Below are 72,089 nucleotides of genomic sequence, written 5' to 3' on the forward strand. Positions count from 1 at the left end.
ATGGAAGGAGCACAAAATGACCATCAATCGACCTCGCTCTGGGGCTCCACGCAAGATCTCACCTCGTGGGGTGTCAATGATTCTGAGAAAGGTGAAAAAACATCCTAGAACTACACGGGAGGAGTTAGTTAATGACCTCAAATTAGCAGGGACCACAGTCACCAAGAAAACCATTGGAAACACATTACACCGCAATGGATTAAAATCCTGCAGGGCTCGCAAGGTCCCCCTGCTCAAGAAGGCACATGTGCAGGCCCGTCTGAAGTTTGCCAATGAACACCTGAATGATTCTGTGAGTGACTGGGAGAAGGTGCTGTGGTCTGATGAGACCAAAATAGAGCTCTTTGGCATTAACTCAACTCGCTGTGTTTGGAGGAAGAAAAATGCTGCCTATGACCCCCAAAACACCGTCCCCACCGTCAAGCATGGGGGTGGAAACATTTTGCTTTGGGGGTGTTTTTCTGCTAAGGGCACAGGACAACTTATTCGCATTAACGGGAAAATGGACGGAGCCATGTATCGTGAAATCCTGAACGACAACCTCCTTCCCTCTGCCAGGAAACTGAAAATGGGTCGTGGATGGGTGTTCCAGCACGACAATGACCCAAAACATACAGCAAAGGCAACAAAGGAGTGGCTCAAGAAGAAGCACATTAAGGTCATGGAGTGGCCTAGTCAGTCTCCGGACCTTAATCCAATAGAAAACCTATGGAGGGAGCTCAAGCTCAGAGTTGCACAGAGACAGCCTCGAAACCTTAGGGATTTAGAGATGATCTGCAAAGAGGAGTGGGACCAACATTCCTCCTAAAATGTGCGCAAACTTGGTCATCAATTACAAGAAACGTTTGACCTCTGTGCTTGCAAACAAGGGTTTTTCCACTAAGTATTAAGTCTTTTTTTGTTAGAGGGTTCAAAAACTTATTTCACTCAATGAAATGCAAATCAGTTGCTATCTTTTATTTAAAGTTATTTTTTCGATTTTCCTTTTGATGTGCTATCTGCCACTGTTAAAATAAACCTACCATTGAAATGATACTGTTCTGAGACTTTTCATTTCTTTGTCATTGGACAAACTTACAAAATCAGTGAGGGGTCAAATAATTATTTCCTCCACTGTATATATGGGAAACCTTCTCTTGGATTGTACCCCAGCTAAATCAGCTCTGTCAAAACAGCACAAGCACCTCCCTTACTTCCTGGGCAGAGAGATTACTCCTAGATACTCCTTTATTCACAGGTGATGATGCATTTATGCAAGCACTGGCACTGGCCTTTCAGCCTGAGTGAACACAGCCCCTCTTATTTTCCATATCTGCTCAGTCTCATTGAGAATTTTGGAAGAAGCATGATTTCCCTTCAAGGCATTTCCGGTTATCACAGAATTAATACATCAATACTACAATATCATCTGATTAAGCTCATTGGAATTTTGTCACAAAATTACTCTTTCCTTGTCATGTTTCATTATGAGAAAATTTGTATTTTGGAAATCCCAATTTTCAGTTTATTTTGGTCTGTTTTTACTTCAGAAATGAAAGATAATTAAAACACACTATTGTCTCTACAAATGCGCTTCCTCTAGTGTATTGTGGTTACATTTCATCATGACTGCCCTGTGCACTGCTTGGCAAAGCTCTTTTACAACAGCACCTTTAGATGTAGTAGGTCAATAAATTCAATATAAAAAATCTAGGACACAAAGTGGTAGTGCTGCAATAGTTATAGTTATATGGCTCTATAAAGCTTATTTTATTGTGTAAAATACCTTATGTTGTGACCCCATAAAAGACTAAAATTTCCCAAAGAAACATTTTTATTGCTTTTGTCTGATGGGTTTCTCATTCTTTAGGAGACTCGGCACTGGATAATATACTGTTACATGCCGCTAATACCTAAATAGCCTATTCCTTTGCGGCTCTGTGATCATCCTCAAATCTGCATAATCTAAAAATTGTAATCTGCATTGTACAGTGCTGAGCTGAAAGAATGTCACAAAGTCCAGTCATTGAAAGATTTAATCATAAATGCATTTAAGTGTAGTACTGAATAATCCATGAAAAGAATGTCTCCTTCTATTGGAGGTTTGTGGTAATCCTTCTCTATAGAAAACAAACGTACCCATAGGTTGCTATAGGTCACTGTGTCGCATTTTCCTACTGTACTACATGTTATTGTGTGGGAGCAGCAATGCAGTACCTGTAATTCTCTTTGTTTTCTACTGAGGCAATTTTTTTGTTGCTTCTCTTTCTTATGTTTGCTGTTTAAATTTGTATTTAGTTTGTCCTTTGCCTTTTTGCCATCAGCCCGTGTCCTCGCAGTCCCTTAGTGACCCTGCTGTTAATACTGTGAGAATGGCAGCAGGTTGAATTTCCCCATTGAAAATCAATAGTTAAAATCTGTTTGGCTGTTGGTAGCTCCACCCACTTTTTCTAACTCTGAATCGCAAAGATCTGCAAAGTTTGGGGATCTTAGTATTAATATTTTAAGAATGGCAGCAGTTTAAATTTAAATATATGAAGTCTATAGGTGAAATCTGATTGGCTGTTGGTGGCCCTGCCCACTTTTCTAAACGTGGAACATGTGTTACTGTACAAAGTTTGGGAACCCTGGCATCAAACCGGGGGTTTGATGGGTCTTTCAACCCAACATAATAAGCTGAAGTGGATGAACAGTATTTGGGTTTTTCAACCCAACATAATTAGAATTATTTGATTAAAATGGTGTCTATGGGAGATGGCCTTCCCATAATTCAGTTTTTTGCAGGATGAGTTTCCAGATAACGGATCCCACACCTGTATATATTTTGTTTCCCATTGTCACGCACAGTATCCTAAAACCCATAACAAATGGCAAGATTCTGGTCTGAGCTCACTCTTCTGCCTGTAACGTCTGGAGGAGCCCATCGCTACTCGGATGCCATCAGGACTTACTGTGAAAGAACCAAGAGTTGTGGGCAAGCGAGGGAACCAACGTGTATCCCAGGAGTAACGGGGGGAATAAGTCACAGAAAGCAGGCAAAGGTCACAAGCAGACAAGCAGCAATGTAGCGTAATGTGCGCGCCAGAAGAATAGGAACTGCTGCCGGCGCCCCACGGTCTCACTGTTACACCCATAGTAAGTGTGTCTGCAATATATATATATACAGTATATAAAGAATAATACTAATACTAACGTTGTTCCTAATATTATATAACCCCTATTTGGCTATAAAATAGTCTAAACCCAGGCTAGTGTAGGTATTAGAGCATGGGGTACATGCGACTCTCTTAGACAGGGTGGGCCTTCGCTAGATGGAAGAGACCCGTGGAGCTGGGGTGTAGTGTAACTACAACTCACTCGCTGTGTGCAGTGCAGATTAGCAAAGATGGACGCCAGAAGGGTCTTGCAGTTGAACTATAGTACAAGTTTATTGTCAAAGACAAATGGATAAGCAGGGTTATACTCACAATGCAAATGATAGTGGTACTCAAAGGACAACAAGAGAGGATGCACACCGGTTTATCCCACCTCTGTTAGGGGTCTGGGCAGGGTAAATGCAACCCCTTTGGAAGCAGTCAGGATAGATACCTCAGTCTTCAGGTTGATAACCCCAAGCTTGAGAGTCCTACAACCGACTGTGGAACAGGATTGAGATTCTGCCTGTCTCCTATGTCTTAACTGTGGCCCTATGCTGAGGCAACAGTGCCTGTATGGAAGGGTACTTCCAGCTACTTTCCTTGGTGGAGCCAAAACTGCTCTTGCTTCCTTCCCCCTCTATCTCACTTTCCTAGAACGTGCTCTACAAGAGTAACTATCTAACTGGTCCTTGTTCAAGGGTTTCCTGTCCCCGACTTCTCTAGAGTATAGGATAATAACTCTAGGGCAGTAAGGCTTTACTGGGGCCTATTCTGATCCCAGGCTCAGAGACCTGTTCCTGAGACACAGAGGCAGCCAAAGAGGAAGACACACTTCCTTGCTAAACACTATATCAGAGTGCAAGGGGTGCAATCAACCTAATAACCAATAAGGTATAAGTGCAAAGGACAAACTAGATACAAGGGACTTTGCCCAGTAACAGTGTAAATCAGGAAGTGGTAGGGTTTGAAGCCATAGGGGCAGTTTAACCCTATGGGTCCCTACAATTATATCAGAATTTTCCACCATCTGTACAGTGACCATGCCCCACTGTTCTATATTTTAGTTTTCACTTGAAAACGTCCATGAACTCCATGGGCTATAATTATTTTCATCATAAAAAAATTCTCCATTGAAATCCTGCTGAGGGCCGCCAGAATCTTTATTTTAACCCTACAGATACACTTCAGCTTACTACTGCACATTCCGATATTCAGTACTTACTATACTTACTACTGCACATTCCGATATTCAGTACTTACTATACTTACTACTGCACATTCCGATATACTTACTTACTATAATTACTACTGCACATTCCGATATACAGTACTTACTTACTATACTTACTACTGCACATTCCGATATACTTACTTACTATACTTACTACTGCACATTCCGATATACTTACTTACTATACTTACTACTGCACATTCCGATATACTTACTTACTATACTTACTACTGCACATTCCGATATACTTACTTACTATACTTACTACTGCACATTCCGATATACTTACTTACTATACTTACTACTGCACATTCCGATATACTTACTTACTATACTTACTACTGCACATTCCGATATACTTACTTACTATACTTACTACTGCACATTCCGATATACTTACTTACTATACTTACTACTGCACATTCCGATATACTTACTTACTATACTTACTACTGCACATTCCGATATACTTACTTACTATACTTACTACTGCACATTCCGATATACTTACTTACTATACTTACTACTGCACATTCCGATATACTTACTTACTATACTTACTACTGCACATCCCAATATACTTACTGACTTACTATGCACATTTAGAGGGATATTTAGAGTGAATAATTGAGCAGGAAACATCTCATGATTATTTCAATTCATGTAATTATAGTTTCAGGGTTTCCCAAACGCTCAGAGTTGACAATGTCAGAATAACATCCCATAAATATAATTATGTTCTACGTTTATGCAGTTTTTAAAACCTCTGGTTCATAAATGTGGCTCAGGATGACCTAGGAGGACCCCAGAAAGTGTTCCTTGTACAAGTGAAGGAAAAACATGGATCACAGGGGATTATTATCAGAGTGATAATGAATGAGGGAATATGAAGTAGAAAATTGCCTTTTAAGTGCAAAAGACTTCCGAAGCTGCAGATTTCCACTCTCACAAAGGACCATATTTTTGGAGGAAGGGGAATGTAATAAGCATTTGAAATAAAACACTTCAGAAACAAGAGCAAGTGTCATTTACAAGTGGATAAAGGAGAGGTGCTGCCCTCAGGGGGGAACAACAGTACATTTCATAGAAACTTTCATGCAACAAACAGTGAATATTAAATACAGTTATTCTGAAAAATGAATGTCTGTCACAATATTATGACAAAAATAGTATATTTTATATATATATTGTTGGGAGGAGGTTGCTCTTCAGAACTGAGCTTGTTATAGGGCATCTGCCAGTAATGTTTTCAGGTAGGTCTCTACACAGGATTTGAGACTACCTAGTGATTTGCACATGATCCAATGGACCAGCCCCAGTGATATTGCACCATACTCATTATGCTAAAAGGCCCTCCCCCTTTCTCTCTTCTTGATAAAGGAATTATAACAAAACAGAAAGGACAATAACAATTAAAGGTGGCCATACATGGGAAGATTTAAGCTACAGATTTAAGTCCTTCGGACCAATTCAGCAGTTTATCTGCTCCTGTATGAGGACCCCTGACAGCCTACCAGACCAATATCTGGACTAAAATCGAGCAGGTTTGATTTTCCCATTGGATTGGGGACCGCATTGACTCATTGATGTTGTCCCTACTCTGACGGCTCCTATAACTCATTGTAATTAAATTGTTTGGCCCAATTATGCCCACCTTAGGTGGTAATATCAGGAGAAAGATCTGCTCATTTATCAGCCTTGCCAAACAAGCAGATCTTACCATGTATGGCTTACCTTAAGGTAAAGTTATAAATACATTTTGCCCGTATGGAATAATTTTGTTTTGAAAACACCAAAGACTATGATGGTTGTATCAGACAAAAATGCAAACTATTATTTCTAAAGTGTATCACATATATGAACTTAACATTTATAAGACTGCAGGGGAAATAAAACCAATCATCCAGGCAAATCAATATCCAGCAATCAAACAGATCATGTCATGTAGGGAGGATCTATGACTTCATTTTATAACAAATGTCCAGTTCGGATCATTAACCAATGGAAAACAAACACATACCGTATGTTCTCCCATAATTTAGATGAAGTCCCTAGAAGGAGTTTATTTTACAATCCTATGTAAAGGGAAGCTAGAAAAACATTTTGTAATGTGTCCATATGGGCCACCAAATTCCCAGTTTAATTGAATTACTTTTAAATTGAGTGATTCAAAAACATTTTGTAGTACATAAAGGATTCCTTTACTGGTGGAAAGCAATATAACATTACACAGGCCTCTGTTAGGAATACGCAAAATGCTTCTTAAGACGCCCATACATGCACCGATAATATTGTACGAAACCTCGTTTCGTACAGGTAGGAGATCCCTTATCCGGAAACCGTTTATCCAGAAAGCTCCGAATTACGGAAAGCCTGTCTCCCATAGACTCCATTTTAATCAAATAATTCAGAATTATAAAACTTGATTTTCTTTTTCTCTGTAGTAATAAAACAGTACCTTGTAGTTGTTCCCAACTAAGATAAATAAATAATAAGGATAAATAATCCTTATTAGATGCAAAACAATCCTATTGGGTTTAATTAATGTTTTATTGATTTTTTAGTAGACTTAAGGTATGGAGATCCAAATAACTGAAAGACCCCTTATCCGGAATACCCTTGGTCCCAAGCATTCTGGATAATGGGTCCTATACCTGTACGATATTCGGTGTGTGTATGGCTGCTTGAAGAGGCGACCGATATCGCAAAAGGCTGCGGATATCGGTCGGCTACAAACTCCAAAGCCACCAGAGAGACTGGAAAGACTAAATAGGAATCAAACCTTCCTATAAGGGAAATTAGAAGGACCCATTAAGGAACATGGTTGCTACTACATTTTGCAGGATCTGAGCCACTTCTAGGGTAGCCACCTTTTTCCTCCTAGTATTGAGGCCTGTGTTGAGGGAGGGGTGGTGGTGATGTCATGGGGGCAGGGAGTGGGCATGTTGGGGTGGGGAATAAGCATGTCAGTTGGCAAATTTGTGGGTCTGTGGGGAGGTCCTGGTCATAAAGAGCAGGTTTGAGTTGGTTAAGTCAGTGTTACAGGGAGAGAAACCTAGGAAATTGGGGGTATAACACATTTACTGGTAATAATACACTGGCCCCTGCCCTGGCAGGCGATTTACCGGCTAGGCTGGTGAATGACTGCCAGGTGGCAACCCTAGCCACTCCTGTCAAAACAAATAAAGTTGCCCACTCAGGCATAGCTACAGAAGAAGCAGACTGGTTGCAGGGGGGGCCAGGACTGTAGGTCCCAGGAAGGCCCTTGTTAATGAACTAATTCTATATCTTAATAGGATGGGTCAACTTATGGTTTGGGGTACTAAATTAAATTTGCTATGGTGCCCAATAACATCTAGTTATGCCACCGTGCCCACATGTGCAATATACAAAGCAAAGGCTAACAAGACAAACTATGTTAGCTTCAGAAATGCTTAGATTGGGTAGAATATCAATGAACCATGCCTTGGAGTTACAAATCCCTAAAATACAAGACAATCCTCCAAAGTGGTAGCCATGCAGTAATATTCAGTAGATATAATGCTTGAACACATTTACAACTAAAAGTTAATTGATTTTGTAATAACTCAAAAGACAAAAACTCAATAAGGTACCGTGAGACAACTTATAATGAGTTTTCTGAACTTCAGATTTACACGACTGTTATTCCTGTGGTTGCCCTCACTATATATCTGAATGTGCTATATCAGCAACTGCAAAAATAATGATATTTTCCTTATTCAGAGCATGGCATACTGCACAGCGAAACAGGGGAGCACACTATGAATGATGCACAACAATTAAACATTGTATGGAAAAAATGCACAGACATTTTCCATAAACTTGCTGCAAAGCAAAACAGAACAGTCACAATTCAGCGTTTGGATTCTGGTAATTCTTATGCACCAAACAAAGTACAATTATGAGATCCGTTATTTGAAAACCCATCATCTAGACAGCTAGATCTAGGCCGTTAACTTTATTTTAATCCAATAATTCACATTTTTCTCTGTAATAATAAAACAGTACCTGTACTTGATCCCAACTAAGATATAATTACCCCTTATTGGGGGCAGAACAGCCCTATTGGGTTTATTTAATGGTTAAATGATTCCCTTTTCTCTGTAATAATAAAACAGTACCTGTACTTGATCCCAACTAAGATATAATTAATCCTTATTGGAGGCAGAACAGCCCTATTGGGTTTATTTAATGGTTAAATGATTCCCTTTTCTCTTTAATAATAAAACAGTACCTGTACTTGATCCCAACTAAGATATAATTACCCCTTATTGGGGGCAGAACAGCCCTATTGGGTTTATTTAATGGTTAAATGATTCCCTTTTCTCTGCAATAATAAAACAGTACCTGTACTTGATCCCAACTAAGATATAATTACCCCTTATTGGGGCAGAACAGCCCTATTGGGTTTATTTCATGGTTAAATGATTCCCTTTTCTCTTTAATAATAAAACAGTACCTGTACTTGATCCCAACTAAGATATAATTACCCCTTATTGGGGCAGAACAGCCCTATTGGGTTTATTTCATGGTTAAATGATTCCCTTTTCTCTGTAATAATAAAACAGTACCTTTACTTGATCCCAACAAAGATATAATTACCCCTTATTGGGGACAGAACAGCCCTATTGGGTTTATTTAATGGTTAAATGATTCCCTTTTCTCTGTAATAATAAAACAGTACCTGTACTTGATCCCAACTAAGATATAATTAATCCTTATTGGAGGCAGAACAGCCCTATTGGGTTTATTTAATGGTTAAATGATTCCCTTTTCTCTGTAATAATAAAACAGTACCTGTACTCGATCCCAACTAAGATATAATTACCCCTTATTGGGGCAGAACAGCCCTATTGGGTTTATTTAATGGTTAAATGATTCCCTTTTCTCTGTAATAATAAAACAGTACCTGTACTTGATCCCAACTAAGATATAATTAATCCTTATTGGAGGCAAAACAATCCTATTGGGTTTTTTTTACCATTTAAACGATTTTTAGCAGACAAAGTATGAAGATACAAATTACGGAAAACCCCAGGTCCCATTCCTGTATCTGTATGTGTGTATATATGTATGTGTGTGTGCATGTGTACTCTGTAGGCTCTTATTATTGTTTTGCATTAATTATTATTTTTACCACTACCGAAAGTCATTTGAGGTAAATAGGTAGGTTTATTAGACATGTATGTGGGTTCTGAGCAACAGATAGTCAGAACAACAGAACAAAGAACTGGGTTTTTATAGACTTTGTGACATGGTAGCATACGCCATAATTACGTAAGAGTATGGTGTTACCAATTTGAACAAAGAACTGTTCTTATGCCACAATCCTCAAGGCCAAACCAAGGCTAGCTTGGCAACAGCATCCATCCAACTCAGGGGGCGGTGCCTGCAGTTGGGCTATAAACAATAACATAGTAGGCAGGTGATAAGACCCACTTTAGAGCTTTTACTCCATAAGTACTGGAATGAAGGGTAACATAAATTGTCACTTATTCCTTCATTTAAGCTCTTTATAAAAAAGGGATTCTAGCAACAAGCCAACAGCAGACAGGATGTATGTATGCTGGTCTTTCTATGAGTCTTTCAATGTGTCTTCTTGCAAATGGTGGGAAAACTGCTGGTTTGAATGGCATGAATATAACTCATGAAGAGTCAACCACCATGACTTTTGGTGTATTAGAAAATTCAGGACCCCACTTTGGCATGGAGAAGTTTTTTTTTCCTTAAGCTCTTGGCCTGGGCAGTAAGGGGCAGAGCTCAGGGAGTGGAAGTTGCCTCTGGCTGGGAAATGCAACAAAGGTGAGCTTGATCCTTTACCTGTTTGTTTAAGTTACAAGTTGATTTCTGGGTAGGTTTGCCACCAAGTTGGTATTTGTCTGGCCTGGCTAGCAAATCACCAGCTGGGGCCAGTGCTGATATTACAAATTTACCAACCATATATTTGCCAGTAAATTTGTAAGGGCGACAACCTTTCCTATAGATCCCTCCCTTCCCTATAGATCCCTCTCTGTGTATGTATGTACAACTTTATTTATAAAGCACTACAAGGGTACGCAGCGCTGTACATTCTTACAATATACACAACTACACACAGGGAGGACAAGTGTTATAATAAATACCATAATTAAGTATAAATATGCAGAGATTTAGTGCCATGTGGTATGAGACACAGTAGGAAGGAAGTCCCTGCCCCACAGAGCTAACAATCTAAGTAATCTGTGGTAATCACAGTAGTATTCTACCTCTGCCCCGCCAATTTCTCCACCAGCCAACCCATTTCTCTGCCCCACCCACCCATTTCTCCATGCCAAGTGATATCACCACCAGTCAACCATCCTGAAGGCTGGTATTAATACCAAGGAAAGGTGGCAGTCCAATTTCTGTGAGTTCATCCATGGTTGGTTATGGGTATCTAAATGAGGTTGCTGTGGCCTTTTATTCCAGCGCTGTGTTTGGGTACTTCACTATGTTGTATACACTCAGGTGCAGCATTAATTCCCCCATTCACTGCTTTGATCTCACAACTCTAACTGAAAAGAATTACAAAAACACAATTTAATACACATTTAACCTGTATTTACATCATCTAATGTATAATTATTTTTGTCTGAGAAATAGGTGCAAAAAAAATACTACAAAAGTATCATTTGTTCCTTATTGTTGCATTTCTGTGCACTGAGCAGGTTAAAGATGTGACAATGAGAGTCAGTGTGTGTTCCACGCAGGAAGCCATTACATGACCAGCTAAGCCATGGACTTATTACAGATCATTGACACCAGTCAGCAGGGACCCTCTATGCAAGCTGCAGGACTTTTAATCTACATGTATGTTTCACAGCGGTGTGCAAGTGGATTGTAATAGAATGGAAACTTTGCACATGAAGGTCAAACACATGACGTACGGTAATAGCAAACAATTGTCTCAGAGCTCTTAAACCACCCGACGTGCTGGAAAAACATAATCCAATATATAAAAAGCAGACATTACTGCATTACTGGGATGACATTTACAGGAGCAGATCTGGAACTTAATCAGGTGACCATATTGTTGTTCCATGCTCACTCAATTTTTTTTTCCTTTGTTTATCCTCATTTCATCCTCCCCCTGGCCTTTTCCACACCTTTTGTATAAATCATGTGTTTGCTTGCCCAGAATGACTGGGTAACATATGGCTAAGATGTTATATTTCTTTGAACATTACTTTTTAATTTGCACATTGTACTATGTGGACAATCCAATAGAGCACAATGTTATTCATTTACTTAGCACATTGCTTGGGGAACGCCCATTGAGAAGGCTGGTGCTGCCCCTGGCATTATAATATGGGATCTGCCAGTGGTCAGTAACTTCTTTAGCTACAATTTTATCATTTGGAAATTTTTCTGGAAAAAATACTGTCCTATATATATTTTTTTCTTTCTTCCATATTAACAACATTTCGATTAAGCCTCATTTTTAAATGCCAGGCCAGTAAACACCTATACATAACACAATAGTGGAGATTGAAAGAAGACATGTCAAACTCAATTTATGCTTAGTTTGAATATAGAGGTATGGGACCTGTTATCCAGAATGCTTGGGACCTTAGGTTTTCCGGATTTTCCATAATTTTGATCACCAAATTTTATAGTTCTGCCTCCAATATGCATTCCTTATCTTAGTTGGGATCAAGTACAAGGTACTGTTTTATTATTACAGAGAAAAGGGAATCATTTAACCATGAAATAAACCCAATAGGGCTGTTCTGCCCCCAATAAGGGGTAATTATATCTTAGTTGGGATCAAGTACAGGTACTGTTTTATTATTACAGAGAAAAGGGAATCATTTAACCATTAAATAAACCCAATAGGGCTGTTCTGCCCCCAATAAGGGGTAATTATATCTTAGTTGGGATCAAGTACAGGTACTGTTTTATTATTACAGAGAAAAGGGAATCATTTAACCATTAAATAAACCCAATAGGGCTGTTCTGCCCCAATAAGGGGTAATTATATCTTAGTTGGGATCAAGTACAGGTACTGTTTTATTATTACAGAGAAAAGGGAATCATTTAACCATTAAATAAACCCAATAGGGCTGTTCTGCCCCCAATAAGGGGTAATTATATCTTAGTTGGGATCAAGTACAGGTACTGTTTTATTATTACAGAGAAAAGGGAATCATTTAACCATTAAATAAACCCAATAGGGCTGTTCTGCCCCCAATAAGGGGTAATTATATCTTAGTTGGGATCAAGTACAGGTACTGTTTTATTATTACAGAGAAAAAGGAAATTTCAGACATCTGAATTATTTGATTAAAATGCAGTCTATGGGAGATAGTCTTCCCATAGTTCAGAGCTTGAATAATCTGAATAATGCCAGATAATTGATCCCATACCTGTATATATGATGCATAAAGTTATAATTACAATTAAGGATGTAAATATAAAGCCAATTGTTCTTAACTCTTTTTGCAGCAAACACTGATTTTATCTGCCCCCCCCAAACCCATATATTCTAAGAGCGACTGCATGCCCTTTCATTGCATGTCAGTATTGTTTATATTCCTATTGTAACATTAATGTTAAGACTGATACGCACAAACAGAAAACACAGAATGCAGGACAGAGAGCTGATTTGCAAAGTGAAACCCTGCCATCTAGTGGTAGCTTTGCATTAGGGACGCACAAGAAAAAAAGAAAGAATTTTCAGTATATTTTGCAGATCTGCCTTGTGAATCTTTTCATTCTCCACCGATCATTACCAGTCAGTGGGTAAAACATTCATTATTCTATACTTAAAGTTCCCATTTAAAAAAGAATCTGCATAGAACGTGCCTTCACATTTCTCATGAACCTATATGATATGGATGAGGTTCATTACTGCTTCTTGTTTCCGATCTCTTGAAATTCAGTCACATTGGCATGTTTTTGATGATCATGATCTCCCTGATGATTGTTAAAGACAAACTTTAGGTGTGGCCTTTGTGTTAGAGTCCTCCAGGGTCTGGTACTAGCAAGAAAAGCAGATACCCTGCTGGTTGCAGGTAGAATTTTTGGATGTGGGATCTTATTTTATATTACATTATCTATATTTTACTCCTTTAAAAAGTGTTTTTTTTCTACCCCCACCCACATGATTATGTCACTTGTCAAAATATTGGGCACCTTCCCTCCAATCGCTTACCTGAAATCCCTGGCCGGTGCTCCTGGTACTGCACAAGCCAACTTTAAACAAAGTTAAAGTCATAAGGAAGAAGAACGGTCGTTCCCTCACATACACCCCTGCCCGTTGCACTGGCCAATCACTGGGGGGTACCTTACATTTGGCACCCCCAGTAATTTAGCCTTTCCTTCTCCCTTAACTTTTACTATTATGTAGACATTGATATGCTAAGACAATTTGCAATTGGCCTTCATTTTTTTTTTTTTTATGGATTTTCAGTTATTTGGCTTTTTGTTCAGCAGCTCTCCGGTTAGGTATTTCAGCAGCTATCTGGTTACCAGGGTCTTATTTACCCTAGCAACCAAGCAGTTGTTTAAACAGGAGTTGGGAATATGAATAGGAGAGTACCTGCATAGAAATATAAGTAATAAAAAGTTACAATAACAATAAAATTGTAGCCTCACAGAGCAATAGTTTTTGGCTGCTGGGGTCAGTGACCCCCATTTGAAATCTGGAAACAGGCAGAAAAGGACAGCAAACAATTAAAAAACTATAAAGAGATAAATAATGAAGACAAGTTGCTAGGAACAGGCCATTTTATAACATACTAAAAGTTGACTTAAAAGTGAACCACCCCTGCAATGGTGTTCAGTGAGTTGTGGATTGTGCTGCGGATTGCGTTGAGGATTGTGTTGCGGATAAGGGGTCCAAGCAGGTAGAAATGCGGCTTGCAGGGTGTGGGTTAGGTTTGGGTTTCAAAATTTGGTTCCGTGCAGTACTCTACTATGTGGGTCAGTGATGAGGCCAACATTGATGTTCCCCTGACCCATTTTACCATATAACTAACCTAAGAACCTCTGCTGCCTTAAAGTAACTTAGTAGAATTCTCTCTTGAAGACAGCTCTTTCTAAAGCAATGTTGAATGAATGTATCCCGCAGGCAGCTCAGCCATCAGAATCATCTCTCATGAACTCATGCAGATTAATCAGTAATGAGTAATTACATTCACCTTGGATAAAGGCTTTCCTGGCTGTAGGAGAACCTGCAAACTAGGTTTGATCTGGGTCTCGTTTAATTAGAAATACAATATCTTGTAAATATATTTGCACAAATATTAATGCTGCTGTACTCAAACCATTGGTTGTAAACCAGGTTTAGGGACAGATATAATAACATTTCTAACCCCTTACCTGCCAGAGATACAGAATAAACATTGCAGACACTACCCCATGCCATGCCTAGATTTTATAATTCTACATTCTATAGTATTTTATGTTGCCTAGCCAGACTGGAAGTTAAAGGGTTAAATGCAGTTGAACTTTTTACAAGTGCATTTACATTGTTGCTTCCTAAACATAAACCTCACAACTTGATGTTATTGGGGGGAGACTATAATTCTTGAAAGCTCAAGTTCAACCCCAAATGATGTCTTTACAGGTATGGGATCTGTTATCCGGAAACCCATTATCCAGAAAGTTCTGAATTATGGAAAGGCCGTCTATCATAGACTCCATTATAAGCAAATAATTCTTTTGAAAATGATTTCCTTTTTTTCTGTAATAATAAAGTGCCTTGTACTTGATCCCAACTAAGATAATTAATCCTTATTGGAGGCAAAAGCATCCTATTGGGTTTATTTAATGTTTAAATGATTTTGTTTAGCAGACATAAGGTATGGAGATCCAAATTACAGAAAGGTCCCTTATCCAGAAAACCCCTGGTTCCCAAGCATTCTGGATAACAGATCCCATACCTGTATTATATAAATAAATGTATATATCACTGCATGTAGACATGCTCCTACATATAAGCTGTTTTCGCATTGGTTCAGAAATGTTGGGCCTGCTGCTGGCCTACCTGCCATGTTACGAATGCTGTCAAAAGATGACGGGAGTTGTAGACAGGAATTCCCAGCATAAATGCTTTGGCAGACAAAGCAATGCAATACAACAATATGGGCCTGATATATAAAGGATATCCTGATTCTAGAAATACTGAAAGTATGGGCCTTTATGTATTTACTGGGAGAAAGAGGTGTTGTTGCTTTTGTGCTGAGCAAGTACACATTTCTGGCCACTAATGGCCTTCAGCAAGTCTGTGGCTAAAGAGTACATACAGTGTATTTGAGCCACTCACAAAAGGTACTGGCCAAAGGGAGGGAGGCACAGCATGTATGTATGTATGTATGTATAACTTTATTTATAAAGCGCCACAAGGGTACGCAGCGCTGTACAATCTTACAGAATACAAAATTACACACAGGGAGGACAAGTGACATAATAAATAAATACAATAAATATATATTGCCATATAAGTGCCATGAGGTATGAGACACAGTAGGAAGGAGGTCCCTGCCCCGTAGAGCTTACAATCTAAGTGGTTGGGTAACATACAGGCACAAATTGGAAGGTAAGAGTGAATCAGGTATGGGCATTTGCCCTTAAGCGCAGGACTAGGCAAAATCCCCATATTCCTTTTAATTATAACCCCTGAAACACATTTGAAAAAAACAATGAATAAATCAGTGTATAAATGTGCAGAAGAGGTCAAGTAATGGCATTGTGTAACAAGGGTGGGTGGAACATAATTATTCTCATTGATGGTGTGGGTTTCCGTACTGGGTGCTGTGTGGGCTCTGATCACAAGAGTGGACTTATACTTTTGGACCAGACTTCTTGCCCTGTTGCTTCAGTGAGTATTCTTGCTATAGGGTTTTACTCATCTCTGTTATTAAGTAAATTATTAACCACTGTGCAAATGTGTGGGAGCATATTTTGCCTTTTACAAGATGTACAAGACTGGGCTGGCGGGACACTTGTAAAAAACAAGGTGGGTCCCACTGACCAGGGTCCACTCCCTGCTATTTGGGCACTCCACCCCCACCCCAAATAACAGCCACAAGGAAAAAGGTATGGCATGCATGTAGAGTGGGGTTTATGAGTTTGCAACTCGGGTCCACAAGGTAGAGCCCCAGTGGGCCCCGGACATATTAGTCCAACACTGAATACATTCTGTCCGACAGCAGACTGTTGCTGCGTTACAACATACGGGCTAATTTTTTAAAAAAATATTCCTAAAATGCCATTATACCATTCAAATTATAAATCCAGCCAGGAGCAGCAAAAATATAAATATTTGGTAAAAAGAGAGGTAATCAGCACTGCTCTGGGTATTTCATAACACATAATACTGATGTTCGGGCACATCACACCATGATTTTCTCAGTTCTTTGCTTTGGGAAGGGGACAATGATATGGAATAAAATGTTAGAGCTGTGAAGTTGTGGAATTCCCTCCCCGAATCTGGTCTGATTGCCATCTTGGAGTCAGGCAGGAATTATTTCCCCTGTGTGGCAAATTAGAGAGGCTTCAGATGGGGTTTTTGGATCAACTAGCAGCTAGGCAGGTATATGGGCATTATGGTTGAACGTGATGGACATATGTCTTTTTTTCAACCCAACTTACTATGTTACTATGTTAGTCTGTTTCCTGGAAGGACCACCCATGGTTGGAGCATGAAATGATATGCTTAAATAAATATAAACATCGGAATCAGTGCTTCTCAGTTGTGCAACCAAATCTTAGCTATCTCTCTCTTTCAACACAGCAACTGTTACTGAATTAATCATTAACTCTACTTTAATAAAAAAAATCCCTAAAATCTGCTGCATATTTGTCCACCAAGGCCTGGAGTTGAGAAATGCTGATCTATATGATTGCAGGCTGAACATGTGTAAACAAGAACCTTTATGGCATGGCAATAAATGTGCAGAAACCTCTGTTGCAAGATTCCCTGGGCAGGGTGGGAATAACAAGCATTATGGCCTCCCCACTCCCATGGCTTTATTATTGTTCCCCTGCAAATCTGTAGCACTCAGAGGGGTCAGAGGAAACCCTAAAACTTATCACATAGACTGACCTGTGTAAATCAGCACTGGCTTGGCTTGGAGAAGGTATTGTACCAAATTACGTTACCTTCTGGGTAGCCGGGCAAAGTATGGGTTCCTTTAATAGTCTGGTACAAAGTAGAAATAACTCACTCGCTGAATTTATGGTGAGAGTGAATGCAGCACTCTCTATTTTACTGGAACAGGTAAATGAAAACCATAAGAGAACAAGTACAAATAATATCAGTAAGAACAAAGCAATACAGTAATACAATTTGTTAACCCCTGTGGTGCACCACATATAACTGAGAGTTCAGGCCTGCTTGTTGTGTACACTTTATGTTGGTGCGCACTTATCTGTGATCCAAGGTGTGACATCCAGAAGATCCAGTACATTAGATTTATAATCCGGTGATAGAAATCTATTCAGTGTTCCCAATATTTAGTCCTGGTTCTCCTCTTGGGTAGAACTGGGCCACTAACTAAGCAGGGGTGACTGACTCTAATGGGCACCGGAACCTGGGGCTCTAACCTACTCTGATCAGAGAAGGGACCTGACTACTGAACCTTCTGGCTCTTATAAAACAATTCCCTAAATCCCTAACTGGGCCCTAAGTCTGCACTAGTTACAGTGAGGGCCTATTGGAACTGGAACCTAATGGTCCTAAGGTGCAAGGAGAGTAAAATCCTTCCCTGACTGACACTTACTGGCACACTAAGGGGAACCTGCAGTTGGTGCAACCTTTCCTGCACTTTTTCCAACCATGCATCCCAGGGGGTCTCTCTCTCTCCCTGCTGCCAGATCTGTGCATGCTCTCTCCTTGCCTTATTGCCTTGACTCCCTCTCTCCCATCTCTCCTTGCAAAGTCACATGGTATCAGCCTTACTGTTTCCAGATTGTCTAAGGCTGCCATCTGCAGACTGGAGGTGACATTTGCACAGTCCTCATTTGCCTGCCTGTTACAGTATAATGAGCTATGCACAGGCACAACCCATGTCATGAGGGGATAATGATCCACTCCAGGCCTGTTTGAGACCTTATTTCATGTTTAGTGTAAAGGAGAATTCAGGCCCAAAAACCCAGGGCGGAGTCATTATCTCCCTCATGACATGGGGTTGGGTGACAGCTCTGCTCAGAGCCCAGGTTTCGCTATGGGATTTGGCCAAATCTGTCCAATCTGTCCTAACCTATAGGTCCTCAGGTCTGATTTATTCCTCCCCAAGATCCGCTGCCAGGGAACATACAGATAATCAATCTAAGGACACAAGCAGATTCTGAAGCAGGACATCCAGCTATGTATATACATTATAGATTGTAAAATACTTTTGCAGCTGTAATAAGAAAGGATCATTATACTGAAATAAAAATACTTTGAAAATATTATGGATTTTCTCTGAAGGGCATGAATACTGCATGTCTCCTTAGAACGGAACTCCACCCAAACACAACTTCAGCTTTTTACAGGGCAACTTTGCAATATACATCCATTAAAAACGGTGCAGCCTTTTCATGATTTTTAATGTAATAATATGGTTTGGAACAGTTACCTAATCCCTGCCCCCTGTTCCCCTGCTGATCTGGCTGACTACTTCAAGGCTCAAATAAAATGTAACAGTAGTCAAGTGTCCTCAGCCTGCCTTCAGCCTGCATCCTCCCAATCCCACAATTCCCTGCACACGTGATGTCAATAAGGAAAGGAACATCACAGTGCAATGCATTGTGGGTTGTGTAGTTACTGCATGCTGTCTGTAAGCTGTGGAGAAGTTGTTACAATTTGTAACATTTCAAATGATGCAGAAAGAGAAGAACTGTTTTGCATTTGGATTTCAGCATATAAAAATGGTATTTATTCATACTTTTTGAAGGAAGCTGGAGTCCCCCTTTAAATAGAGAATGAACATTGTTTTTAAAGAGTGCAACATTAAGAGAGGATGTGGCCAAATCAGGGGGTGGTTAAACATTTTGCATGCTATGCTTTCAATGGTCCATACTCAGGGTCGGACTGGCGGGTGCAGGGCCCACCGGGGCTACCACCCTAGGGGCCCCACACTCCCCAAGGTCCCCCCGCTGCGTCCCCCACACCCCCACAGGGGCCTCCGCTGTGCCCCCTAACCAGGGTCGGACTGTGCCGCCTGGACACTGGGGAAAAATCCCAGTGGGCCACGGCGGCCCAGTCCGACCTTTGCCGGCGCTCCCCCTTCTAACTGTTCCTCCCCTGACGCGTTCAATTTATACGCACTCGGGGAGGAGGTCAGGTGGGGGCCTTGCGGGGGGGGGTTAGGGGGGCCCTGGGGGCATTTAAGTCATCAAGCACAGCAATAACATTCATGCTTATTCTTCAGATACAGTAAATTGTACATTGTAACCACAATCACCCCATTCACACTACAGTTTCCAGGCCTGGTTAATTCTGATAGAAATGTACAAGGAGCACAATAAAGCAGCCGTGGCTAAATAACCTACTGTAGCTGTGAGCCCAAATGAGTCGGTCAGATAAAGTTGGTTGAAGAGCTTACTAGTGTCACTGGGCCTGATACACGGCCTGAGGGCAGACCTAATATTATTGTACATGGGAAACAATGTTCTGCTGAAAAAGTTGGGAATCTGTTTTTTTATTCCATACGATCTTTTCCAAATAAAAGAAATTAAAAATCTTACTCTGTCACCAGGGAGTTTAATTACCAGTGTACACAGTACCAATTATCTTTCAATTAGGAAGGAAACGCATGGGATTTTGAATCCTAAATTGAATGTTTAATAGGTCCAATTTTTCACACAATGTTTAACATTAACACTATGGGGCACATTTACTAACCCACGAACGGGCCGAATGCGTCCGATTGCGTTTTTTACGTAATGATCGGTAATTTTGCGATTTTTTTCGTATTTTTTGCAATTTTTTCGGCGTCTTTACGATTTTTGCGAAAAAACGTGAGTTTTTCGTAGCCATTATGAAAGTTGCGCAAAGTCGCGATTTTTTCGTAGCGTTAAAACTTGCGCGAAACGTAGCGCCTTTTAAGTTTTAACGCTACGAAAAAGGCGCGACTTTGCGCGCAAGTGTTAACGCTACGAAAAAATTGTGACTTTGCGCAACTTTCGTAATGGCTACAAAAAACTCGCGTTTTTTCGCAAAAATCGTAAAGACGCCGAAAAAAACGCAAAAAATACGAAAAAGTCGCAAAATGTTCGTTTCCAATCGGAATTTTTCCAATTCGGATTCGAAATCGTGTCTTAGTAAATCAGCCCCTTGGTGTGCCACTTGCCACAGGTATGGGATCTGTTATCCGGAAACCCATTATTCAGAAAGTTCCGAATTAGGGGAATGCCATCTCCCATAGACTTCATTTTAATCAGACAGTTCAAATTTTTTAAAATGATTTCCTTTTTCTCTATAATAATAAAACAGAACCTAGTACTTGATCCCAAAAAAGAGAAAAAATAATCTCTATTGAAGCCAAAACAATCCTATTGGGCTTAATTAATATTTAAATTATTTTTTTTAGCGTTAATTTATGGAGATATGAATTACAGAAACACCCATTATCCAGAAAATGTCCTGAGCATTCTGGATAAGAGGTCCCATACCTGTATTATATAAAGAGATAATACACATTATTTGGTTTCCCTTCCATTCACATAATTTGATGATATCCCTCTGTGCCAACTATGGGCAAATCTTGGGGGGATTGCTCCTGCAAGTTCTTTGCTGGGTCTTTGCCATGGAGTCAGCTGTTTGGGATGGATATGCATCCAATGAACTGGGCCAGGCTTTGGCCTCTTGTGTATGTGCCCCCTACTGGTGTATAGTAACAGGATTATTTAACTGAGAGGAGATTTTTGCAAAGAAAGAACAGGAAACTGGGTCACACAAGATAAGGCAGAATTTCCAAACGAATCCTACACATCCTTGTTAAAGCTAAGGAAGTCGTGAAAAATAAACATACATTTATTGCTTAATAGTTTCATTAGTATAATAAGCAGAGCGAATGGGTAGTGTCAGGAAAAGAAAGTGTATTAATAGACTGCAGCCTCGCCGTAGTGTCAGGAAAGTTCTCAGTGGGGATATGAAGACTCTCGCTATCAAGATCGCTCTGTTTATTTTTAAACCTAACTAGGGCAAGGAGCAGCAGGGGTAGGTACAAAAGAACCCTGACTACCTGTACTAATATGCCTTCTGTTCCATATGTAGAGAGATGGCATGGGCGGCCCTATGAGGAGTATGGTTTGGGAACAAGCAGCCCATAGTGCAAGGGTGGCAACTGAGCATGCATGTTACAGATGGAAAAGAAGGAATCAGAGGCATAATTAGACTGGGCCCCAAAACACTGGTAAGTAGATATATTCCACCAAGATATATTGATATTACTCTTTATCTCTGCACGTGTTTTAGCAGAGACAGTTCTCAGAATTGGCTATGGCAGGGTATTTTCTGGGGTTTAGTAGCTGAGACAAGTAGCTGGCTGCAAGTAGCACTGTGTGTCATAGCCCTAAACTGTGAACACAGAGCATAATCTGCAGAACTAATGCGGTTTTGAAAAGATCATTTAAACTGTATTATAAATCAATGGATATTTCCTTTTTGAATATCATATGCCACGTATATTATTTGGCTGTGAGTATGGCCCCAATACTCTATGCTGGACAATTTTAAATGGCTGGGCTGCTGTCATGTCTTTAAAGCTTATACTCAGTGAACCCCATATTGTCATACTATGGCTACTGGATATTGGTCTAACTGAAAAATTTAGGAGCAAGTCAAAATGATTTTACACATATATATAAAGGTTCACAGGACTGCACTGGAATTGACAGTTTTTATTAATTATTAACTTTTAAGGGGACATTTTCTCTAATTTTGCAATTTGCTGCAATATCATTAATAGTATAACCTGGATATATCAATTGCTTCCCAAGAAGGAGGGGAAAATGTCAGGATAACAGATCCCATCCCCTTCCCATAAAATAAACCTGGGATGGGTAAGAGAGCATTAAGCTAAACTACATCTATGATTTACAAATATCCCGAATAACCATTGCTTCTAACCATACAGTTGATCATTTATAGTTATGACATTTTCACTTATTTGTAGTTACACTACACCAGTGACTTTTAAGTCATGTTCTGCTGACAGAATATTACAACACTGTAGCTCAAGTACATCCATATCAACATTAGAGAATAAAATGCATTTATTATACAATGCTGATTAGAATACCTCTGTGATGATTCACTGAAGCCTGTATGAATGAGGCGAGCATAGGGCAATGCTAATCAGCCCCAGATCACATGTATCTGATGGTTCTGGGCTGTAGCCGTGGGATTAATTACTGCTGAAACAAAATGGGTTCTAACTTGCTTATAAGTGAATGTGCACAGAGAGTGAACACGAGACACAGCAAAACCATCCTGCCTTCTTATTATGTTTATTTCTACTCAGGGATGTCCTGCTTCTGCTGAAAAGATGCTCAAGAGCCTTCCTGGGCATAATTGTTATGGAAAGTGATAGTGCTAATCCTGCACAATGAAACAATAGCATTTGTATAATGTGGTTGTTGGTTTAAAACTGTCTCTCCAGATGTGCACTCAACAGGACAAGGACGCCTTGAACTCCCTCTAGTGGGGATCTGCTGGCAAAGCAGCGGGAAGGTTCTGGTTCTGTAATATCCAACAGCAACAGTACACAGTGGGGGTCCCTAGAATTAGAATAAAGAATTTATAATTCTTTATAATATATAAATATGAATAAAGATTTGTAATATGATGAAAAATGCATCTTCCTTACTCCAGAAAAAGGCAAACTCTATAGGAACAGTTTAACTAAGGCTAGGTTTGGCAGTAGACATGTAACTTTGTGCTTGAAAGACTTGCTTCCAGGCCAATAATAAAAGGAAACCCACATTTGGAGCAATTGGGTGCAACATCACATGGGGGGGAAAGCAACATGTGGCTCATCCAGTGGTTGGGGAATAATGATATAAACCTTTATTGGATATTTTATATACAGTTTAATAAATTTCCGGAAGAGTTTGCATGCTTTTTTTTTTCAACATGTGACTGTAGAGTTTCACCCAAAAACTGTTACTAGAATGTTTCTGCTTGTAAAGTTTCCCATGTAGAACCACTGCCTTACCTAACTATGATGTGCACATGTATTAAAGGCAGTTTTAGGGCAGATTGGAGGGTGGTGTTGGCCCCAAGATCCCAAGCCTCATAGGGCCTCTTTGACCTCAAAAAATTTGTTTTTTCCATAACTGTAGGTTGGAGGTAGTTAGGATGGACAAGTCGTGCATTACTCTTGGACCTAACATTAACTGTGGACCAATTATGCTGCAAGGTCAGAGCAGGGAGGAAGAGGAGGGTATCCCTAATCAGGCAGAAGCCATTAAGGTTGTCTTTGCCAGTCTCTGCTATACTGACAACACTGTACCTGTACACTAAGTTCTCTGCTGAATTATGTTTATAAATCTTGCCTTTCTTGACATCTGCTCTACAGTTGTTATTATGTCAGTCCATTTCAAATCTCTAATTCCCACTCAGATGTTGTTGACTTGAATTGTACCAAAGTGATTCCAGATGCACGGCTTTTTGTGAACCCAGAGAACGTACCGTAAGAATATCCAAAATCCCAAGCCTGAATGTTGAGTGTCTAGGAAGCCATCCATGTTCCACTGAAGAAGGGCAAATATACCATTTAAACATATCCCTGAAAGGGGAAGGCACTTTGAAGGTTTGGGCACTGATATTGTGAGACAATTGGGCGTATTGATTATGCTGTGTAAAACAAATTTGCCAAAACAACGGCATAAAAAGCTGCATAAAATAAACGAAGAACATCGCCTTCTGAATGCCAGATTTTATGCCGTTATTTTCAGTAAGTTCCGGTGGAAGAATAAAAATGCGTAAAAATGCCGTTTTTTACACAGCATAATAAATATGCCCCAATATGTCGGAGGTATAGAGAATTGTTCCAAGGATCCAACCCAATAAAAGTCTGGATACACACTCCAAACCTGTTTAACTGACTCGTAACTTTGTTAACTTCCTGATATTTAATAAGCTTATTAAAAAGGCTATGCTGGTAATTTTGTATTTGTTTGCTGAAACTGAGCTCTGGATTTCTGTGAAGCACACAGAGCAAAACAATTCACTTAATTGTTTCACATTTTCCATTTATTAAAAACTGGTTGGTTGTGTTTTTTAAAGGAACAGTAACACCAAAAATGAAAGTCTATCAAAGTAGTGAAAATATATTGCACTGTTGCTCTGCACTGGCAAAAATTGTGTTTGCTTTAGAAAGACTACTATAGTTTATATAAATACGCTTCTGTGTAGCCATGGGGGCAGTCATTCAAGCTGGAAGAATGGAGAAAAGGCACAGATTACATAGCAGATAACAGATAAGCTGTGAATCATAGCGCTGCTATGTAACCTGTGCCTTTCCTCGCCTGTTCCCAGCTACCCCGGGCTGGTGTGGCTTTCTCCTAGCAGGAGCACCCATATGAGCTACAGTAAGTGTTTACAATTATTGGGGGACCTAACATTTTGCCACACCCCAGTGATTTTACCTTTGCTTCTCCTTTAAAGGAGAAGGAAAGGCTAATAAAGAGTTAATCTCAAGCTGCAGGCATACCTTCAGTTCTCTCAATAGTGCCCTTAAGTCTCCCCATATTTCACCTGTTCAGACGTTTAGAAGCCAAACAGGAATAAAAAACGCTGAGCTGTGTAAAGAAAGTTCCCATAATGCCTCACTCCTGCACAGACACCCAGACCAAGTGAACATGCTCAGTTAGTAAGACTATGAGTCAGCTTCCTGCTGATTGGCTCAGATCCACATTCCTAAGGGGGGGAAGAGTGAGTTCTTAGCATTCTTGAGGTAGGGGGGAGCAGGAGGGGGAGAGAGCTACATGTCTCTGGCACAGGAATTACAGACACAACAAATCTTTTGACGGAGAAGTCAGTGCAGTGTTTCTGTGAGTGCTTATGGCTGTATTTACATAGAGCTTTCTGATAAAGCTTACTTAGTTTTTACCATTCCTTCTCCTTTAAGGTAATAAATTGAGAACAGTAATGATTTAATATCGTTTTAAACGACAACCATTTCTATTCTGTGTTTTTAGCACAGATAGAAAGTTCCCAGCAATGTTAAGGGTTGATTGATGGATTGTGTAGATGATGTGGAACAGTAGCTGCAGGAGAGTAAGGTTTTACCTGTTTGGTATAAATGTGTGCTGCAGGAATGCATGTAGAACACAGCTGTAGAAGTTCAAATATGGTCTGCATGGTCTTTAGGTTAATGTCCCATGGATCGATTTAGTCACCAGCAATAGATCTCTGCTACCGGGGGTGATTAATCGCTCCAAAATGCCTCTCCATTGTTGTCTTATTTAGTATAAGGCAAACCGTAAGTCTGCTTTTTGACTTAATTTGCACATCCACCCTTGAATCCATGTGCTTGATGCTTCTTTTATTTGTTAGAAAAGCTGATCCAATCAGGCATAGGAAACCTCGCCCCCTAAGTCAGAAAGAACCTATAGCACCCAACAGCCACTCCTGCTGTCTAAACATTTGTACAGGTAAGGGTTCGGTTATCTGAAAACCCACTATCCCAAATTATGGGAAGAACATCTCCCATAAAATCCAATATAAGCAAATAATTCTGGTAACTAAGCTGCACGGGTCCAAATTGGTGGCAAAACAATCCTATTGGGTTTAATTAATGATTAAATATTTTTTTTGGTATACTTAAGGTATGTTTATTCAAATTACAGAAATATCCCTTATCCCAGGTCCCAAGCATTCTGGATAACAGGTGCTATACCTGTAAAATGTTTGATTCCAAGTTAGACCTGACACTGGTAGCCCTCCATAGTGGCTGAGGCAGGTATATCTCTTGGCACTGCCATAGTGCTTGAAAAAGAAAGAACACTTGGCAACCCAATAAATCTTGGAAAGCCCTTTATCACAGGAGATCATTGGGCCACCTGAGCATTTATTCCTACTTGGGAAGTTGTCAATGTCACAAAACTTTAGAGAATATACTAAGGACTACAGCTGGCACCTGAGGTTAGGCGGGTCTTGTATCCACTAACAGGTAAGTCACCCGAGCCCGTTGGGTTTTGTTACGGATTACATGTGCCATGAAGTCATGTGAAATGAGATACATATCTCACAAGTATTCATTTTTCTGGATGCAGTGGTTATTGTCTCTTTACATCACCTGATATGGTTTAGGGTAACATAGGCTTGACCTGTCTTTGATTGTATACAGCAGTTTAACTAGAAACCGTTTCTTTACTTAAATTACACCCTTTGTGCAGTCATAATGCACGTAGAATATATTTTCTTTCCTTTGAGGTGTGATATGTAAGTTTGATGCTTTTCAAATTTTGGCATCATGTTTGGAAATTGGGTCTGTATATTCCTGTGTAGAATGCTCCACCCTACATTAATGACATATTAGCCTTAGGTCTGTGATTCAAATTTTGGCCTCACCACTGAGACTGAGATTATGTGACCAGTACAACCAAAACAACACAACATTTACAGATCTGTAGTTACATTAATCCTTATCAACCTCATTTCAAACTGGACAAGTTGGGTCTGTTTACGCTGGAGAAGAAACACTTAAGGGGGTAGATACCATAACTATATATAAATATATAATAATCTCTTTAATACTTTAATTACCAGTAGGTCCTTCCAGCAAATATGAGGGTGCCCATTCTAATTAGAAGAAAAGGGGGTTCCATCTTAATATTTGGGAATTGATTTTTACAGTGCGAGCTGTAGCAAGTAAGAAAATAGCTCTTAGTTATTGAGAGACTGGTCCAATTGCCATCTTGGAATCAGGAAGAAATGTTTTCCCTCTCAGAAGGCTTTTTGCTTTCCTCTGGATAACAGTTAGGCAGGTTTCATATAGACATAAAAGGTTAAACTTGAATTACTTGTGTCTTTTTCAACCTAATCATACACAGGTATAGGATCCCTTATCAGGAAACATGGAAATAATGCTAAATTTCAAACATGAGTTCCCTTTTCTCTATAATAATAAAACAGTAGCTTGTATCTGTTTCTAACTCAGCTGCACAAATTGATGGAAAAACGTTCCTATTGGGGGTTATTTAATATTTAAATAATTCTTTGGCAGACTTAAGGTATGAAGATCAATATTACAAAAAGACCCAAGGTCCCAAGCATTTTGTAGAATTTATCAGCCTACAACGAAGCAATCTGAATTGGTGATTTCATAGCAAAGGTCTAGTTACTGGACCTAGTGCAAACACTGTGATCTTTTATTACATTTCATCCAATTGTTCTCCAGTTAGCAGCTCTCTAGCTATTACTGAACACCCCAAATGTGCTGATCAAGTTATCAATCCCAATGGGTCCAGTGCCAAAAGGAGGAAATGGTTCATCCGGTATATAAACATTTCAGATGTAATAGGGAAGGCTTGTACTAGACAATGGGGTTGAGGCATTGTGTAATATGGATTACTAGCAAATTAAGACAACACAGGCCAGGCACAATGCCCAGAACATTCTATGAAATGGTTTCTAAGCACTAACGGTGTTTCAAGTTAATTAAAATCAGTCATACAATGCTTATGCCTCAAAGAGAATCCCCCACCTAAGCATCTCTATATGAGGGTTGCCAAGCTTTTTGTTCAAACCAAATGTAATGTCTACTTTTTGTGTGACTCAGTATTTTGAATGCAAATGTTAGACGTAGTTTTGTAAGTAAATGTTACCGGAGATTTTTTTTTTACTTTGACACCATCCAAGTTTCCAGATCTATTACATTAAAGAGCTATTAAACCAGCGCTCTTTAATTGGCAGCCCAGGGGTCGCATCTGGCTTGTGGCCTCCCTCTGTCTGCTGTGACTGCTTACCTTTGTGCAAGCCTCAAATGGTATCAGTACTGAGAACTGGCCCCCTGCATTGTTTACACCTCAGATTCAGGCTGTAAGCTGATGCGTTGTTCAGACCTGTAAATCCCTGTATTGTTCACACCTGTAAGACCCCAGACACAGACTGTAAGTCACTGCATTGCTCACCTGTTCACACCTTAGACAGCCTGTAGAAGCAGGGCTAGCTTTGTTTCTCTGCCTGCCCTACAATGTCCGTGTGCGCCATACTTTGCCTGCCCCATGCTACCTGTGTGTGCCATGCTCTGCCTGCCCTATGCTGCCTTTGTGTGCCACACTCTGCCTGCCCCATGCTGCCTCTGTGTGTGTGCCATACTGTGCCTGCCCTATGCTGCCTGGGTGTGCCATACTCTGCCTGCCCTATGCTGTCTGTGTGTGCCATGCTCTGCCTGTCCTATGCTGCCTGTGTGTGCCATGCTCTGCCTGCCCTATGCTGCCTGTGTGTGCCATGCTCTGCCTGCCCTATGCTGCCTGTGTGTGCCAAACTTTGCCTGCCCTATGCTGCCTGTGTGTGCCATACTCTGCCTGCCCTATGCTGCCTGTGTGTGCCATACTCTGCCTGCCCTATTCTGTCTGTGTGTGCCATACTCTGCCTGCCCTATGCTGCCTGTGTGCGTCATACTCTCTCTGCCCTATGCTGCCTGTGTGTGCCATACTCTGCCTGCCCTACCCTGCCTGTGTGTGCCATGCTCTGCCTCCCCCATGCGGCCTGTGTGCCATACTCCCATAACGAATACATACCCAACATATAGTTTATATCATATTAAAGAACTTACCAAACTGGAATATATATCAGTAAATATTGCCTTTTACATCCTTTCCCTTGAGCCGCCATTTAGTGATGGGCTATGGGCTCCCTCAGAGATCAGCTGACAGGAAATAATGCCGCTCTAACTGTAACAGGAAGTAGTGTGGGAGCAAAAGACAGAACTCTGTCCATTCATTGGCTGATGTGTGCCTTGGTTTGTTTGTGTTTTCATTAAGAGATCACCTGACAGGGAATAATGCAGCTCTAACTAACAGGAAAAAGTTTGGGAGTAAATGACAAAACCCTGCAATATATTAAATAGAGACCTACATTGTTCGGAGGTTTAGTTTTCCTTTAAAAAACTACTCTTCGGAATACTAATGTACATAAAAGTTACTTATATTGATTGTTTTTCACCAATAGATGACTTTTTGAGGACTAAATCAGCCCGAGCATGGGATAATTGTCTTTTCAATGGATACTTGAAACTGATTGCATGAGGAGGAAAACTACATTTGTTGTGTATGTGCTCCGCAGCCACATGTACTACACTGGCCCCATGTGATTGGATAGCCGGCCCATCGGCCCATACGGTCCATCCTGCAGGCGGATGAATCAGGTTACAATTTACATACACGGCCGGCCTTCCTACAGCGATATCAATTGGTAACATAGGGTTTGTCAGAGGAATATATTTATTTACAGGAATACCAAGTTCTCAAAAATCTAGAAATGCAATTAATAACAGATAGGGGGAAAAAACTGCAAAATACTGAACAACAATTTGCATAAGATTTATTTAGGGAATCTAAATATTTCTTATATAAAACTATCATTGAAAATACAACATTTGACCCGATTTACTTTGCAATTGCACAAAATGCAAGCAGAATTACTCATTGCATCCTAAAAAAAACATCTCCAAATATCCCGTTACAAAACGTTTGATTGACGCACGTCGCGTAACCAATATGGTGAAGAATCAGAAGTCTGCTTAGAAATGACACATTCATTACAAAAACAAGGTGATTAAGTCCCAACAGCTACTATTTTGTTTCATTATTTTTTTTGCGTTCCAGGAAGGTGCAGGCGGAGTATATGAAAGCAGGCAAGCTATGATGCCAAGATTCACCGTAACATGAAGGTTATTAGATTTGATCCCGTACTGATAACTGCTGCCCCTCTAAGAGATGTGGAATAAACTGCAAAGTGTTTCTGGAACCCTACTTAATGGACCTTTAAACCCAAGAACAAATTAAACATACTCAGAATTCTTCTCTGAGCACTTTTGCAATTTACCCAAATTTTCAATTTTTATTGGTCTCAAATATCAGCACTTTTAGACTGCTAATACCAGGCTTTCAGCTCCACAGCTGAAGTCAGAGTCTCAGCGATCTTACTTGACTAAGCAGTACCAGAATGGTCTGTTATCTCTAACAGTATTGGTCAATCTAACAGTGCAAGGGCTGTGGAAAGCCTGGTATTAGCAGTGTAAAACTCCCAATACCTCAGACACCACTAAAATTATTTTACAATTGCAAAAGTACTCTGAACAACACTGAGTAGCTTTACATTAATTTCTTTAAAAGTCAATGAGGGTCATTTATAAGCACTGGACAAATTGTCACCTTGCCAGTAACTCATGGCAACCAATCAGATGATTGCTTTCAATGTTCAACCTGCAGCTAGCTGCAAAAATCTAACCACTGATTGGTTGCTATTGGTTACTGCCCAGGTGCAAATTTGCCCAATGTTTATAAAGGAGGCCCACTATGTTCTGCTGATATTAGCAGGTAGGCAAGTAAGTAGCACCTCAGATTCATGGAAACAATGGTGATGGCAGAAAGCAATTAAAAGAGCCACAAGGCACTTCTTTAATTTATTGCAAACAACTCTATGCTGCTTGCTGCTGAAAGCTATACACTGGAAGTCTCAGAAGAAGTGCAGGCGGTCTAAGTGCAACTGTTCATAATCTGCAATGGCACAGTCAGTACCAATATCATATACTAAGTGATCAGTGAACGTGGCCCCAATGTATCCCGGAGGGTGACAGTGTCACTGGCTGAGCAGTTTTCCCTACTCTGCTTTTTGTGACAAAATAGTGATATATAATAATCCTTGGGAAGCCAAATAAACAAGTGAGCACAGGGTTTGTTTAGGGAACCAGAATTAAACCAGTAAATGGAAGACTAAAGAAAACCAGAGTTTGCCAGCTTTCATAGAACCAACAGTACACAAGGACAAGAGCAGCCGGTCAGCCAACAGAGGACAAATTTCAGCATGTAAATTCTGCTTTATGATTGTTTCTGGGTATTTCCTTATTTTCTAAAAAACAAAACATACAGACGAGGTGCGGAATAGTGAAGCTATTAAAGGACAAGGAAAGGCTAAGTCACTTGGGGGTGCCAAAATGTTAGGCACCCCCAAGTGACTTTAATCGCTTATTTTGTACCCCGGGCTGGTGCCCCTGTTAGGAGAAAACAGCACCAGCCCGGGGCACCTGTAGCGAGCGCTTCCGCCTTCCTTCTGACGGCAAATTCCCAGGACCAACACATGCGCAGTAGAGTGAAAAGCCGACTTCTCTGTTAAAGTTCAGCTTTTCACTGTACTGCACATGCGCGTGCGAGCGAAGCAGGAAGGAGGAAGCGCTGCAGCTACCCCGGGCTGGTGCTGTTTTCTCCTAACAGGGGCACCAGCCCGGGGTAAAAGGTAGGCGATTTAATTCACTTGGGGCTGCCTAACATTTTGGCACCCCCAAGTGACTTTGCCTTTCCTTCTCCCTTAAACACAGGAAGATTGTTTCTGACCCTAATATCTCCAATATGAGGCAGTGCACAGGCACAAAAGCTTATTGAATGGCAAATCTGTGCTTGACCATTTATAAGACCCCTCGGAAGGAAAAAATAACCTTCACTGAACTATTAAAGAATATGTTCAGACAATAGTATGAATCTGAAGAGCCCCCGTCTTCAAAGGGATTGCTGACACCAACTCAACTTGCATTCTGCCCAAAGTAGAAAGTTGACAATGAGCTGATTACTGCACATGTCTTCCCTCTCCTGCTTTCTTTGCATTGCCTTGATCCAATTGGCTGAATCTTGCCAGCCAATTGCATCACTGATATGCAAATAAAGCATGAGAAGAAGCATGCACAGCTCAATGGGAACTTTTTTTTTTATTTATTTGGCTGCCTGACAAGTCCTCTTCTGAGAAATCCCCTACTGAGAGCAGAAAGCAGAGGAGAGAGCCTTTCAGCAGCACAGATTCCAGTCTGTAGCTTCAAACAAAACATTTTAAATAATGAAGATGCTTTACAAAAATGTTTTTTTTCTGATGGGGGCTGTTCAAATTCAGACTATTGTCTGAAGGTGAAAATCCCCTTTAAAGGGGCTGAAGGAAAGCATAGGAATGTGAGGTATGTTGTGGGACAAACAAATGGAATAGACTATCTTTGGATAGTAATTGGGAGAATATTTGTATTGGGAACCTATGTGCCAATATGCAGATATTAAAAGCATTGGAAACCCAGGAGGTTTACATTTAGGTTGATGTGTGCTCCTCTGTATGTTTTAAGATCCATACCATGGGTGCAGGTTACTGTTTATAATAGCCTAAGGCTAAGCAGAGCCAATCAATAAGGCAAAACTGTACTGACTGAGGACATTTACACTTAATATGAATGAGGTGTGTCATATTGTTAATTACTTATTACATGTGGATAAATAATGGAAAAAACAAAATTTACATTCACATTGAAAAATAATGATGAATAGAAATGTAAAGGGCCAGAAAGTGATACAGCTCCCCGTGCAGTTACGCAGCAATGTACCCAGGCAGATTCTCGCCATTGTAGAAAAGCATTTTTATATATATATTACACTTTCACTTTATAGGACACTTGGGCCCTGTAATTTCTGAAGCATTAAAACACTAAGACTGGTGGGACAGGGCTTGGGGTATATAAATCCAGGTCTGTACACCACAACAAGTCAGGGTGCTGCTTCCACAGAAACACTGGATAGGAATGACTACTCCGTTGATAACATTCACCCAAGTGGCAGAAACATAGAACAAATAATAAAGCTTTGCAGCTTGTACTTCCAATATAAAACTAGAATTTACAACAGGGTCCATCATTCTCCAAAAACAGCAACCAAGCCCACAGAACACAACAGGGTTGGACTGGAGTGTGCGAGGCCCATCAGGACTGCTGCCACAGGGGCCCCCACACCTCCTCTGTGGCCCCGCCTCCTGCCTGCTCCCCACCACCAGCCCCACCCCCTCACGTGCACCTTATACTTACTTTTGCCACAACAGTGGGGTAGCAACAGGGAAAAGCAGGCAAGGATTGGGTCTGGGTTTTTTCCCCATGTCACGCCAGCCCAGTCCAACCCTGAAACACACAGCAATGCCATCAAAACCCCCAGCAGCCCAGTGACATCAGGCGGGTCACCGGGCCCATAGAAAACACCCCCATGAGAAAAGAAGAAAAGGGCATAAATAATAATTACATTTGGTAATTACTACATTCAGATAGCATGAGTTAGGGAAAAAAAACATGACGCACCAGTGAAGAATACTGACTTGCCAGAAAATTTCCCTGTATTTATGATTCTTGCCATTCACAACATTCTAGATTTCACCAGTTTTCTCCAGAACTTAAAAAAAAAAAGTGTTAACCACACTGGCTCTTTTATCAAGTATGCACCCACATTTTTCCCTCTATTAATAGGCCAAAAACGTAAATAGACAGTAAACACCTATATGCAGCAGCAGAATCTGGATTTACACATGAAACTGTGTTCATTTTTTACTTTCGTGCTAGAAAAAAAAAAAAAAAACAATAGGCAAAAAGTATGTTGAGCACAAGCACTATTCATTGGGCTCATGATGAAAAAAGGGGGTACACTGCCAGCTGACTGCGGTGAAACTCTTAATGTTTCTTTTACATCTTTACAAATATTTAGGAAAAAATTATAACTACAGAAAAACCATCCTGACAAGTCACCCCAACCACTGATAAATCTGCACCCTATGTGTGCCACCTTGCAGGAGCTGAAAGCCAGTCCCTCACACATAGGGTTCACATTTTAATGTCCTGAGTGGAAACAACGGCTAAGCCACCCTCAGTCCCTTATGTTATATTTCCCTCCAAATAAAAGGCTTTTCTTACTAAAGAGCTGTGTGCAATGTAAAGAGGCATCAGCGTACAATGCAGCATTTGAAGCACTACAAACAATGCATCTGGCTGTAGGTCATGGTCATTTTAAAGCTCAATAAAAAAAGAACCAACAAGCAAAATAAATAAGCATACAAAGTTAAAGGCCACTCAATAGAACAGGTTGCAGACAGTCCAGCATTTAGAACACAGAGATAAATCTATCTCCAAAAATCTACACACACGTGTATTGTAGATGTATGTACATAATTACATCTTAAGTCCCCTTTTATAAAAAATATATATATATTTTTACATACAGAATTGTTGTTATAGCTTAACTTTTGGGGCCCCGACACAATAAACTTTTTCATCTCAGGAGAAACTGCTGCCATCAATGTGCCTATTTATGTGGTATGGGAAATGCCCGGTCTATAGCTCAAAGCACTGTTTAGAGACAGGTACCTAGCACGCTCTTTCCATGCCCTCTAAGGGTCCCCCTTGTGCCATAGGCAGTTCAATCCCCATCCTTTGGCTTGTACCACAGGCAGCCCAGTTCCCATGCCCTCTAAGGTTAATGTCACAACAGGTGCTCCAAACTTGCTGGAAGCCATCATTAATGGCAACCACCTGTCATCTATTCATACAGGGTGGATTTTTGCTATTATAAAGCTGTAATCCACCCTGTGTGCATAGTTAAGGGGTGATTGCTATTAAAAATCAACGGCTGCCTGCAGGCACGCTCCAGAGAATTGCCGTTTGTTCCGCCAGTGACACTAGCCTAATAGCAAGAAGTGGCTGCCTACAATTTTAGGCATTTTGATTGCACTGATTTTTCCTGAGAAGGCTGCAGTGACTGAAACACCTACCATGCCGGTACCCTGTGTTGCGGTACCCTGCAACACAAACTTATTGTCAGATGCATTTGAAAACTATAGCTAAAATCTCACCTTGCTCCATTATAAGAGTTCTTTCCAGTATTCAAAACACACACAGGTGGAATGGTTTAATTGCGGTTTAGGTGACATACAATTTAGAAAGCCATTTCCTGCTCGCTTTTGCTCTGCAAAAAACATGTGTCTGCTCTACTACAAGGCATAAAAAACAAGGGGAACACAATAAATTCACTTCTCTATAGGTTCACCCCCTCTGAATTTTCCAAGATGATTTCCCACAAAAGGCATGGCTAACATTAAATCCCCACATGAAAAGACTCTCACAATGGAGCAAACGGTTCAATTTGCTGTAGTTTCCACTGAGCTAAATGATCGTGCCGCGTACAGTGGAAGCGATCCTTTAAACTGGGTTCCCTAAAAACTCACACATAATAAGTAAAGATGGCTTTAAAGATATTCTCCCCCAGATCTGGAATTCTAGAGAGCTCAACCCAACAAAAGAACTAGATTAAGAGCACTTGGTTGCGCTTGGTAGGGTGTAAGCTTCCATGGTGTCCCTTAGAAGAAAATAGTCCGGTGGTTCTTAGAAAAATTAAAAAAAACAAACAAAAAAAAAACACTGTCTAGGTATCTCTAGCAATACTCTTTGACAAAATGTCAAATCACAAACATAATTGCTTTTTTAGGTTTTCAATTTCTGTAATTCTATCTATGTTTCTGTAATAAATAAATATGCCAAGACAAAAGACCCAGTCTGTACAGGAAAAAGTGCACTGGTTCTGCCATGGCACAAAATAAAATTGCATGTATGAACTATTCCAATCAGGGTCCTTGTCGGTGGGATTTTCTTTTTTTGCAGAGTTGATCAGAGATTGTGTGTAGGGGGGTCTCCAAAGACGAGGAAGAAAAAGCTTTGCATGAACCCCATTATCTTGGCAATGGACAAAGGCTTAGATGATCCAAAAGAGTGTTGACGGGAATCATACAATGTTAATTCCACCAACAGAAAGCAAAGTCCTTTTGTTGCAGAAGGGGCCCCCATTGAGCTGAGTGCCTTTACCAGAAGTCTTGAACTCCATTTCACAGGCTATGATGGCAGCGTTCAGTTCGACTTGAGCTCGGTGGACGACATAAAACATAAGTGCTATGCTTATAATGACCTGTGAATCAAGAAAGAAGGTGATAAATACACATTTGCATTACTAAGAAGAGCATATAATAATAATTAGCAATCATTTGTATCCCAGGCAAGGGATACGTTGAGATTCCCCTTGAGAAAGGCTCTTTGCCGAAATGTTGGGGTAATTCTCATCTTTGGTAAGTGTATCCGCTAACTTGTGTGTCTTCTTTTGCCTATGCACATTTTGTGGTATGTATTATCTTATAAATCTATGTATTATCTTTTGTAATCTTGCAATTAAAATTGACTGCTGTTAAATCTTTTGTATATTATATAAAGGACTATATTTTTTAATACTACCACTGTGCTTGTGTTTCTTGTGTGCAAACCCTCATCCTATTTAAAATTACTGTTTTTGGTGCCCTTTATGGGGGTACTGTTTTTGGGTTTCTTGTACCAAACACCTATATTGCTGTTTTTTTTGTATGCGAAGTGAGTGCCCTCCATTTATGTATATTTTCATATTTTTTGGATGTCAGAACTTATTTTCCCCTAGGCCGCTCCCCTGTTTATAAGAGCACCATGATGATGGCAAGTTATATGGCAGCTCCATATCAGAAACAGAAAAGAACAATTCTATGAATAAAATAAGATAAAAATTCAAGTCTAAGCTTTTTTTCTACTACATAGGCAATAGCCACTCATGTATATTATGTGACTCTGCATGGACTGATGGACTGCCATGCTAAATGAAGTTGAAGGATTTTAAGTAGAAGAGTCTGCCTGCATCAACAAGGCTTGATATTACTGTAATTAATGTTGGCAGGAATTTAATATCACCTAATTATGGGTATCAAGCCCTATTCAAAACAAAGTCTTCTTTTACTCGGTTATTTTGGCATCTATAGGGAATGCCGCAGCTATAGCAGCAAAAGGATCAGGTTCAATGCCCTAATAATCAATTCCTGTTCCCACTGTACAGTCCTCAAACCAAGTCCTTTAATCCCCCCTGTAATATCAGCACGCTCATGAACGCAGGCCAGGGTGACTTTCACAAGAATCTGAAATTCAGCTTTATTTCTATGTTCTAGAAACCATAGGGCCAGGTGTTCTGTTTATATTGCGGCTGCCACACTCGCTCCAGATATCTGGAGCAGTAAAAAAAAAATCTTACTGAGAAGTGGCAGCTCCAATGCCATATGGAAAACTGTCATCATTTGCATTTTCAAATCATGCTTTTAAAATGGCCAGAATCATTAAAAAAACTAATTTGTATAAATCAAATGAAATATTGATAAAAAGGACTATAAAGAGTGCAGAAATATACCCCAACCAATGAATGGAAGCAGGGCTGTTTATAAATAGGCAATAAAACCTTCCTATTAATCACTGCCATCCTCCTCCATCATAATGTTCTCTAATAATCTCTGCCTTCATGCATTGTCCAAGCTAATAAATTGTTGATCTGGCTGACAAGCTAGAAATGGGATTCTGGCATAGCAATAAGGCTAGGATGAACAGAATGTTGCTGGCGGGTTCACTGCTCTCTAGACTCTGTACTGTAGGCCAGTGCCATATACTGTATTTTCCAGGAAAAGATGTTGGTACAAGAGCTGACAGCCGTTGCTGACTGCATTCCATGGCTGTATGTGGGTATCACCTAAAGTAGTACTGTCGTGGCTCATTGGGTATTCTAAATTAGTGAGACGATGAACAGAATGACTGGACTTTCATTTATACAGCAGCGGAGATGCACTGATATTCTGCACAGCCTTCCAGATGCTAATGCCGGCCACATACAGGCCAATTAAAGCTGCTGACCTGGGCCCCTATACATCAAGTTGCCAACTTGTTAGCCTTTGTATGGAAACAAATTTGGGCAGACATCTACTGAGCACAAAGGACAAGGACCACATTTGCAAGTTCATTTCCTGAATGACCTGTATAAAGGTCTGAGTAACCAGATCAGCCTGATTTCTGTTATGTGGGTGGCCAAACTGGGCAAGAAATGCCAGCTTGATAATCTAACCAAACAAGATGATCTTCACATGTATTCCCAAATTCGCCAAAACATTCTTTTAATGAATCTGTAAAAGCAAAACCTGCATGAGAGAGAAATGCGCAGTCCATGTCTGACACGTTCATAAGAGATAGGTATCTCTTGGGAGGGGTAGGTCAGCATTCCTGTGCAGAAGCAGTCAAACAGCACTGATGTTTGCTTTAAAGGGACAGTAACACCAAAAAAGTGTATAAAAGTAATTACTATATAATGTAATGCTGCCCTGCACTGGTACAACTGGTGTGCTTTACTTAGAAAGACTACTATAGTTTATATAAATAAAGCTTCTGTGTAGCCACGGGGGCAGCCATTTACAGGAGAAAAGGCACAGGTTACTTAGCAGATAACAGATAAAACCCCATTATATTCTACAAAGCTTATCTGTTATCTGCTATGTGCCTGTGCCTTTTCTCCTTTTTCCCAACTTCAATGGCTGCCCCCATGTTGACATAGCAGCTCATTTATATAAACTATAGTAGCATTTCTGTTGCAAACTTACCAGTTTTACCAGCGCAGGGCAACTGTACATTATATTTTAATTACTTTAAAACACTTTCATTTTTTGGTGTTACTGTTCCTTTAAGCAGTGCAATTCAACTAGAGAGGAGGCCTCTGGCAAAGAGTGTTGATCTAAAGGTCCCCATACACGGGCAGATTATGGGGACCGATATCGGCAGCTTATCTGCCCGTGTAGGGGCAGAAACGAGGGGCTTGGCTGACCGATATCTGGCCTGAAATTGGTCAGATATCGATCAGCCAAGTTAGAAAATCCAGTCGGATCGGGGACTGCATCGGCTCGTTGATGCGGTCCCCGAACCACCAATATAATTGGCCCCAGGGCCAAACAATCGAATTATTATTTTTTTTTTTAACTACACGCTCCCCGATATCACCCACCCATAGGGATATTGGGTGCAGATCCGCTCGCTTGGCGATGTCAGCGTGTATGGGGACCTTAAGTGTTAAGTGTTGATCTCTGAGAAGGCCACAGTGATAAAAAAAAAAACCCATATGCCATTGATGTAAGGTAAAGACAGGGATTGTTTTAGGATTGGTCGGACAGGGTGGTTCCCTGCAGAGCGTCAGTCTAACTTACTGTTACAAGATCACAATTAAAATTGTTATTAACAGGCATTGTTTTAAAAGGGACAGATCATGTAAATCAATCATATTGATCTGTGTGGCTACGGTTACTGCCCCACTGTGAGATCCATTAACTTGTGTGTTTGGGAAATCACCAGCAATTTTGGGGATACATTTTTGTTGCACCAACAGACTATATGTTTATTTCCTATATAGCTATATATACACTTGGTTAAATGGAAAATATCTAGCCAGATCGAGCATTGTGATAAAGAGAATGAACTTTACACTTCAGGCTCTCGCATGACTGTTCATCTAACAAACAGGTAACGGCAGTAGCAGATCTGCGGAGCAGGTTAACCTGACACCAGACTTTCTGTATTATATCACTGGCAATCGCACTGGGGAACATAACAAGCGTATTTTTAATGTGTCTGACAATTTAATGATACCAACCTGTCTGAACATGAGAATAACCCTATTGTGCAATGGCAGCTACACACAGCTAAGCTCAAGTGACTGGGGGGAATCTGGGAATTTCATCGTTTGAAAATAGTTGAAAGGGCCGAGGATTTAAAGTGATACGGACAAGAAAAACTACTTTTCAAAATATTAATGTGCATAAAAAGTTACCTGTAAGTTGTGTTGATCACTTTTCATTCTGCTTTTGTAAATAATCGTTACATATATTTCCTAAACCTGACTGTTTTTCCAACCTGGCTTTTCCTTTTCAGCCTGTCAGTTATAGCTTCTAATGCTAATGGACTCTTGCTGCACAAATATGGCAGCCCCCTCATAGACTAACATGGGGGATCGGATAGGTAACGTAAAAGCATTGGGCAAATACATTTAAGGCAAAACTATAAAGCTCATGCAAAGACAATGTTATAATATATATAAAAAAAGTTTAATATCTGGTGTCAGTATCTCTTTAAAGTTCAATGTTGCCTTTAAATTAAAGGTGTTCCAGTGTTCTAGACATTCCCTGCGCAACGCAGAACTTCTTTGCTGACTTTTGTATTGTTTTTTTTTGTATGGGAGCTGTCATTTATTTTATAAATACTATAACAAAGTTTTGTTTATTTTCTTAACTTTACATGTTTATTACTTAAAGGTCTGTAATGCTGAACATGGCGACTTACCTGGATAACTGAACATACCTGCAAGCAAGTCTGCAAGGAAACACTTGCTTACAGCCTGGCATGGTGATATATATAGTATAGTATAGTATATATATATATATATATATATATATATATATATATATATATATATATATATATATATATAGTATATAAAAGAGAAGCATTAGGAATTTATAATACAAACAGAAGAAGGGATACCTGCAAGCTGAAGATGAAATATCCGCTCACACTTTGCTCTGCAATGACATCCTCTATGGTACGTAATGTCGTTCCTAGGTAGGAATTTAATAGCTGAGTAGGAAAAAGCCCAATTGAAGAAGCCGCTAGATAGTTGGGTAGTGACAGGTCTGTAATCTAAAAAGAGTAAAAACAAAATGTTAAACTTATCTTGGTTATTATGAAAGAATCCCATCAATTATTACCATAATTACACACAGCGCATTGATTTGTGGCCAGAATACAATGTAAACATGCATTCTCCTCATATTTTAGTGAACATCACCCTGTGGGTCAGTATTGAGCTGCTCCCTAATCCCTAAGAATGTCCCCAGCCAAGGTAAGCAATATGGCAGCTCAGCTGCAGTTCCTTGGCAATCAATTTATTTGAACCACAGAATGGGGCATTCCCCCCTTATTTTAAAAGAGAAAAAAAAAGATAAAAGTATGGGGTATTTTCTTACAAAGCATGTTGTCACTGTTGTCATTCTCTTATAGCACATAATCTGGCTAAAATGTGTGTTGTGGAACAGTTTATGGGGAGAAAGGGCTTGATTGCTTATTTATTACCTTAAAGGAACAGTAACACCAAAAAATGAAAGTGTTTTAAAGTAATTAAAATATAATGTACAGTTGCCCTGCACTGGTAAAACTGGTAAGTTTGGTAAGCTACTATAGTTTATATAAATGAGCTGCTATGTTAACACGGGGGCAGCCATTGAAGCTGGGAAAAAGGAGAAAAGGCACAGGCACATAGCAGATAAGCTCTGTAGAATAAAATGGGGTTTTATCTGTTATCTGCTAAGTAACCTGTGCATTTTCTCCTGTAAATGGCTGCCCCCCTGGCTACACAGAAGCTTTATTATATAAACTATAGTAGTCTTTCTAAGGAAAACACACCAGTTGTACCAGTACAGGGCAGCATTACATTATATAGTAATTACTTTTATACACTTTCATTTTTTGGTGTTACTGTCCCTTTAACTGCACATGTTCTACTATAAGCAGAAGCTTTACTCTCCCTCTCTCTTCCTCGTCTGTTCCCTCTGCTCCCTGCACCCCACACGTTCACCCTCTGGTCCTTCACACCCATCCACTTTATTTCTACCCCCTGCCCATCTGTTGCACCCTTGACCAAACTGTAGATTATAAAGAAATCAAATTTGAGCCTTGTTTCCAGGTCTCAGAATCCCTCACACATGGAAGTACTAATGTTTATCCAGGTCCCTTATCTCCCATCTCGGCTTTTCTCAGGACAGTTACGGAGAGAGCAACGAAAAGAGCCGACTCATTTTGGAAAGCACCAAAGACCTCAGCTCTGTAAGGCTCAGAGAGACAGGCCTTAAACTGCAGCTACTGCTACTTAATTTGCAGTGACTGCTACTGTTAAACGGGGCTTTCCGTCTTTATAAGTGCAAGCTGAGGAACCACTCCAGTGCTTTATGGTGTGTCTGCGCTCAGAGACACTGCAGCAGCCTGTGTGCGGACACAAGGAGCGGATTTCAGCGCTGCAACGCATGAATATGCGCTTTCGCACTGAAATCCACTCCATCTGTCGGCACCCAGGCTGACGCACCATAAAGAATATTGGAGCGGAGGGGAGTATAAGTGCAGGCCAAAAAGATGTCCTGTGTGGCAGTAGCATTTCCCTTCCTTTCATTGCATGTGTTCATGTGGAGAAGAGAGTGCTCACAGATCCCACACAACCTCATTCTCCTCACTGCATCTTACTGAGCAATAAATAGTAACTATTATAAAGAAAGGAAAGGCGGGGGGTATTATTGGTAAACATGCTGCTCTTTGAAATAGAAAAAGACTTCTTTGACATGCAGTAATGTTCCTTACCCCCCCAACCAAAGCCCTTGGGACTTTGGTAGCACTGCACTTTAATGCACCAGTCATCTGATTCTGGCATTCTAATGACTGAAGACTAATACTTTAAATATTAGCATTAGGTGAGTGTGGCATGAAAAGCGAGAAATTTTGCACCTATGCAGCGCGTCTCCCTTAAAACACTATCTCACATTGTGTGCCTGATACTGCTAATCAAACCAGGGAAAAGGGGTGTGTTTTTGTAAAAATGGGTGGGGCATTCTTGGTGTGGCCACAAAGTGGGCATGACCCAACAATTTTTGCCACGCTGGGTGTGCCAGATCAGGTCTTTCTTTCTTAAATGTTGGAAGGTATGAGGTCCCAAAATACAGCATCTTTAGTTCCCAATGGACAGTACAAGCTCACTGTAAGCTAGAAGAGTACAATCAAACAGGATTTTATAAACCTTTATTAAGAGCTGCAAGTGGCTTCCAGCAGCTTAAAGAAAGGCTTACCCTGTGGAAAATGTATATTCAGTCTTGACCAGCTGGGAATCTTGTTATAAACAGCTTAATTCACATAAAGATAACTATTTTGTTAGTTACATTTTTTAATATAAAAATATTCAGATAAGCATTTTCAGTAACACACTTTGACTTCACTTTCATGTTCTGTTATTACAGCAAACTATAAGTCATTTCCTTCTATTCACTGCCAGCACACCCAATTACATTATAATGGCTCCTGGGGAGAAAGCATCCCAGGCTTCCTGGCTGCGGCACTGTATTTACTAAAATCTATTCAATCTCTCAATTAAAGGACCAGTAACACCAAAAATAAAAGTTTCGCAATGCTTTGTAGCCATGGGGGAACCTATTCTAGATGAAATAGGGCAACAGGGCACATTTTAACTCAGCAGATAAGCTCTATAGAATGCAATGATTTCAGATTTTTAGAGAAATGTTAAATATTAGGAATGACATTCTACAGAGCTATAGAAATTTCCTGACAAGAAATGATTTATTTGTATCTGTCCAAACAGCACCTACAAATCAAATGCAAAAAAATCTGAAATATTGATGTACAAGAAAGATATGCTTATTCCCAGGGACCAGCTGAGACAGCAGCCTAGAGTGTAAGTGTGCCACTTAAACAGCAGCCTAGAGGGTAGAGGGGACAGTAGCCTAGAGGGTAAGAGTGCCAGCTGAGACAGCAGCCTAAAGGGTAAGAGTGCCAGCTGACACAGTAGCCTAGGGGGTAATAGTGCCAGCTGACACAGTAGCCTAGGGGGTAATAGTGCTGGCTGAGACAGCAGCCTAGAGGTTAAGAGTGCCGGCTGAGACAGTAGCCTAGGGGGTAATAGTGCCAGCTGAGACAGCAGCCTAGGGGGTAATAGTGCCAGCTGAGACAGCAGCCTAGGGGGTAATAGTGCCAGCTGAGACAGCAGCCTAGGGGGTAATAGTGCCAGCTGAGACAGTAGCCTAGGGGGTAATAGTGCCAGCTGAGACAGTAGCTTAGGGGGTAAGAGTGCCAGCTGAGACAGCAGCCTAGGGGGTAAGAGTGTCATCTGAGACAGCAGCCTAGGGGGTAATAGTGCCAGCTGAGACAGTAGCCTAGGGGGTAAGAGTGCCAGCTGAGACAGCAGCCTAGGGGGTAAGAGTGCCAGCTGAGACAGCAGCCTAGGGGGTAAGAGTGTCATCTGAGACAGCAGCCTAGTGGATAACAGCAACAGTTGAGAGTAAATGCAAATTGCTAACAATGAATATAGATTAGAGCTGTGAAACCTGGATTGGTAGGACATTAACACTAAGAAATACAAGATTGAGTTTTGTTCTTTCTTGCCCTTTAAATAAATAGAGAAGTGAAGCAATAGGGAACAAATATCAGGGTGATGAGACATCTGAAGCAGGAATTTCTGATGGAGCAATCTCTTTTCCTGCTATGTCACTGCATTTTAATGTGCTACTATCATTTTTTTTTTTACATAAATTAAATCTGTGTGAAATGCACCATGGTGTACTTTGCAAATTAAACTCCATCTGCATGTTCATCTGCAGCAATAACAAAGCTTATATAAATCTAGCAGTGTATGTGCCCGGCTGCCGTCTCATTCCCTATTTATTATCATCCTTCGTGCTGCTCTCTGCAAGATGCAGGATCACATTTAACTACATGAGAATGTGCCACAAATACAGGAGAGGCATTACTGCTTACAAATGACAAGTGTAAATGAAGGATTTCCGCTACGGCAAAACAGCTTTCATTTAAAATAAATAAAACAAGGAAATGATCTTTGAAATATCCACAGCTGGTACACGGAAAGCATGAAAGCACACAGGGGCCAATAAACCTTGCCTACTCTACCACATAAAAACAAATCTATTACATATATAATTACATCAAGCAGGGTCAAATAAATATATTTAAAAGAAAAAACCTCAGCAACTTTTATGTTCCAAACAGTACAATCCCCATGAAACAGCCCCCTGTACTTGCAATGGCACTGAAATATATACAGGTATGGCACCCATTATCCAGAAACCTGTTATCTAGAAAGCATTGCATTATACAAAGGTCATCTCCAATTGACTCCATTATAATCAAAAAATGCCAATTTTCAATTTTCATTTTTCTCCGTAATAATAAAACAGTACCTTATACTTGATCCTAAAATATAATGAATCCTTATTGGAGACTAAACCCTCTTATTGGGGTTTTAAACTGTTGAAATGAATTTGTAGTAGACTTAAGGCATGGTGATCCAAATTACGGAAAGCCCCTTACCAGAAAACCCCAGGCATTTTGTATTACAGGTCCCATGCCTGCACCACTATAGAGGAGTGAGACCCATGAAATTTGGTTGATTCAATCCTAAAATAAGTTAGCTTCACTCTAGGGGTGTCACACCAACGGCCCTTAGACCAACAAACGTATATTTTAGCTGTAATATTGGTGTGTAGGCGCCATCTCAGTGCATTGTGCCTGAGTCTGAGCTTTCAGAAGGAGCCAGCGCTACACATTAAAACTGCTTTTAGGTAACCTATTGTTTCTCCTACTCCCATGTAACTGGAGGAGTCCCAAGCTGGACTTGGATTTCTTACTATTAAGTGCTATTCTGATACCTACTGGGAGCTGCTATCTTGCTCCCTTCTCATTGTTCTGCTGATCGGCTGCTGGGGGGGGGGGGATATCACTCCAACTTGCAGCTCAGCAGTGAAGTGTGGCTGAAGTTCACACATGTCTGTGGCACCCTGGGAAATGAACAAAATGGCTAGCCCCATGTGAAATTTCAAAATTAAATATAAAGAAAAATCTGTTTGTGTTTTCGAAAAATGGATTTCAATGCAGGATTTTGCTGGAGAAGCTCTATTAACTACATGTTTTCCCATAACAGTATTCCTTTAAGTCTCCTAAAAAATAACTCAAACATTAAATTAACCCGATAGGATAGATCAGCCTCCAATAAGAATTAATTATATCTTAGTTGGAATTAAGCACAAGGTATTGTTTTTATTAAAGAGAAAAAGGAAATCATTTCTAAAAAATAAGAATTATTTGTTTAAAATGGAGTCTATGAGAGATGGCCTTCCCGTAATTTGGAAATTTCCGGATAATGTTTTTTTCCGTATAATGGATCCTATACCTATCCTTAGTAATCATGTATTTGAATTTGAACATAATCCCCAGTAATACCCAGTGCAAAATCAGCAATTAGTTTTAAACACTTTATTTCGGGTTGGAAGATGAAAGCAAAGACCCAATTGATTGCCACTAGCATTGCACTTGTGCAATTTACCAGCCCTAGCGACAGTAATCCTGCACACACATAAATTGTAAGCTCTCTGGGGAAAGGACTTCATCCCAACTGTGTATTGAAACTCCTGGCACTGATTGATTTTCACTGTCTTACTTACACCTTGTATATAACTGCATATGTTTGTGGTACCATAAAAATAAAGTACCTATCCTGTTCTGTACCAGTACTTCTAAATATATCTGTATACAGGTATATCAAATAAATATATATTTAGTGTTTGCACCATTAAAAAAAAAAAAAGGGGGGGGGCTGGGCAGTGGGAAAAAATGTGTGAGAAAATACTGACCTTGGTAATTACCTAGTGGCAGTGATCAAAATTCTGTTTATATCCAAAAGTAGCTCAACACTGATGGCAATAGGAACCAACCCAAGTAGCCCCCAGCAGCCCAAAAGCTGGTAGTTATAACATCCTGCCAAGGGTCAGTAAAAGACACATTGAATGTCCTTTAGCAGGTGATTTGAAAACATAAAAAAGGAGAATTAGGTACCCCCCTAACTAGGTGGGGAACAGGCCAATATGCAGGAGTAGCATAAGCAACTTTGACAACGGACAGCCTTTTTTCACATTTTTATGTCTTAATTATTATATGTACAATAGAAAGCACTATCAATCTACCTTGTATTACATTTAATATGTTTCTTTTTACTATTATCAAATTATTGCTTGATCTATCTCTATTGCAAGATTGGATTGTACATAAAACCCAATAAAAATTTTAAAAATTAAAAAATATGCAGGAGTAGCTAAGCACTGACACTTCAACTAATGAGAAGCCAGGGAGTTGGGAATGGAGTAAAGTGATCTGGGTGTATAGGAAGCTGCAGAACTGCAGGGCCACATAGGAGAAAGCAAGGGGAGTATTGTTAACCTGGGAATTAAGCAGGAGGATAAGCTCTCATGAAAAGGTGATTACAGGCTTATTGCAACTGACACATTTCTTTTTGAACCATTTGGCAGCCTGACCTAAGTTTTCATGTATTCTATGCAGAAAATGAAAAAATTTAATTATTTAGCCCAGAGGGCTTCTACTAAACACCCAAACAATTATTGGAAAGAAGTCAGCATTACATAAAAGATGGCAGTCAGAAGGCTCAGAGTGAGGAGGGGTAGCCGTACAATGCACTAATGCTGCCCATACACCGACAGATAATACAAAGCTAAACTGCCGACCCCGACAGATATCCACGTACTACAGGTTCGGGGACTGGTCAGGTTGGAAAATGTAATCTGCCGATGTAGCATGTAGGCCAGGGCATTGCAAATAAAGCCTCATTGTGATGGCGGTATCCCTTTAATGACTGCATCTCTAATACCCGTACCTGTGCAAAGCCACGGAGAGCTGCCCCGCCACGAGTGCTAATCTTCTTAATGAGGTCAGTTATTTTGCTGTGATAAATCACATGTAACAGTTCTAATTATTTCCTGGCATTGCCCAAGCTGCTGTAAATCTAACATATCTCCGTGCCAAGTCGCAGCTGTTGGCAAAGTTGGCAAAGCAATAAAACAAAGTCACAGATTTCTGTTTGTATCATCACAGAATGGCACAGCTCTGCACAGTATCTCACCAATAAGACTTATTTATGTAGAGACGAATATTTTGTATTTAAAACTCTGGTATTAATTTATGCACATGTAATTGTTGTACATGTTTGTACAGCACCACAGAATATGCAAGTACCCTCCAAACATCAAGACTAGCCACCCATTGGCCCCCAAAATTCCCCATCTGATAACTAAACTTTCAGATATTAAATATTAAAAGGGGAACACCACCCAACCACAACTTACGGTAAGCTTTTTGAAAATGAAACATAATTTCAAGCAATTTAACGATATACATGAATTAAAAAATATGCAGCCTTTTCATGATTTTGAATTAAATAATATGGTTTGGAACAGTTCCCTAAGCCCCGCCCCCTGTTCCCCTGCTGATCTGGTTGACTACTTTGAGAGTCAAATAAAATATAACAGTAGTCAACTGTCCTCAGCCTGCCTTCAGCCTGCATCCTCCCAATCCCACAATTCCCTGCACAGGTGATGTCAATAAGGAAAGCAACGTCGCAGTGCAATGCATTGTGGGTTATGAAGTTCCTGCACACACCGGTTTTGTACAATATCGGTGCATGTATCGCCAGCTTAAGTCTGAGGTTGTACAGGTGTGAGCAGTGCAGGGGATTACAGCCTGAATCCGAGGTGTGAACAATGCAGTTAATCTCAGTACTGATACCATTTAAAGTTTACACAAAGTTAAGCAGGCAGAGCAGCTAGACAGGTGGGGGCCATGGGCCACCAGAGTTAGCCTTAGAGTTAAGGCTAGTGCCACACCAGGCAGCTTCTCAGCCTGCGGATAAATGATTATGCTTCTAACAGCTTTATGATGTGCCTACCCCCCAGGGCCACAGAGTCAGCCTGGGTGCAGGTACATGGAGCAGATTTTGGCGTCAAAATGTCTACTTGAGCGTTTCCCTGCCAAAATCCACTACACATGTCTGTACCAGGGCCAACACACTGGCTCTGGATGCAAACACATAAGAAAGTTGTTAGAGAGTAGCAGGGCTGTGGAGTCGGTAGATAAATTCTCCGACTCCGACTCCTCAGTTTCTGATACTTCTGACTCCGACTCCTCTGTTTTTAATATGCTAATGTATTTTATACATCCAGGAAGGGGCACTTAAAACACAACTGAACTGATAATAAACTGATAGACAATTTTATCTATACTCCTACTCCTAATGATTTCCCTAGAATCCCATAGTCATGTTTAAAGTTTAAGCTAACATTACAGCTGAATTACAGCAGTTTTTCAAATGTTTTAAAGCTTCAGTCTTAAACTATTGACTATCCATTCCCTTCACGTATACAAGTATTCCTAGTCCTGCAAATTTATTTTACTTAATTAGTTATCAGTGAGAGTTAGGCAAGGTTCACAGTGGCCATTGTGTTCCCTGTAACAGAGGAACCCGACGCAGTGGAGCTGCCGCACCTTAACTGTGCGTTACGTCCCATTTAGTGAAGCATACAGTCAATGAAAAGCTTCATGGTCACTCAACGTGTTCGTTTATGCACTGCGTGCATTGGGCTTTATTCTTATAGCAGAGAAGTAATTAATTATGACTGTTTGTGAATTGGGACATTCAAACTTGCTTTATTTTTTTTTTTTATTCCCATTTAAATTTAGTAGGAGTCGGAGTCGGTTCATTTTTTGCCGACTTCGACTCCAGGTACCCAAAATTGCCTCCGACTCCTCGACTCCGACTCCACAGCCCTGGAGAGTAGGGGCATATTCTCAGCCTACGTTTATCCACTGACAGAGAATCCCCTGGTGTTGCACTAGCCTAAAGGGGAAGCTCAACATTTTCAGAACAACTTTCACACACTTTAAACGTTCTAATGAAAGAAGTGCTTACTCAGTTGAGTTCAGCATTTCCATCAAGTCAGGGTAGTGTGCTCTCCATCACTTACTTATAAGCACATGAGTATGGGTTGAAAATTCATAAGCGAGAAAAGGGGATGTGCAGTACATTATGTTACTGCCCTGACTGTCCCTGGCTGAGTATTCTTACAGATGGGACGTTATGTCACCCCTATTTAACACATTCCTTTTGGGATTGATTTAAATTGCTGGGGGTATAACACATACATGACAAAGTAGCCCAAAGTGGCAACTTTGGGCAGAATAGCTAATATAGCAATGTTTTCATATGCTTGTAACCTTGTTTTAAGTGAAGATAGGCCTGACCAATTGTTGAACGCAACATGTCTGAAAAATAGACTTATTGGAGATCCCGGCACAGTGAAAAAGAATCAAGAGATTCCATGTTATCCTAGAACTATAATCAGTTAATTTCAGGCCACACAAGCGTTATCAGTAGAAAAGTGATTTTATTGCTACTCGTGGAGACGATGCCCTTTATCAGCGACACACAAATAATCTAGGAAGGGAAGCCATGTTAGGCAGAAAGGACACTTTGTTGCCTCCAAACGTTGCAGTAAAATGATTTTCTTTCCTGATAATGCTTGTGCTTGGAAAAAGGGAAACTGAACGCTGCAATAAAATGACTTTCTAATGATAAAGCTTGTGTGCCATGGAACTGTAAGGGTTGGCTCCAGTTCTAACAACCTACTGCAACCAAACAGGGTGTAGCATTTGTTTCCTATGGATTACTGGAACAGGGGCAAATGTAACACCTCTAAAAGGGCTTGTAACCCCCAAACTAAATATTTTATTGGACTTACATTTATTTCTATCCTGCAGGCATAAAAATATTTTCTGTACAGAAAAAAATACCAGTTTTATTGTACAGGTGGAACATTTTCTTTGTTTTACTTGTGGCAATCCTAATTATCACGGATACTTAGAGCCAATTTGTCAACATTCTATTTTTCGTGTAGTCAGTGGTTTTTAAAACCACAATTAAACTCAATTTCTCTAAAAACACAAATGCCAGGTGATTTATTAAAAAAGCCTTTTAAAAAATGACAGCTATTAGATTACATTTTTTTAGTTTTGGATTTGTCATATTTTTGAAACATAATAAATGGTGAAAAAACATTTTCAGTAACAAAATCATATTTTTGAAGAAAATACAAATTATGAATTAGAAAACAAAACAAAACATGACCTTCAGTAAATAAGCGACTATGTTTCATATGATTTTTAATACATTATGGCAGGCTACTGATCCCGACCAATAGCCATGTACTATGTATATGCAGCTCCTCTTTTCTATTGTTCCAATAGGCCGGGCTGTCTGCCTGAATGATTAGAACAACAGAAAGTGTGTTTAAAAAGTGTAGTCTACCATGCTACATAGAGGGGGCATACGAAACAGTTTTCATCATGTTAATGCTGCATTTGTGCCATATTTTGTTAACTACTAGTTCAGCATGTTCTGATGCTCTGATGTTAAAGTAATAGATGATGATGCATGTACAACCTTTGTCTTGCTGACTCTGGATCACCATTTATAAAAGATCTTTGCTCTTCTGTTTCATGATGTCATCAAAAATGTGCCGGCAAGTGATTGCAGCAAGAGGGTATAGGTCATATTAGCACACACTCCATAGTGTGATTACCACGACAGCACTGGGCCTGGACTACAGACAGATATTTAATCATGTCCCTTGGAAGACTACAAATCTGCCATAAAAAAAAATAGCTTAAAATATAAGAAATCAGTGGGAAGATAAGTTAGCAGAGACTTCTTGGGCTCAGGACCATCTTTTATAATACTTTGTCAGCTATTAGCTCATAACAAGGCTATGGATACATAAAAATATGCAGTTACCCCACTATAGATCAGAGTTTTGAAAACAGTAAAAAGGCAGCATATGTGCCTATTTTCACCTGAGCTGCTATGAACCCTGGGGCACCATATTCACTTTCCAAAGAACAGCTTAAGCTGGCCATACACTGAAAGATCTGCTCATTTGGCAAGGCCAGATCAGAGCATTAGGTGAGGGCCACATCAAAGAGCCGATGGTGCCCCCACCCTGATGGGAATTTTAAACCTTAACCCATGAGGGGACCCATATATGGACAGATAAGCCGCTGACTCAGTCTAAAGAGGCCAAATCAGCAGGTTAAATCTGCAACTGTACAAGCCATCTTTAACCAAGCAGATTATCAAGCAGCTTCCTGTTAGTAACATGACAGAACTGGGAGCAGACTGGGATTCAAATAAGGCCCTGGCATTTCAGGTACACAGAGGCCCAAACAGCCCCCACCAGCCCCACAGAAAATGGCTGTCTGTGGAAGCCCCTCTGGCATCTGCCAAAATCCAGAGACTGCCAGTCCAGGGCTGAACAGAACATAGCATACCAACATGAAATTGATATAATGGTGTCACTAGCAGTCTTGTTACCACAAAAAGCAAACTTCCACTTCTGAATATTATTCTTTATCAAGCACCAACACCTTCACATAACAGTTTACAGAGAAAGTTCATCATTGACATCAATCCCTGCCCTGGAGGAAAACAATCAAATTTACAGACAATAACAGTACCTGATGGTGATCTCTCGGGGATGGTCACTTGCATGATCACCACCCTAATATTGCATACACAGCATATTATTAGAATCCTTTAGGGTGATGACACGAAAGCTTTCCTACCAGCAAGAATAAATCGCCAGTAGTGTTGTTTCAGCTTTCCAAAGTTTCTTTGTGAAGCCGAAGTGACATATATTTTCTTACCAGCGTTGTACATTCTTGCCGGGAGGAAAGCATTCGAGAAGATTAATCATGGGGCGACTAATCTCCTCGTGTGTCATCGGCCTTAAATATATAGCGCTAACATGTTTCTGCAGGGATTTCTAGAGATTGCTAACAACTAACTTGGTGACCCACTCTGTCCTAGTGAAGCAAATAATCTAAGGACTCTAATTCATACACACACACACAGGGACAATTCACCAGCGGGTGTGTTTTTGGGAGTGCTAAAACCCACACAGACACAGGATTGAACAAACAAACTTTTTGCACATAGTAAGGTCAATATTGACCTCAGGACCCCAGCACCACAAAGCAGCAGAGATAACCAAAGTCTGACAGAACAAACATTTTGGGCACAGCAGTTCTTCGCTTTGTCCTGCTTTCTCCGAAAGGTTGGCAAACCAGTACATGCTCTGAACCATGTGGGCCACCATGGGAAAGATTGTAATGGCTGGCAGAGAGGTACTTGGAACTTTTAAGTTTATTTTCATTATTTTACATATGAGTTATTAGGGAGCCCAATTACATAAGCGGATTTCAGCTATAAAATGCGCAAGTATGCATTTCCTGCCGAAATTGGCTCCATGTGCCTACACCTAGGCCGACACAGTGGCTCCGGATGCACATACAGAAGAGCGCTAATTCAACCTTAGGTCTGCAGACTTGTTGCAGATCCCCCTTTTCAGCTCAGGAATGTCCCTTTGAGACTGCTGGAGTCCTAACCAAACTGACAGAAGTGAATTTCAGCTCAGCTCATGCTTGAGTATGCATTTTATGCTAAAATGAGCTCTGTGTGCCTGCACCTAGGCTGACAAAAAGAGCTCTGATGGCAGACACAGAAGAGCACTGATTCAAGTGTATGGGCGGATTCCCGGACTGTGTTTGGCATAAGCCAAAGGACTCTAGATGCCACCTGAACTACAAAAATGGCATAGATGACCATGATCTAAAGTAAATAAGTGTTACGTAGGGCCAACAATGAGATCACAAAAGATTGTTATGCTAAAAGAGGACCACATTAACAGCTTGCAATAGGCTGTCAAATAGGTACAAACACACAAGTGATCAATAAATAAGTTTGAAAGTACAACACTGTTGCTATTTTTTAGACAGATTTATACAAAAGCAGCTTGGGTAAATAACATGGATTCTTGATTAAGCCTAGAATTACAAAAATCCATTAAAGTTTAGTCACTTGGACACCCCTTGCGATATTCATCGAGACACACTTGCCTTGTTCATGAGAGAACAATAAGAAACCAATGTGCATTTTCTGGTCTTTGGCCATAACCATGCTCTACTGCAAAACTGAGATTCAGCAGATTACTTTGAACCTTCTTACGATGACGCCTTAGCTACCTGCAACAGCTGAGCTCTGCCCCTAGTCCAACATGTGTAGCTACATCACCAGGGGCAAATTATTAGTCCATTTGGCAGAGGCCTTAGATGTGTTACACTGCAACTATACTGATCTCTATACCTTTCCCAGGGAAATAAACAGCTTCAACAAACTCCGGGGGCATGTGGAGACCCCTGTTCAGGTAGCAGCTCATGGAGCTTCTCAGTGGACTGTTATTAGTTTTAACAGCTACTCTGAAGTTCTGGGGATCAGGAAGTGACAGGAAATACTACAGTAAACTGGCTTAATATTCTTGTTTATTGCCACAAAAAAAAGAAACAGAAACCACTGATATACCTTAATTAAAACAATAGCCAAAAATTATGTTTGGCACATGCCCTATTCATTGAACTTATTTTGAAAAGAGGTGTATACTGTCCCTTTAAAGGGCAAATAAGAAGGCTGCAGAGACAGCAGCACAGTAGCTCTATAGCATAAGAGGATGATGAGGAGGACAACTTTCTCATAGAATCTTATGGGATTAGATTATATCTACAAGTACTTTCATAGAATATTAAAGGATTACAAAATGCCTCCAAGGATTACAAAATTTCCCGCAGGGACAGTTGTCCACCTGTGGAGGACTGTGTTGACATTAAGTGGACAACTGTCCCCGTGGGTGAGGTTGTCTTGCAACATGGCAGCAATTTCAGACACAGGTCCCTAAAGCTGTCGCAATTACACCCAATAGAAAGTTTTATCCAACATATACATACCCAATAACGGAATGATGGGAACTGTAAGTGCAGACAAATGGGATACTAGCAACTGCAGAATTACTGGAACAGACAAATGCATAGCAATATGTGAGTTTTGTTGCAGGGTGAGTTTTGTTGGTGCACTGCTGCTTGTCCCTTTACTGAAAGAAACCGCCAGATCTAGGTCTAACCAATATACTGAAGCAGAAGCTGCTGGATGCAAACACAATGCAAGCACTTTGTTTAAATCTGTAACAAAAAGGTTCAGGGATATTAAAGGCAAAACCAGTATCGGTCATATTACAACAACAGGCACTGCCGTGGCATTTGTACTTACATGTCTGGGTAATGTAATGTACCATATCTGTTGAAACAGATCACTATTTATTTTGTGCTACCTAATAAAGCATATTGCTGAGTAAAAGGGAAACGCCACACTGGCACTGCCATATGGCTGCGCCAAATATCTGCTTTAGAACCATTTATTTCTATCTGTCAACATTTGGCTTTGGGTGTTCATATGTATTTGTGATTGTTATCTCTGCCGATGAGCAGTAGATATGTCCATTTTTCCCCAATAAAGAATGATTGTCTAAAGGAGAAACACAACATTTAGAATAGGGAAATTAAAGACCTAAAAAGCCACAATCACATAAACCCTAATGCTTTTGGGATATCAATGTAAAAATGAGGTTAGTTCTCCAAGAACATAGGTATTGTTTCTGCAAAGCCCAGCAAAAGCTTGGGATTTAACAAATAAATATATCATGTGGGAAAGTGCAATCTGCACCCTTCCAGCTGTTGTCAAACTACAGTTCCCAGCCACGCTGGGGGGCAGGACATTCCACGGTGACAGCTCTCACAGGAGTGCAACACAGCAACTGGGGCAAGGCTTGTTACTGCTGGGATCTGTAAACTGTGGCTTCCCATCCCATACTGAGCCCCTAATATACAGAAGTCTTGTTGCACATCCCCCCCTTTATAAAACTGAATATTTAGAAACAACAGAATGACGCAGGAAGTTGAAGTGATAAAACGGCCAGAGGGCCAGATCTCTAAAGATGGGGAAAGTGAGGTTAAAAAAATGACTTCAAGTGTGAGGTTTTTCAACAGCTCCCAGCATCAACACCAAAAGCCTCAATGGTTGTAGGGCCCAGACCAACTTACAATGCGTTTTACCCTATAATCTATTTATTATGAACTCAAACTGCTCTCTCAGCTCAGGAATGTCCCTTAGAGACTCACTGGGGCCCTAACCATACAGTGGGGCCCTAACCATACAGTGGGACCCTAACCATACAGTGGGACCCTAACCATACAGTGGGGCCCTAACCATACAGTGGGGCCCTAACCATACAGTGGGGCCCTAACCATACAGTGGGGCCCTAACCATACAGTGGGACTCTACTTAGCTGTTATGTACACTAATCCAAAGTTCCAGACAGCATCCCTCAGTTCAGCCCCCCCCCCCCCCCCAGACAGCTGTGCTCTGCTGTGGGAAGCAGTATGGCAGCAGCTGGGGGACAGCAAGTTGGCCAATTACTGATGCCCTGGACTCACCGAAAAGACTGCATTCTGCAGGCCGAAGGGAATGGGGGTGAGCCTGGCCAGGGCCACCACTTTGAGCCCGCTGCCCCCCTCCACAACCCGTATGACGGCTCCCAGTTTGTGGCTAGTGTGTATCTTGGCCAGCACCCAGTGGGTGAGCAGTTTTTTGCACAGCAGGTGGGCTATGAATGTTCCGATGAGAACTCCGACCACGACCAGCCCGATCCCCAGCACCAGGCCGTACAGGTAGCCCGCAGCCACGTTGAGCACGATGTAGCCCCACACGCAGGGCAAGGAGACCAGGATAAATCCGACGATAAAGAGAAGCATCCCCACCAGGCTGTCCAGACTCTCCAGCCATAGCAACACATCCTTCAGGTAGTGCCGGCCCATCGCTAGGGAAGCGCAGCACACAGCGCTCAGGGCGCACAGCAGCACAGCGCTCCGGCACCAGCACACCCCAGTAGCACCGTCTGCCTGCAGCAGCAGCGGGGAATGGGCATGGCCGGACTCCCCTACAGGCTCCGAGGACATCGGGTTATCAGGAAGGTCCCGGCTGTGGAGCCAGCGGCCCAGCGCTTGGCGCCCATGAGAGACGAGGAGCTGCAGCGCGGAGCCAGGCATGTCCGCGGACCGAGTAGGGGTGAGCTGGCAAGCCTGTTGCTACCCCGGCTTCCTGGGAGTGGGATGTTATGTAGGCCGGGTCAGTCGCACGATGCAGGAACCCACCGGGCTACCGAGCCCTGCTCCCCACTCCGGTACATGGCGAAGTGAGGGCTCAGGGGCCGAACCGGCGCTTACACACAGAATCTTCTCATCCTAGCAGCGCTCTCGGTTAGGGGCGGTACAGTGTACCACTACGTCACACCCACAGCCCCTCCCCTCCTACCACATCTTCTGAGGGAAGAGCCTAAACAGCTGTCACAAGACTAAAACCACAAACCTCTGTAGGGAACGGGTTGCGCTACGAGAAGACGAAACTACAAATCCCAGAATTCCCCACGTAGTGGTACTTATGCCGTGGCATTATGGGAAATGAAGTTCTACCACAGCTGTGGGCGTTCTGGTTGTCGATAAGGCTTGGCTGGGTGGTGTCAAGGTATCTGCTAGCTCCTCCCTAAAGGCTTACATTTGTCACGCCCACTGCTGCAGCTGTTTGCTCATCTGAGCCTGTTGGTGTCGGGAGTTGTGGGGCCGAAGTGTTATGAGAGGGATTCGCCTGCGTGGCTGCTCTGGGAATTCCGGCTGAGCTCAGACTTAGCGCTATCGCTCTGCTTTAAAGGCTCTCAGGGAACCAGATTATGAGCAATTTGTGTTAGGGAAAGGCTTGTGAGCTCGACTGGGGGATGATGGGAATGTGAGGAAACTTTGCACAAAAATAAGATAAATATTGAGGCGCTAATGAGGATGGCCTGGGATTCCTGGGTCTCTCCAATTCCCAAGGGTTTACAATTGTTGGCTGTTTAGACTTTAATGATAATCCAGAACATGTAATGGACTGGCCGGTACCCAGCATGGTAGTTTGTGTTCAACAGCACTTGCTGTGGGTTGGGGATCACAGAACCACCAGTGTTTCCAGTTAGCCCCATGGGGCTGCAGTGTTTGCTGAAAATACCGCCAGGGTGTATATTTATATAAACCTATTATGGCAATAAGGTCAATAAGGCTTCCAAAAATGCCCTGTCAAATCTGACCATCACCTTTACAGAGCACGGAAATAAAAACATTGATTTAGGGCAGGGATCCCCAACCTTTCTTACTCGTGAGCCACAGTCAAATGTAAAAAGACTTGGGGAGCAACACAAGCATCATAAAAGTTCATGGAGGTGCCAAATAAGGGCTAGGATTGGCTATTAGGGGCCTCTATGCACACTATCAGCTTACAGGGGGCTTTATTTGGTAGGAAATCTTGTTTTTATTCAACCAAAACTTGCCCCCAAGTCAGGAATTCAAAAATAACTACCTGGTTTGGGGGCACTGAGAGCAACATGTTGCCCCCATGCCACTAGTTGGGGATCACTGATTTAGGGCAATATTATACTAGTGGGTATTTACAGACCCGGATTTGTGGCGAGGCCAGAAAGGCCCGGGCCTAGGGCGGCACAAATTTAGGGGCGGGGACCTCTCCCCACTGCTTCGTATGGGACTTTAAACATTTGCGCATGCGCACTTACGCTCGCAGCCCGGGGGGGGGCTCTCGTTCGCACATGCGCACACGGGGGGCGGGGGGCCACAAGACAAATCCGGCGCTGGGTATTTAGGCAGTGGGTGTCAAACATTTGAAGTTCAAGCTCCACTTTAAGGTCCAACCTTTGGCAGGGCCCCCCTTGGGTTGTTAAATTAGTACAAATATAGAAAAACAGACATTCAGCCTCCACAACTTAATCCCCTCCAGACCTGTTGAATGTGCGTAATGATGAGGTGAATGTCCCAGAACAGCATAAGGCAACCACTTAGCCGTGTTAATAAAAGGGAAGCTCCACCCAAACACAACTTAAAGGGGAACTTTGGCTTTCAAACCATAATTTGTTAAAGAGCCCTACACAACACAGAAACTCCTAATATATCTATAACTGTAATCTTTTCATTCAAAAACTTTGAATAAATACAATTTTACATGCTGAAATCCAGTTCTATTTTGGCACCATTTAAAATCCTGAAGGAGGGACTAAAACACTGATGTAGATTGTAAGCTTCCTTGTAGATTGTAAGCTCTTTTGGGCAGGGCCCTCTTCACCTCTTGTATCGGTTACTGATTGCTTTATATGTTACTCTGTATGTCCAATGTATGTAACCCACTTATTGTAAAGCGCTGCGGGATATGTTGGCGCTTTATAAATAAATGTTAATGTAATGTAAAAAATTGTAACAACTTCTCCACAACCTACAGACAGCATGCAGGAACTACATAACCCACAATGCATTGCACTGTAATGTTCCTTTCTTTATTAACATCATGTGTGCAGGGAATTGTGGGATTGGGAGGATGCAGGCTGAAGGCAGGCTGAGGACAGTCAACTACTGAGATATTTTATTTGAGTCTCAAAGTAGTCAGCCAGATCAGCAGGAGAACTGGGGGCGGGGCTTAGGGAACTGTTCCAAACCATATTATTACATTAAAACAGATTACAGTGATAGGTATAGTAGGGGTTTCTGTGTTGGTTCAGAAACCATAGTTCCCTTTTAAACCAAGTGATACGGTCAAACAGCAAATTGTAGTAGTGCTATGTTTAATGTATAAAGCTGGCCATACACGCACCGATACTATCGTACGAAACCTCGTTTCGTATGATATTCGGTGCGTGTATGGCATGTCGGCGAGTCGACCGATATCGCAGGAAGCTGCTGATATCGGACGACTCGCCGATCGGCCAGGTTAGAAAATTTTGATCAGGCGCCATAGAAGGCGCCTGACCAAAATCTGCCGTCAGGGCTGAATCGGCAGAAGGAGGTAGAAATCCTATTGTTTCTACCTCCTTATCTGCTGTTTCAGCCCTGACGGTGTGTGGCGGATCTGACACCGATGGTCGCACAAAACATCGTCAGATCGCCACGTGTATGGCCAGCTTTAGGCTTGTGCCAGATTAGGCACCTTTACTTGTCTGAAATGTAACCCACTTGCTGTGGCACAGCGAGAGATGCTCTTAGTTACACTGAGAGGTTTTGGAAGTTATGGCTGAGTCAGACACAGGGACAAGCTGGAAGGTGAGACCTCTGGAAGGAACTAGTGATGTCCCGGCAGGTTTCACACAATTGTTTGCTGACGGTGCAACTAAACACATGTGGGCTATGTGCCGAGGCAAGGTGAAACCTAGACATGTCACAAATGATATCTCCACAGGCTTCACAAAATTGTTTGCTGACGGTGCAACTAAAAACATGGAGTGTAATTTTCCCAGTTCTAATAGCTCATAGCAACTAATCAGCAGTTAGCTTTTACCATACCTCCCAACTTTCCCGATTTTCGCGGGACAGTACCTCTTTTGACAGCTAACCCGCAGTCCCGGATTCTTACTAAAAAGTCCCTCATTTCCCTTTAAATAACCTGCCAAATTTAGAGGAATGGGAGTGGTATTTAGGGAGTGTGGTTGCAAAAATGGGTGTGGAAAAAAAAAATCACAGCATCTATTTTTGTCCCTCTTTCCGTTTTTAAAATGTTGGGAGGTATGTTTTACCAGTTTAGTGATTTCGAATATTTAGTAAACTTATGGTTGATGAACTGTTGCATACAAGCATAACTACTACTCAAATCCATGAATAGTGAGCCATGGTGTTTGTAAAGCCACTTTTTTTTACCCGGTAAAAGCAGCATCACTGACACAGCTTTCTGTTGCTCAGTCTTTGATTTTGTCACATTTTGGCACCTTTATATGGTTTTTAATCATGGCTGGTTAGGGTCAGACTGGGCCACTAGGAAACCAGGACAAAACCTGGTGTGCCCACTGACTCAGACCCTATCCAATGCATTGGCACTCCCCCACTGACCTCCCTCCCCCAATTGCAGTGAAGTATAAAGGTGGCCATACATGGTAAGATTTGCTTGTTCAGCGAGGTCACCAAACAAGCAAATCTTTCCCCGATAGCTATGCCCTAGGGCCAAATTATCCCATTGCAATGAAGGGGATACAAGAAGTCAGAGCAAAGGCTGTATCAATGAGGTGGTCAGTCGGCGGGGCCCCTAGGGTGGCAGCCAAAGTGGGCCCTGCACACCCCACTCCGATGACACTGCTGGTAATTTATACTGTATATAATATTATAATAATTTTATACTGTATATATTATATGTACTGTATAATATCGCGACTAAATATTTACCACTATTATACTGTATATTTTGGCGACAACATATTCACCGCTATAGTACTGTATATTTTGGCGACAACATATTCACCGCTATAGTACTGTATATTTTGGCGACAACATATTCACCGCTATAGTACTGTATATTTTGACGACTAAATATTTACCACTATTGTACTGCATATTTTGGCGACTAAATTTTTACCACTATTGTACTGTATAATAGTAGCGAAATTCCATACATGCCAAGACTTTAGTAAAATTGAGTAAAAAGACACAGACTTGAATAAATAACACTGTAAGTCCATATTTTATTGCCAAAAACTCATTTACTGTACTTTTCTATAATTTTTCGCCTGCCTGTAGTAGGTGTTAATTTTCGCATAGCCGAATGCAATATTTAGCGCGCCTAAGTTATAGTGAATCATGCGATCGTATTCTTTTCAGCGCGGAAATTAACGCATGCGTTAAAACTAGCGCGAAAAATACTGCATGCGAAAATGGCGACTTAACGCACGCGATAATACTATGGTGAATCGTGCGCTAATTATTGCGACTTATTTTTATCGCACTTTAGTGAATCGGGCCCATAAACTTATATACTATAGTAAAAGGTCTGTAATAGATCTGACACCACAGTCGCAATCATCTCTAATTCCCATTATTAACCGTCTAGCTCCTTGGCCAAATCACACAGTTATATGAAACGTTCCTTTTCATAACTCTGTTGCAGCCATAATTCAGTTAATGGCTAGAGGAGGAAAAAATGGGTTGACCTAATTGTTTATTGCAAGAATCAATATATACCAATGCCTCGAGGCAGGTACTATAAACTAAAGGGAATCAGTGTAGATTGCCTTGAAAACTTTCGATTTCTTCTACTAGTATCACAATTCTAGCAGTTGCCAGCCCTCCAGCATGTTTAAGAATTAGTGATATCAAATTTGGCCATTAATGCTTTAAAAAGTCTTATTAAAAGTTTTATTACATAAACAACAGAAAGCCCCAATTGACCCTATTTGATAACCCTGAATCCTGGGCTGCTGACTGTCTACCTTAAAGAGGAACTCCGGCTTCTGAACCAAAATTTGTTCAAGAGCCCCAGGGCCGCTTTACTAAATGTACAGAAGGTGCATATGCCCAGAGCCCACATTCGTGGGTCCACAATTTCTTTATATCTTTTAAATTACATTTTTTTCCTCTCTTGCTCATAACCCTACATGCCACCAGCAACGCTGCCATCTGGACGAATTTTGTTAAAAGAAAATCCAAGATGGATGTGCAGTCCGCTGTGATATGCATGGTCATCTTGGATTTTTTCACAGCCTAATCAGAAGGCACAGGTTGGAAGGGGGGTGCAACGGGGCTCTGTAATGTTCTCTGAGATGTGCACCTCCAGGCACCAGATTGAATTGGTGTCTTACCGGTTTGTTTTCTTTTCTTAAGTGCAGAGCAGGCAGAAGGGCAGTTGTAGTACGAGAAGAGAGAAGGACATAGCAAAAAGGTAAAGCTTCAGATGAAAGAAGGTGAAATCAGATCAAAGGGGAGAAACAGAAAATGGGGTTACAAGAGAAGGCATTCAGAAAAAATGAAAATAGGAGAGAATACAAGAGAAAAAATATCAGAGAGTAGGGGGAGGAAGTGATGGGTGCTATAAAGGTAGAAGGAAGGAAGTGAGAAGTAGAAATCAGAAGTAAATATAACACCTGCTGTCTTCCAGCTGCTGAATTGTGTGCCTGTGTGTGTACTTGTGAACCAGAGCCACGTAAGTTTATTTATACAACTGCATTTAAGAAGGAACCATAAGAAGATTCTTACCAGGAATGGTACGCGCCTTTCTGCTAGTGCAAATGTAGATAATGCTTTCAATCTTTGTACTGATCTTACTGGCATATCTGGACTTGAAGACCAAAAGACCAAAAAATGAAAATATATAAGGAAGAAATTAAACTATAATGTACTGCTGCCCTGCACTAGTAAAAGTGTGCCCTGCACTAGTAAAAGTGTGCCCTGCACTAGTAAAAGTGTGCCCTGCACTAGTAAAAGTGTGTTTGCTTCAGAAACACTACTAGAATTTATATAAAAACCCCGGTGTGTATCCATGGGGGCAGCCATTCAAAAGGAGAAAAAGCACAGGTTATATATATCAGCTAATAGATAAACCCTGTAGAATTCAATGGTGTCTCTTCTGTCACCTACCACCGGTTCCGACCCGACTGTGCAGTGGTCCCTGTAACCCCCCGCTGCCCTGTGTGCACATGCGCCGGTGCGCATGGGTGGGGGGGGCTGTTGGCAGTGGGCGGGTTGCCTAGGGCGCCTGGCCAGCTTGGGCCAGAACTGCACAGCAGCTTATTTATATAAACTATACTTGTGTTCCTAAAGCAAATAAACCAGTTTTACCAGTGCAGGGCAACAGTAAATTATATTTTATTTACTACAAAACACTTTCATTTAATGTAGTGCTTATTGGCAATTTTTTAGTGATCTTACTTGCTTGTCTGGGATTAATGGATTGCTCATTTGCCATTGCTACAGTAATTATACTGGCACATCTGGGGTTAATATGCTGATTTTCCATTTTCTGTAGTTATTATACTGGCACTTCTGTGGTTATTATGTTGAGTTTTCATTTTCTGTAGTAATTATACTGGAATGTCAAGGGTTAATATGTCTGTTATCCATTTTACTTAGGGATTACATTGGCACATCTAGCTGAAGCTCCCCTTTATTGCTAGAAATTTAGGCAGCTCCTCCTCTGTGGTTAAAGTGGCTAAATAGGTGAATTTGTAGTATTCTACACACCATTTTAGCCATGCCCACCAACTTTAACCACACCCACTTGTAAGATCACCTACATTTAAAGCATTTATTAACAGAGTGGACCCAGCAATATATAACAGTGGCTAGGCCTTCAAAAAGAATAGGTCCACAGATGGAGCTTGTGAATTTATTGGTGTATAAATTCTTAAAGGAGAAGGAAAGGCTAATAAAGAGTTAATCTCAAGCTGTAGGCATTCCTTCAGTTCTCTCAATAGTGCCCTTAAGTCTCACCATAATTCTCCCGTTCAGATGATCAGAAGCCTCATAGGAAAAAAAAACGCTGAGCTCTGTAAAGAAAATTCCCTTATGCCTCACTCCTGCGCCAAGACCAAGACCGGTGTACATGCTCAGTTAGTAAGACTATGAGGAAGCTTCCTTCTGATTGGCTCAGATCCACATTCCTAAGGGGGGTGGAGTTCTTAGCATTCTTGAGGGAGGGGGAGCAGGAGAGGGGGGAGAGGAGAGAGCTGCATGTCTCTGGCACAGGAAAACAAACAGACAAAAACACTGTATCTTTTGAGATAGAACAGAACTCAGTGCAGCGTTTCTGTGAGTGCTTATGGCTGTATTTACATAGAGCTTTCTGATAAAGCTTTACTTTTACCTTTCTTTCTCCTTTAAGATGGCTGACAAAGTCAAAAATTTGAATATCTTATTCCTAAAAACAGTCAAATATTTTGTAGTGCTGGGACGAAGCAGGAAGATAGTGGGGATCCCAAACTTACTGTTTTCAGGGTGGCAGTGCCATCTAAAAAAAAACCACACTTAGTAGTAAGGAAATACCAAGCCTTATGTGACAGCCACATTTTGATATGTTTAAAGGTTACATGTATTATTATCATGACTCCTGTGTGAACGTAATTATAATTCAATACTTTATAGATACAGCAGATGTAGATATATGGATGTACTAACACACAAGGCTTATTATTTATTAACAATATATAAAACTAACAAAAAGTACCACGCAGTAGCAGGTCTGAAGTGGAAGGCAGGGAAATGATTTGCAGAGACAAAGCGGTGTGTCTTAGAACTTGATGAATAATGTACAACGGCTCCGTCTTTGAGTTACAAGCGACTACTACAATATATCTTCCTCTCAATCAAGTCTGCTGTCTGCATGAAAGATTTAAACTTGCTGAATACATTTAGAGATCACAACATCAGACTTAATGCAATGCCCCAGTGGATTAACAGAAATCCTTTGCTCTCCTGTCTGGATTACAGCAGAATAGAAATATGCAAATAAATACTATTTTTTTTTCAACAAAATGGTATACAGGTATGGGATCTGTTATCTGGAAACCTGTTATCCAGAAAGCTCCTAATTATGAGAAGGCCATCCCTCATTGGTTCAATTTTAATCAAATAATGGTTTAGTGGTTTTAGAGTTGTTTGAAACCACAATAAACTCATTCCCACTAATGGGACTTGTATTAAAAAATTACAAATGAATTAAATTAAGAAAGGAAACTGAAAAGAACACGAAAATCACAATTTTTTGGTGTTTTTTATGTTTTGCTGGAAATCTTTGTGGAAAAAAACCCCAGAAAGTCTCTAAACCACAAGTTAAATAAAGATTGCTACAATTTGCCTAGGACGGCTCCCATTGACTTCTACATGACCTTGACAGCTTTTAGGTGACAACATTTTGTATCAGTGGTTTTCATGGTCTTCATGCTTAATAAATTACAAAAAAAATTGTTTTTTTTAGAAAAAAATCAAGTTTTAGAGCCAAAAAAAACACAAGTGAAAAAAAGACGAACGTTTGTAATGACCCCCTAAGTGCAATTTTAATACAGGTGGAGTACCTGTTATCCATAATGCTCAGGACCTGGGGTTTTCCAGATAAGGGGGCTTTCTGTAATTTGGATTTTCATACCTTAAGTCAGTGATCCCCAACCAGTGGCTCGTGAGCAACATGTTGCTCCCCAACCTTTTGGATGTTGCTCCCAGTGCCCCCAAACCAGAGAGTTATTTTTGAATTTCTGACTTGGTGGCAAGTTTTGGTTGAATAAAAACAAGATGTACTTTTAAATAAAGCCCCCTGTAAGCTGATTAATTATATCTTAGTTGGGATCAAGTGCAAGGTACTGTTTTATTATTACAGAAAATTTAAAAAAATGTAATTATTTGATTAAAATTTAACCTATGGGAGGTAATTCAGAGTTTACTGGATAACATGTTTCCGGATAACAGATCCCATACCTGTAATGTGGTTACACACAATTAAGCCATGGTGCCAATTTATGTAGGGCCACGTATGGAATAGTCAATCCGCACATTACTGCAAACCCTAAACATTTTAATAACAGAGGTACAGATATGGGATGCATTATCCGGAAACCCATTATCCAGAGAGTTCCAAATTATGGAAAGGCCATCTCCCATTATAAGCAAATAATTCTAATTTTTAAAATTGATTCCTTTTTCTCTATAATAATTAAACAGTACCTGTACTTGATCCCAACTAAGATATAATTAATCCTTATTGGAGGCAAAACAATCCTATTGGGTTTATTCAATATTTAAGCAGACTTAAGTTATGGAGATTCAAATTACAGAAAGATCCCTTATCCGGAAAACCCCAGGTCCCCAGCATTCTGGATAACAGGTCCCATACCTGTACTGCAATCTTTGTAATACATTATACATATCTACAGTGTTTTTAAGCTTTTAGCTGTGTTTTTTTTTATATTTCTATATTGCAAGACCAATCAGACAGGGAGTTTCTTTGCCTGTGCCTGGGCATCATGGAACCAGTCTGTTACTACTGGTGGCAGCAGTTCTTGGCCTAAAAAATGTTGCTACATAAAGCTACCAGTGAAATCTTCCATTATTCTCAATGAGGATCGGCATGGGTAGAGTCTTTTCTTTGTGTCGTGTTAGAAAAGTGCTTAGATAATAACTTTGATATTTAATTAATTTTTTTTTTTAGGAATAAGTAAACTCTTTACAGTGTTTTCCTAAGTTGTTTTTAAAAAGATCATAGTGGCTATATTCCAGAGAAAATATTAACTGTTTATCAGTTAATACTTGATTGGTTGCCATAGGATACTGCTCAAGGGCAAATTTGCCCAATGTTTATAAATGAGACCTAATTTATTTCTCAGATGGGATTTATGCCTTTTAATTGATTTCTTTGGTTGACTTTATAATACATTTAGTACTTTTTAAATATTTTTTTAATTCAATAAAACAATTAAAAAAGTAATTGGATATATTCATTAATTATTTTTAGATCTGTTATATTTTTGTTGGGGTACAGTTACATAAATATTGCAACCCAAAAGTGTCCCTAATATGATGCCTCTAGAGAAAGAGGTTAAGAACCTAGCTTCAAGTATTCAAGTCTTTCTCTGGATTCTGTAAATGCCATCTGGGAGTGTCTGTGTGCCCCAAGTGGCAGGAATTAGCAGTTGACCCTCACTAGTCCATATAAAACAGTGGTGGGGTGGATCTTCTTAGAAGGAAATGTGAAGGGTGTGTCCTGAGACTGACAGGAAGTGCAGGAAACAAGTTCTGTTTCTAGCAAATTGAGATGATGTAGGTAGACAAGCTGCCCTTTGTTCCACCAAGGAAATATAATGTGCTCAGTACACAAGTCAGTGATCCCCAACCAGTGGCTTGGGAGCAACATGTTGCTCACCAATCTCTTGGATGTTGCTCCCAGGTGCTTATTTTGCAATTCCTGGCTTGGTGGCAAGTTTTGGTTGCATATAAAACATGTACTGCCAAACAGAGCCTCCTGTAGGCCACCAGTCCATATAAGGACTACCAAATAGCCAATCATAGCCCTTATTTGGTACCCCCAGCTACATTTTCTATGCTTGCAATGCTCCCCAACTCTTTTTACATTTGAATGTGACTCATGGGTCAAAAAGGTTGGGGATCCCTGGGTTAAGGGATCCATCAAAGTAATTGCTACAATCAAGAGTATCCGAGTATCCCCAAAGAGGTGACTAGAGATGTGCTTGAGAAGCACTGCATTCCGTATCAATTGGATTGCTTCCACAAAGTTATTTTACAAAGAACTGCCTAATATATTATCATTTTAAAGAAAAATAATGTGCAGCATGTTGTTCTGCCCACTATCTTCACTCTACAGTGTATATGTGGGGGGCTAAACATGAAACCCTTGGATTACATAAGTGACTTGTATTGTCTACAAATTAAATATATTGTTGTAGGAGGACATTTTTCATTTTGCTGAAGGTAATTATTGCCTGAACAGGAACTTAGTTCTCTACGATATTTGTTTGCTTCTCTTATGCAAACGACAAACTGGAACATCCAGATATCCCTATGCTTCGTAGCTATACTGCTCTTCTATTTTTCATGTTTTAAGCTCTGGTGTGGTATTGCAGGATCCTGACCCATGGGCCTTCTACTTACCTTGGTACTCAGATTGCCAGCCCTGACTTCCAGCTTGTCTCTTTTTACATATTATATTTTAAGCTTTTCCTTGTATCCACTTACATATCTGTCTGCCCTTACCATCATCAGTCTCTGGTTACTCGTCTGTCTGCATGTCCTGCTGATTAGCTTATGGTGTTGCATATACATGTTAGAATTTCACTGCCGTGGACATGAGGCCCATGTGATGTTTTTGTGTTTTATTACTTGTGCATAGAAACCAAAAATTATTTCCGACTGAGTGCAATAGAAAGTGCTAGCCCACCTAGTGACATCCTACACATGCCATCTTCTTGGCTTCTGACTCCGACAGTCATAGCGTTTCAAATTTTCTATTCTTGGTTTCTGACCTGGAAGTGGAATTTCCTTGGTCAAATCTGAATCTAGCTGAATTGATGTATTCTGTTTATGTTAATGTGTTAACATAACACAATTCTTACTCTACCAGCACCCTTAGTGAAGTCGGGAAGCAGGGACCCCGTGAACAAGGTAAAGAAAGAACAGGTTAACTAATATCATAGCACTTTCTAGGGAAGAGAGTCAGACAGAGTGTGTCTAGAAAGAGCAGTTTTCTTGCTTCACCCAGGAGAGGAGAGTTAATGAGTAGTCTCCTACAGGCTTCTGCCTTAGTATAGGGACACAGTAGTGCCAGGGACTAGGTTAGTCTTAACCCTGCCCATACTCTGCATGAGAGGGATAAACCAGGGGACACCATACTTTACTACTTAATCTACAATACATCAGTTGTACTGCTGAAGAATTCTATTACCTCTTTAGAGAGTGAGTATTGTTAACCCTGCATTACCACCATTTGTCTGGGACAAATAAACAGTTATCCTTTGTTTGCAAGAGCTCCTGGTGTCCATCTAATGATTTATTTAAGCTGTGCACTTACACTTGGCAGTGGGAGGTGTAGTTACACAACACCCTTCATAGAGAAACTTCCCCTTAGCGAAGGCCCATCCTGTGGAAGAGGAGTACAATGTACCCCATGCTCTACCCATAGCTGGAATTTGTCTATTTTTTTGCCAAAAAGGAGCATTCTGTTTTGATTAAAAGTCTGTCACAATCCAAACATTCACTGCATAGTCATTCAGTAAACAGAAAAAAGTCCAGCAAGATCCTGGCAGGTCCTTTGATAATAATTGTCGGGAATCCTAACTGCGACAAATCAATATGCCAAATCAATATGACATTATAGTGAGCAATTTGCAGTCTAATATCAGGGGAGAGTTCCTAAAATAAAATGATACTTTATAAAAGCAGTTTCCATTTGTGTTTTATTTTTTCTGCAACATTTTGTGAGTTTTGTAGACACAATGAAGCCCACATACTAACACTGCACAACATTGCCTGAGGGTAGGATCCCCAAGCAGCCAATCAGAACTTGGCTTTCATTGCTCTAAAGGTGGCCATAAACGTAGCAATTCTGATCATCAGATGTGGAGGTAGAAACAATATGAATTCTACCTCCACCTGCTGATTCAGCCCTGAACGCATATTTTGTTCAGGCATCTTCAATGGCGCCCGATCAAAATCTTTTAACCTGGCTGATAGTTACATAGTTACATAGGGTTGAAAAAAGACCATTGTCCATCAAGTTCAACCCATCCGAGTAAACCCAGCACACAACCTATACTAACCAATCTATACACTCACATACATAAACTATATATATACAACCAGTAATACTAACTGTAGATATTAGTATCACAATAGCCTTGGATATTCTGCTTGTTCAAAAACTCATCCAGGCCCCTCTTAAAGGCATTAACAGAGTCTGCCATTACCACATCACTAGGAAGGGCATTCCACAGCCTCACTGCTCTCACCGTGAGAAACCACCTACGCTGCTTCAAATGGAAGCTCCGTTCCTCTAATCTATAGGGGTGACCTCTGGTGCGCTGATTGTTTTTATGGGAAAAAAGAACATCCCCCAACTGCCTATAATCCCCTCTAATGTACTTGTACAGAGTAATCATGTCCCCTCACAAGTGCCTCTTTTCCAGAGAAAACAACCCCAACCTCGACAGTCTAACCTCATAGCTTAAATCTTCCATCCCCTTTACCAGTTTAGTTGCACGTCTCTGCACTCTCTCCAGCTCATTAATATCCTTCTTAAGGACTGGAGCCCAAAACTGCACCGCATACTCAAGGTGAGGCCTTACCAGGGACCTATAAAGCGGCAAAAATATGTCCTCATCCCTTGAGTCAATGCCCTTTTTTATACAAGACAGCACTTTATTTGCTGTAGTAGCCACAGAATGACACTGCCTGGAATTAGACAACTTATGATCTACAAAAACCCCTAGATCCTTCTCCATTAAGGATGCCCCCAACACACTACCATTCAGTAGATAGTTTGCGTTTATATTATTCCTACCAAAGTGCATAACTTTGCACTTGTCAACATTGAACCTCATTTTCCAGTTTGCTGCCCAGTTTTCCAATTTTGTCAAATCGCTCTGCAAAGCGGCAGCATCCTGCATGGAACTTATAGTTTTGCACAATTTAGTGTCATCAGCAAAAATAGAAACAGTACTCTCTATGCCCACCTCCAGGTCATTAATAAACAAGTTAAAAAGCAAAGGACCAAGGACTGACCCCTGCGGTACTCCACTAACCACACTGGCCCAATTAGAAAATGTTCCATTTACCACCACTCTTTGTACTCTATCCTTCAGCCAGTTTTCTATCCAATTACAAATATATGCTCTGCCTTCACTACCCTGCCTGTGTGTGCCATACTCTGCCTGCCCTACCCTGTCTGTGTGTGCCATACTCTGCCTTCCCTACCCTGCCTGTGTGTGCCATACTCTGCCTTCCCTACCCTGCCTGTGTGCCATACTTTCACTGTGTGTGCCATTCTTGGCTGGTTTGTGCCATACTTGGCCTGTGTGTGCCATACTCTGCCTGCCCTACCCTGCCTGTGTGTGCCATACTCTGCCTTCCCTACCCTGCCTGCGTGTGCCATACTTTCACTGTGTTTGCCATTTTTGACTGGTTTGTGCCATACTTGGCCTGTGGTGTGCCATACTCTGCTTGTGTGTGCCATACTCTGCCTTCCCTACCCTTCCTGTGTGTGCCATACTCTGCTTGCCCTATGATGCCTGTGTGTATGGCACACACAGGCAGCCTACAGTGACACAATGCTGGCACTGCTCCTACAGTCTGCACAATAACTATATATTAAAAAACTTTTTAATTGAAGATGTCTAGGCCAATATTCCTCAATTTGATCATTAACCTTCTGTGAGGTACTGTATCAAACGCTTTAGCAAAATCTAAGTAGATGACATCAACTGCCATTCCAGCATCAAGGTTCCTGCTCACCTCCTCATAAAAGGCAACTAAATTAGTCTGGCAAGATCTGTTACGCATAAAACCATGCTGGCACAAACTAATAGTATTGTGAACTGCAATGTATTCAACTATCCTATCCCTTATTACCCCTTCCAGAAGCTTTCCTACTACTGATGTCAGACTAACAGGCCTATAGTTTTCAGGCTGAGAACGAGATCCCTTTTTAAATAACGGCACCACATTAGCAATCCGCCAGTCTCTCGGCACCATAATCGACAAGTCGACTGATATCCGCAGCCTTTGTGATATCGGTTGTCTCGTTGATCTGCCATACACGCTCTGAATATCGTACGAAACAAGGTTTTATATGACTTACTTGGGTTTATGGCCCCAGTAATCATCCAAGGGAAAATATTACTCAGAGAGCTAACTTCTGAAATCAATGACTGGGACACTCCCTTGCCTTCTGATAAGCTGCAAAATGGGAAATTTGGAAAAATTCTC

General features: G+C 40.8%; 1 protein-coding gene across 1 annotated transcript; it reads right to left on the reverse strand.

The window, feature by feature from the left end:
- Window positions 1-33,886: 33,886 nt before the first annotated feature.
- On the reverse strand, window positions 33,887-57,202 carry tmem64 (transmembrane protein 64). The gene is made up of 3 exons (XM_004915152.4): window positions 56,259-57,202; window positions 40,740-40,895; window positions 33,887-36,294 (listed from the first exon to the last, which is right to left on the reverse strand). The coding sequence occupies exons 1-3, from the start codon at window positions 56,868-56,870 to the stop codon at window positions 36,115-36,117; spliced, it is 948 nt and encodes a 315-aa protein (XP_004915209.2). The 5' UTR covers window positions 56,871-57,202; the 3' UTR covers window positions 33,887-36,114.
- Between the last annotated feature and the right edge of the window lie 14,887 nt (window positions 57,203-72,089).

The sequence above is a fragment of the Xenopus tropicalis genome, chromosome 6, assembly GCF_000004195.4.
Source record: "Xenopus tropicalis strain Nigerian chromosome 6, UCB_Xtro_10.0, whole genome shotgun sequence".
Classification (NCBI taxonomy): domain Eukaryota; kingdom Metazoa; phylum Chordata; class Amphibia; order Anura; family Pipidae; genus Xenopus; species Xenopus tropicalis.

Coding starts and splice junctions, on each gene's coding strand:
- tmem64 (XM_004915152.4), bottom strand. CDS start 56,870: ATGCCTGGCTCCGCGCTGCAGCTCCTCGTCTCTCATGGGCGCCAAGCG. Junction 40,896..56,258: donor TGCAGAATGCAGTCTTTTCG/GTGAGTCCAGGG, acceptor TACTCTTTTTAG/ATTACAGACCTGTCACTACC. Junction 36,295..40,739: donor ATTTCATCTTCAGCTTGCAG/GTATCCCTTCTT, acceptor CTTGATTCACAG/GTCATTATAAGCATAGCACT.